Genomic DNA, 72,089 nt, shown 5'->3' on the forward strand with positions numbered 1-72,089 from the left:
GAGCTCACGGAGCAAGGAGGAGGGCAATGCTGCACTGAAAGACAGAGGAGATGACTGACAGCTTGCATGCTAAATCAGAACCCCCCAGTCCCCTTTTCTTGCTCTCCCAGAATTATTCTTAATATGTTAAATATAGCCAGTATAGCACAAACCCCAACCAACTGGAATGAACACTGGCTTCAGCACTGAGGTCTTGTAGGCTTTAACCCTATAGTTGCTATTTGTGGGGAGTGGAGGGCTTAGAAAGTTCAGGGTGGCTAAAGTAAGGGGTAGTCTGGGAGCTGAGGGCAGTGGCTATATACCACCAGTAATAAGAGTTCCAATATTTTAACAGCCAAGATGAGTGCACTAATGTGACCAGCTGAACAGCAGAAGTACTAGAAAATTCTTCTCTGGTGAAACTGAATTTTTCTCTGGTGAAAAATACTGAAGACTTAGGGTGCCCAAATATAAAAACCAGGTCATGGCCAATGATCCTGCAGTAGGATGCCTGTCATGTCTAATCATCCAACAGGCAACAAAACTCTGCCTGTGCACACAGAGCTTCCAACTGGCTTTTAGTGCCTCAGGTTTAAATGGGAATGGACACACCAGGACCACCCCCTTTTTAAGGGAAGCCTCTGCTATTAAAGATGAGACCAAACGAAGGAAATACAGGATTGAGGGGACACAGGTGAAGCCGGGAAGGGGGGTTAAGGAAAAAAACTCTCAGTTACAGAATTAATATCTTTAGAGGGCTAAGAAATCGCAACCAGAGACCAAAAACAACCCAAACCTCATAGAAACCATTCATTTTTTCAACTATGTAGCACCCTGTTTTAGTGATGCCTTCCTATTTTCTGCCCTCCCGCCACCCGCACAGCTACAGTCCTGAAGGCAGCTCATCACCTCTCAGCGGAACGCTAACGACTGACTTCTACTTCCTCTTCTCCTTTCTAGCCGGCTCTTCTATAATCTGCCATTTGCATTTAGAATGTAAACTCCTAGGATCTGCAGGATTTCCACTACCCAGAGAAAAGAGCCCAGAAACCTTGGTCTCTGCACGCACAGACCCCAGCTCAGTGGTACTAAAACCCTGGACAGCCCCCTCAATGAACTGACATTTCACAGCTCTGAGTTCCTTCTGCCTGAAATCACCCTCCCAACCTTGTCCATGTTGAGAGACAGCTCCTCTCCGGTCACCCTAACACCAGGCAGCATTGAACCTGCCTCCCTCACTGCCACCGTACCATGGACATTGTGCTCTGCCCTTACATGTGTACAGACGGAAGTAGGAATAGGCACAGTTAAAATTCTACCCAGCCTGGAACACAGGATGGAAGCAGGGCAGAAGAGAGCCTGTGAGACCTTGGAATAAGGTCTTGGAACAAAATATTTTGGTTTAAATGTGGCAGAGAATAAAAGCTGTTTTTAAAATGGTTTGTAGGTGGGTGCCTGGGTAGCTCAGTCAGGTAAGCATCACCCTCTGTTCAGGTCATGATCAGGCTCCCTGCTCAGTGGGGAGTCTACTTCTCCCTCTCCCTCTGCCCCTCCCCTACTTGTGTTCTCTCTCACTCACTCTCTCTCAAATAAATAAATAAAATCTTTTAAAAAATTGTTTGTGGGGCACCTGACCAGCTCAGATGGTTAAGCGTCTGCCTTCGGCTCAGGTGATGCTCTCAGGGTTCTGGGATTGAGCCGCATGTCAGGCTTTCTGCTCAGCGGGGAGTCTGCTCCCCCCCCCTCCCGCCTCTTGTGTTCTCTCCCTCTCTCTCTCAAATGAATAAATAAAATCTTTTTTAAAAATAATAAAATAATAGGGGCGCCTGGGTGGCTCAGTGGGTTAAGCCTCTGCCTTCAGCTCAGGTCATGTTCCCAGGGTCCTGGGATCAAGCCCCACATCGGGCTCTCTGCTCAGCAGGGAGCCTGCTTCCTCCTCTCTCTCTCTGCCTACTTGTGATCTCTGTCTGTCAAATAAATAAATAAAATCTTTAAAAAATAATAATTCTAATAATAAAATAAAATAAAATGGTTTGTGGGCTTTTAAGTAATTACAGCTTTGAGTTAGACCAATGAATCTGTCAGGAAGCCTGGTGTAGACCCAAAGAAGCAAAGCATGGAAAGAGTAATACGTATGAACCCTGAGTATGTGCGAGATACATCACATGTAATATCTTAGGTGAGACTCCTTTCCATCTGATGAGGCAGGAATCATTACCCCCATTTTGGAGGCAAAGGAACTAAGACTTCAAGAAGTCATGTAACTTACTAAAGATCACAGCAAATAAAGTAAATTTGAATCCAGATCTGACTCACTGTGAAGACTGTATTCTTTTAACTCTTTATTCTAATTGTATTCAATAACTCTGATGGGTATAGAAATCTAGGGCATTTCCATACTTCACCAAAAATATTATGACCAGCCTCCAAAATAAACACCATTTAAGTTCATTTCTAGAGCTAAGCCCTGGTTTATTTCATTTACAAGTAAGCAAGAAAACACATGGCATGATATAAACAATTCATGTCTAACTTCTTTGGCTTTAATTTACCCAACTATAAACAAATGGACTAATACTGATTACTTCCTAGAGTTACTCTGGTGGACTAATGAGTTTGTGAATTAAAGTACTTAGCCAGTACTTGATACATACCAAACTTGATAAATATTAGCTATTGTCATTACATTTGTTTTACTAACTTAATAATCCCATTCATGTCATAACTCTAATCACTTAAATGTCTCTTTTATGAAAGAGACTAGAATGGTGGTAACCAGGGGCTGCGGGGGGTAGGCCGTGAGGGCAATAGGAAAAAGTTGGTCCAAGGGTACAAATGTCTAGTTGTAAGACGATTAAGTTGTGGGGGTATAACATACAGCATGGTGATTACAGTTAATAATACTATATTACATATTTGAAAGTTGGTAAGGAAGTAGATCTTAAGTGTTCTTACCACAAAAAAAGGAATGGCAACTCTGTGATGTGACACAGATGTTAGCTAATATATGCTGATAATCATTTTACAATATACAAGTGCAATATCTACCCTGTTGTACACCTTAAATTTATAGTGTTGTACACAAATTATATCAAATAAAGCCAGAAAATAAAATAAAAGAAACACGAAATAAAATGCTTCTCTTCAGGATACAAAACGCCTCACATCTTGCATTAGATATAAGAATTTCTTTGCAAGTTAACATTTTGAAATTATGGGCAACATATAAGTGAGTCTTCTTTATACTCTCTAAATAGCTGTGCTATAGTCAAATATATTTAAATGACTCGCTAGAAATTGGAGCAACCCTTTCCACCACGGTGATTTTCTAAGACATCCCACGGAATATAAAATCAGACGCATCACGAGGCACTGTTTTTGAACTTCTTATAAGCCCAAAAGGTACCACAACTTGTTTACTTGATAGCTCAGCCATTAATTTCAGAAAGGCTAAAACGAATAACCACCCAGGTTACAGTTGCCTTGCAGGAATCCCTCTGCTATAATCTCATAGTTTTTTCACCTAATTAATTTCCCCTTTCCTTGCACCAGAGTTTCATGAGTGTATCTTGTTTGGAGGAGATTAAGAGTCACACGCTTCATTAGCAAGGTGTAAATTATCAGCGAGGCCCTCTCCATCCACCTGCTTAATCGGGTTAATGAAGCACCCTCGGCAGGGCCTTCCTAGCGCCGCCCTCTCCATGCTCTCCGCAGGTTTTACCTCCCTCGGGTGCTGGAAGAACAGGGAAGTGTTTAAAGGTGCTACTGGCCTGCTCTGTTTCCAACCAGGGAAACTTCGACTCTCAAATTCAGCTTCGCTTTGGTCATTTGAAAGACAAAAATGTTGCTTGGGAAAAAAATTACCAACAGGTGCTTTTGCTTTTTGCCTTCCTGTCTCCTGCTCTTTCGGAGATCTGGCCCCGAGTGGGGCTTGTGTCCACGCTCGAGGTTGGGGTCGTGACCGCCCATCTAATAGAGAGTCCTAATCTCCTTTCGGGCCTCTTGAATGTCAGAGCAAATGTCAGGGAGGTAATCTTCATCACAGTTTCTTCTGACGATCTCTGCTTTTGAGATCATCAGGGTGGCTTTTCTTTTTCATCACTGCTAAGTTCTTGGGTGTTGACTTAAAATCCCGGCCAAGAAATTTTTTTAAAATGTGATACATCGTGGTTAGCTGTGTTTAAGCTGGTCATTTCTACAATTTCCTTCCTCGTAAAGGAATGCTTGTGGTGGCTCTTCAAGCCTCCCGGGGAATCTATAAGCTTACTTGGAGTGTGCTGATCCCAGACCTATAAAGACAAAACGAGAGAACTACACACGGCTAAGGTAAACATTTACTGGGACACTCTTAAATCTGCTTTGGTTCTACTCTCCTCTGTACTCCGTCCTCTGGGAGTAAAACTAGGGGTCCCATGATCTCCTCATGTCTGCACATAGCAGAGCAGGAATGAACACTTGGGTCCCCTCTCTGGCATCCCCCTAGGCCAAATTTTCAATGAACTTAAAATTAATTAGAGGTCAAATTTGGATGTCAGTAACTATCTTGGGAATTTTGTCAGAGAAAGAAGCCCATTGTGCTTAAATCCCTTGGTCATATGAATTAAATCTCTTCTTAGAATTCACCATTATCAGATCACCGAATTGCCCATCCCTGATGGCCGCTGATAAGAAAATGCTCCAGCCCTTCCTGGCTTTCTGAAACTCCCTGAAGTGTAAGACAACATGCATGGAGGAGAAAAAAAGACATCCTTTACTAGATCAAGTTCTCTTTCACCATCTGTATACACTTTGATTCAAAGTGAATGGGGTTGGGGGTGGGAGAGGAATAAAGATATACGTAGAAGCGGTACGGTAACTACATTCAACATGGATGCTTGGTTTAGGTATTCAGGCGGAAACTACCAAGTACAGGTGTGCTAAAGGCTTTAGTTTCTACTATGATATTTATACTCTTCGGTTGATGCAACCTTCTGCACATTGAAATTTGAGCTTATAAGACCATGTCTCATATGGTCAATGCCATCCCTTAAACATAAACACACAAATGCGCGCGTGTGCACACACACACACACACAAGCACAGATGCATGTGAATACTCTTGTGTTTCACAAAGATCCTTCCTTCAGTTCCTTATGGTAGAGCGATTTAAGGTGAATTACATGAATAAGGAGACTGGCCCATCCACAATGTCAACACTGATAATGCAAACATAGGAGAGGATTTTAGACACGTAAGATTTTTCTTTTATTATTAATGAAAATGAATCAAATGACAGCTGAATGTTTTTCCATTCAGTCTGTTGGAACCATGTTAATATTAATGCTGGGATGTGTTTATCTTCACTCTCAGTCGTGGTTACAATGATTATGTTGTTAAGATAAGAAACCTTCACATTTGTGGTAGGTCCCTCATTTACTTCCTTTATAATCACTTCCATTCCAGTCACAACTACCCACCTCTGATGTCATAATTCTCTTTGCAGCTGTGTAATCTCTAAGACAACCTTCATTAACATGCACCGCACTGACCTCCGTGTGCTCTAGGCACCAAGAAGTGTCCCGGGCTATTTGGGAGCCAGGGGGACAGCAGACGGCTCTGATACCCAAAATGCGCTAGAAAGCAATGTACTGCCTCCTCTCCACATAAGAAACACTCTGACCCCTCTTTTCTCTGTAAACAAATGCAGTATCTCACTGGCTCCAGAATAAATCTAAGGATAGAACGTAACCTTAAATTTCAGACCTGGATGATGGCTGTGTATAGGGCATGTTCTGGGATCTGATCTGTATCTCTTCCATACCATAGTGTTGTCATTGTTGTTTTTAAGGTTTCATTTGTTTCTTTATTTGAGAGCAAGACCAAAAGAGAGCACCGGTGGGGGGAAGGGCAGAGGGAACGGGACTACCCAGTTGTTCTGAAGGCACCTTCCTTCACTCCAGGCAGTGGCGATGTTTGGACCATTCCCCACCTCGGGAACCGTGTATTTTAGCCCTACGTCTTTGGTATTTCAGACCAAAAGTCTGCATTAACATAGACTGACAACTGTGGGCATTATAATCAGTGTGCGAACAATATCAAAGGATAGGTGAGAAACAGGATCTTTCGGGAGAACCACCTGCGATGTCAAATGATTCCCAAGAATTCGAGTTCAATCACATGATGCTCAAAGGCCCCCAAGCTGTGAAAGTTGACTCTATACTGTTTTTTTCCATAGGCACCTTGGTATGTTTCTACCTGCTGAACTCCTCATAGCCACTGGTGCTTTTATGCCTTTAAAATTTTTCACTAATTAAATAAAAATCAAATGCAACTTTGAAGTCTCTTGATTTTCTGCTACCCTGAAAGCATGTTCTGACTTTTCAGATAAGATGATTTCATTCCATTATGCTCAAACTTTCTTGTATTTCTGATAAGTGAGTCAGCATTAGGGAAAAAGAGGGAAAGAAAGCAGACAATTTATGAGAACGAGACTTTCCCGCTGTAGGGAACAGCAAACTGGAGTGTCCCAGGTTTAGCTGCCTTGACTTATATTTCATAGTTCATGTTGAACCAAAATTGCATCCATTTATGTATTTATTCAACATTTGACATCATTTACTGAATGTCAGTACTCTGTGCTGAACACAGCACTAGACAAGGGATGTTTGTAGACGAAACACAATACTGCCCTCAAAGAAATCAGTCTAGTGAGGAAGACAGACAACCTATTACCACAATGTGTGCTATCAGTATGACGGGGGTGGTGGGGGCGGTAGCTTCCTGAGCACAGAGGAGGGGGCTCACTCCCACCAGGACAGGAGGAAATAAGGAAGGTTTCCTTGGCGAATAAAAACCAAAGATTTTAAAGTAGGAAGCTATCTTAAACATCTTATAATTCAGTCTCCCTTCCATAGACTATAGAAATTCCTTCTACAAAACATAGGACCAAAGTTTCATCCTGTTTCTGCATGACTGGTTCACAGATGAAGAGCTCGCCCCTCTGCAAGTCAGTGTTTCCCACTTTTTGGTGACTCTCATTATTGCTAAATTTTGTCTTAGGACAAGCCAAATTTTTTCTCCTTGTAACTCTATCTCCCCCCCCCACCACCACCACCTTTCTCTCTAGAGTATAATTCCTTCTTTCTTTACTTTTTCTGTCTCCCATACTTAAAGACAGTGAGTACATCCTCCCTATTTATTAAATATTCCAAATTTCCTCCAGTGTTCTTCAACTGAGAGAATTTACAAGTCACCATATTTTTCAAAGTCCTTCATAAAGTGAACCCAGTCCTGGTTGCTGTTCTGCAGTGATGATCGGGACATTGTATTTCTACTGATTCAGTCTATGTTTGCATTTATTTTCTTAATTGGGAGGTTCTCACTTTTCCTGCATCCCAATAGCCTTTAGAACCCAAACCATTCTTATCCTGCAACTGCCCCCAAATCCTTTTCTTTTATAAAGCTTTACTCGAGAGAGAGCGTGCACACACATGCCGGGGGATGGGGGTGGCAAAGGTAGAGGGAGAGAGTCCCAAGCAGACTCCCCACTTAGCAAGGAGCCCACCACGGAGCTCAGTCCCAGAACCCTGAGATCATGATCTGAGCTGAAATCAGGAGTTGGCAGTTCAACCAACTGAGCCACCCAGGTGCTTCCAAATCCTTTTCTATGTTCTCCTCTTAAGAATGTCATCATATTCCCAGGCACCTAGATGTGAAACCATGAAGTCTTACGTGGGTATTTATTATATCTCACTCTACCCCTCTACCCCCAGCGTGGGGCTTGAACACACGACCCCAAGATCAAGAGTCGCATGCTCTACTGAGCCAGCCAGGTGCCCCGACTATTTAAATGACTGCCAAATGGTTTTTCTACTTTAAATCTCTTAGCTATAATCCACCCTTCAGCTACTGCTACAGTCATTTTCATAAGGAGACACTTCTGATCATGTCACTCCAAGCTGATATAAACTATATATCTTTTTGTCCTTCCACTTCTAATGGATATTTTTAAATTTCTTGATCAAATATACATAATTTTACTTGCCACATTCTATTTGTGGTCCTGACATTACCATTAGGGTGATAACGTGCAATTATCTTTACAACATTGGTTAGTACTCCCAAGTTCACTTTATTACTCATATACTCATATATTCTATTGATATAGGACTATCAAGACCCCTAACTATTAGTTTTTCCTTCCTATTCTGTTTTCCTCCCATTATCAGGCACTTTTTCTAGTATGATTTTTCTTCAAAGGCCACAACTGTTGATGTCCATGGTATCAACAAAGAAAGTTAAATATCATAAGGTAAATAAGGATAAAATGCTCTGGGGGTGCCTGGGTGGCTCAGTCGGTTAAGGGTCTGCCTTCAGCTCAAGTCAGGATCCCAAGGTGCTGGGATGGAGTCCTGCATCACGCTCCATGCTCAGAGGGGAGTCTGCTTCTCCCTCTCCCTCTGCCTGCTCCTCCCCTGCTTGTGCTCTCTCTGTGTGTCAAATCAACAAAATCTTGAAAAAAAAAAGTTATGAAAGAAGCAGAATTTGAGTTAAGCCTTAAAGGATGGGTGGGGGTGGTGTGTGGGTGGCGCAGACAGTTTAGCATCCAACTCTTGGTTTCAACTCAGGTCATAGTTGTGAGATTGAAACCCACGTGGGGCTCCGTGCCCAGCAAAGCGTGTGCTGGAAATTCTCTCTCCCTCTCCCTTTGCCCCTCCCACTCTCGCTCTCTTATGCACTCTCACACACTCTCTCTCTCTAAAATAAATAAATAAATCTTTTAAAAAATCAAATAAAGGATGGGTAGGATTTGGGGCTTGCAACAGGAGAAAAGGCATTATTGGTGTTGAGATTTGCAAAAAAAAAAAAAAATAAACTGTGAGTGGCAAAGAATTTTGATTTGACTAATTGCCAAGAATATAAAATGCATGAGAAAAAGCTACAGGCCCTAAGAGGGAAAAAATAGGATCAAATCTTAGTGTACTTGAATGCCAAATGGAGGCATTTGATACCGTTGGAATGACAAACTTGCAATTTACAGTGATCAAATACCACCAGTGCCTCCAAGCTTGCCTTGCAATCCAAGGGATTGCCTATCCCTTCAAAGTTGATAAAGATTCATATACATTAGCTTAGGGTTTGCACTGTGTCATTTGTTCCAATTTGAATCAGTTGAAGTAGAGGGCAGTGGTTTTTTTTTTTTTTTTAAAGATTTTATTTATTTATTTGACAGAGAGAGATCACAAGCAGACGGAGAGGCAGGCAGAGAGAGAGAGAGAGGGAAGCAGGCTTCTTGCTGAGCAGAGAGCCCGATGCGGGACTCGATCCCAGGACCCTGAGATCATGACCTGAGCCGAAGGCAGCGGCTTAACCCACTGAGCCACCCAGGCGCCCCGAGGGCAGAGGGTTTTATGACCCTTGCTATATATCAGTGTGTAATTCAAGAAGAAGGGGACATTGCCCACTTCACCCTCACATGACAACAGCAGGCACACAGCCTTCTGTACTTCCCAGTACAGTAACAGCACAATGTGTCTCTTTCTCTTGGGGGCAGCTATAGAATTTCTTCTAATTGGTAAGACTTGTATGTACATTTTAAGATTGCTCCAAGTATGCCTTCACCATCTTCTTCTGAAAGTCTCTGGGTTCACTCCACAAAGGAAGAGCTGCTGACCTGTTGCAAGGCTCTAATGCTTCTACGTTTCTCCTCCTCCTCCTTTATTACGCTCCTTCACTATGTACCTCTTGCCACTGACTTTGCGCCATTTCTGTGCACATGACAATTTTCTCCACCCTGACTCACTTCTATCTCGGAGCACTCCAACCTCCTCAAGAAGGCAGAAAATCCCTCCTCTCTTGAACATGGATTCTTAATCTGAAATTCATAGGACCAGTCCCCACATATACATATACAAAGTGTTTTTACACAGAGTTCGGGGGTGGGGGACCTGTGAACTGGAACGGAGAAAAAAAAATCGCATCCTTAATTGCAGTCACCTCTTAAAAAAAAAACACACAAGAGAACGAACAACAACAACAACAACAACAACAAACCCCTTCATTCCCTGATGCCATGGAGATGTGCTGCGTGGCCTCCTACCTACTGGCCACCCTCAGGGGCAATGCCTCCGTCCAATGTCAAGGGCATCAAGAAGAATCTGGACAGGTGGGCATCAAGGCAGATGATGACTGGCTCGACAAGGTCATCAGAGAGCTGAACAGAAAAGTACTGAAGATGTCATTGCCCTGGGTATTGGCAAGTTGGCCAGTGTGCCCGCTGGTGGGGCTGTGGCTGTGTCTGCTGTCCCAGGATCTGCATCTCCTGCTGCTGGTTCCACCCCAGTGGTGGCAGAGGAGAAGAAAGAGGAGAAAACGAAGGAGTCAGAGTCAGCTGACGATGTGGAATTTGACTTGTTCCATTGTGGTCCTGTTCTCCTGCAAATAAAACCCTTTTATCATAAGAAAAAAAATTTTTTTTAAATGTTCTGAGCAGTCTATAAGCATCAGCGGACTGTCAAAGGAGTCCAAAGCACAAAGAAAGACGAAGATCCCTGCCCTGCAGGGAAACCCCACTGCATTTAGAGTACATATAATTGGTGAAGGCAGGCGCCTGGGTGGCTCAGTTGGTTAAGCATCTGTCTTCAGCTCAGGTCATGATGCTGGAATCCCAGGATCTAGTCCCTCATCAGGCTCCCTGCTAAGCAGGGAGTCTGCTTTTCCCTCTGACCCTCCCTCTTCTCATGCTCTCTCTCTCATTCTCTCTCTCAAATAAATAAAATCTTTTTTTAAAAATTGGTGTATGCTTTTGGAAGTATACTTAGCAGAGCCCTAGAGCCCAGCTATCCTTCCAGCATCAGAAAAATGGCTAAGAGCATAGTCTGGATCCAAGAGTTGGGTTTCAAATCCCAACTCTATCATGTCCTGGGGATGCAGCCTTGGACCTATCCTCCAAACTCTGTGTCTATGTACTTATCTTAAAAAATAGGTTGTAAAAAAATATCTAAATGATTAGCAAGTGCTTGGTACATAACATTCAGTAGATAAATAAGAGCTTTACAATCGATTATCACAGGTGATAATAACAGTAGTAACATTATTGATTATTAACATATTAATATAATTATAGTTTATCATAACGACGTGATCCCATTACAGCATTTTAATTATCATTTAATGTCAACGACTATGATCCCCTGTGACATCCCTCTCAATTCTGTCAAGATATGTTTTTGTCTCAAAACATTCATCATTAAAAGTCTTCTGCAGAAGACTGATAACGAAAAACCCACTCAACTAAATTCAATTAATATTTATTAAAGAACTAGTGTGTGTGCTGTACTCTGTATTGGGTACTGAGATTGTAAGGTGGCTAATGCTGGCCCCCTGCCCTGTGTAGCTCATGGTCTAGCTGGAAAGACAATCATGTAAACAAACAGTTATGATAACTTGTAATAAGGGCTAAACATTAGTTCTAGCAAAGTGCTGTGAGAACTGGGTAGACAGGGGGATTAGCTGGTCAGGGAGAGGTAGCTGAGTTGGAAGTCTTCACAGGGATGGTGATATTTGAGCTGTCTAGAAGGAGGAGTGATGGTTTCGCAGGCAGAAAGGGTATAACGTGAATCAAAGCACAAGTCGGAGAATTGCCAAGGAATGCCGAGAACAACAGTTTTGCTAGAATACAGGGTACAGGGTAGGGAGTGAATTGAGATGAAGTTAACAAGGCATTCAACACCTGGGCCCGGCTCAATGTTGTAGGAACTTGCCACTCAAAACGTGGTCCCAGGACCTCCCGCATCTGCAACAACTGAGATATTGTTAAAAATGCAAATGCTTGAGCCTTACCCCTAGACTGACCAGGTCAGAATCTGCATTCTGAAAACCCCAGGTGATTGATATGTGCATTAAAGTTTGAAAAGCACTGCTGTAGGGATGCCTGGGTAGCTCAGTCAGTTAAGCGTCTGCCTTTGGCTCAGGTCATGATCCTGGTGTCCTGGGATCAAGTGCCACATAGGGCTCCTTGCTCAGCAGGGAGTCTGCTTCTCCCTCTCACTCTCCCTCTGCACTCTTTCAAATAAATAAATAAAATCTTAAAAAAAAAAAAAAGAATCCTTGTTGTAGAACCCTTAACGCCAGGCTGAGGTGCGAAGCCTTTATCCTTTGTATGTTATAGATCTGGTTTCTAGAAACTAAATTTAATAGCAGCATGAAAAAACAGATTGAAAGGTAGAGAGGAGAAAACACGATTGGTAGATGAGAGCTCAAAGTAAGGGCTCTGTCAAGGTAGAGAGGGTACAAAACAAGGGTAAATGCCCTGGACTCGCCTTTGGTTGCTAGAGTCATCATTATATATCAACAAGTTCTTTGTATTAAGCACTTGCTGTATTCCAAGTCCTGGACTGGGTACTGAGGGGATTACAAATAAATTTAAAGTGAAAACCCCTGAAAATGTCATCCTCTATAGTGAGACGACAGACACATGAAAGTCAACAAATAAACAAGGCTGTGTATGTGTGTTGCACACATGTGTACACACACACACACTCACACACACATATATATATGAATACGATGCTGGTAGATGTTAATTACCATCTCTCCCTGACTTCTACTGTACTCTGTGATAAAGTGATTACTGGTCATCTTCTTCAGTTGAAACTGGTAATATGGAGGCAGCAACCAATCCCAGTCTCATGGCTATGCTCTATTAATCTGAGATCAGAATGGATAGCTAATGGGGGCTTAGAGCTTCATCATATCAGCTATTAACTTGAGGGGAGGCGGTTTTTCCTGACAATGCAATCACTTGCCTCGTGCCTGGAATGTTTAAACATAGATAATATTTTGTATGTAGCAGTGCTATTTTTGTAAAAAATAAATTAATAAAAAGTTCTACAACATACTTTTCTCTCTCCCCATTAATATTATAATTAGTTTATTAGATGTTTCATGTAAATTTAATGGCTTCATGGATCAGAAGCTTTTAATACAATCACAAGTATTAGTGATTATTCCAAATAGATTAACCATTTTATTTCTTAGCAGATTGCCTGTATTGTAAAATGAGAGAGAAATACCTGCAAGAAACCCCTTATCTTTTTTTTTAAAGATTTTATTTATTTATTTGACAGACAGAGACCACAAGTAGGCAGAGAGGCAGGCAGAGAGAGAGAGGGAAGCAGGCTCCCCACTGAGCAGGAGCCTGATGCGGGGCTCGATCCCAGGACCCTGGGATCATGACCCGAGCCGAAGGCAGAGGCTTTAACCCACTGAGCCACCCACGTACCTCTAGAAAGCCCCTTATCTTGATCAATATTGCATCCTAAACTACACTGGGGTTTTCTTTGCTACTGGTTTAGGCAGGGGTGCCTGGCTGGCTCAGTCCATAGAGCATGTGACTCTTGATATGGGGGTCGTGAGTTCAAGCCCTGCATAGAGCTTACTTAAAAAAGAAAAAAAAAGTGAAATTACTGGTGTAAGCAACAGAACGATGTCTTGTGGTGTCCAACATCCCACATGTTTTATAGCAGAAAAAATGTCAGAAGGAGCCCCACAGCCATTTGGCTTGAGGAAGTGTTATCTAGTCTTCCTCCCTGGCCCACGAAGAGTAGGAGAATGGAGAAATCAGAACTTGGCCACAAACCTAACTATCTCTAGATATGCCCCCATCTTCTCTCTCTCTCTCTCTCTCTCTCTCTCTCACACACACACACCTTCTTCAGGAATTTCAACTGTGAACAAGCTGTCGCATGGGAACAAGGCCAGCCCCATAGCTGACCCAGTAGAAATAAGGACCTGCACACTAAATTAGAGAATAAGTTTAACCCCACTATATTATTAAAGGAAATACGAACATATGTATAGAAAGCCATTTGGTAACTGGATTTGATCATCCAGTTTCACTGTGATATAACCATGTGTTGGGAGCACTGGCTGTTGACAAGTTTCAAGAATGTCAGTGCAGCACCTGAGAAAGACTTGGGAACAGTGTGGGGACTCCCTCTCAGAAAGAACAATGGAAGCTAGAGGTATTGCAGACAAAGCTTTCTAATGTCTGTAGCAAGCCTGATTGCTTAAAGACACGAATATTCACTTTTTTTCCCAGTAAGATTATTTTTGGTAGCATTAGACCTAGACCATAGAAAAGAAAACAGGGCACCTGGCTGGCTCCGTCAGGGGAGCATGCAAACTCTTGATCTCGGGGTTATGAGTTCAAGCCCCATATTGGGTGTAGAGATTACTTAATTAATTAATTAACTAACTACTTAATTAACAAAATTAAAAGGAAAACAAAAATAAAACTCTGGTACTGCTTCTCTTGAAATCAACCAGTTTCTAAGTTTAGCTAGCTGGTAAGAACTTGGCACTCAGTTGGCCTGGAACTCACTACTTACAGTACCACCTTTCCTTCTGATTTTAAATTTTAGAAGACCAACACAGATGGTCTGTAGGTGGCTCCATCTCTTAAGCATCTGCCTTCAGCTCAGGTCACATTCTCAGAGTCCTGGGATAGAGCCCCCCATTGGGCTTCCTGCTCAGTGGGAAGCCTGCTTCTCCCTTTCCCTCTGTCTGCTGATCCCCATACCTGTGCTCTCTCTCTCTTTGTCAGATAAATAAATAAAATCTTTTTATTTTTATTTTTTAAAAATTTATTTATTTATTTGACAGACAGAGATCACAAGTAGGCAGAGAGGCAGGCAGAGAGAGGAGGAAGCAGGCTCCATGCCGAGCAGAGAGCCCGACGTGAGGCTCAATCCCAGGACTCTGGGATCATGACCTGAGCTGAAGGCAGAGGCTTTAACCCACTGAACTACCCAGGCGCCCCAAATAAAATATTTTTAAAAAGAAGAAGAAGAAGCCCACCACAGAGATTAAACATCTCCATATTTTACCAACTCCACTCACTTCCACTGAATCAAGGACCTAACAGGGACCACTGAGGTTTAAATTGAGATTTATCAGCAGTTCTTGTTTCAGTCAACTTTTTCTAAATGGAACAATGCCCTTCTCCATTTGGCTCCTGTCCTTACCACCCCGCCCCGCCTGCCCTCCCCCCGACCCCACTACCCGGACCTTAGGACCAGGGGAAACGCTGGACATCCTCTGGTCCTGATGAAGATAGAGTGGGAGAAAGGTGATGAGCTGCAGATGGACTGCCAAGTTCATGCCAGCTGTAAAAAGGGAAATATTAAAGCCACAACAGTCTTTTTGCAAGCTCATTGATGCCGGGCGCCACGAGAAGAAAATCTGCATTGGCAGGTTTTGTTATTTTTTAATTCGACCCTGACAATACCTGCTGGGCTACCTGTTCTTTCTGCCAAAGAAGTGTCAGATGAGGGAGGAAGTTTGCACACCTGGTGAATTCAACATCACAATGCCATTTGGAGGGAGGAAAGAGAGAGAGAAAGGCAACTGCAGAAAAGAACAGAGCCAAGAAATAGAAACTCGGGAGGAGGAGGAAGAGCAATGAAACAAACAATTTGGAGGAATTCTTGTGTGACATTTTCTGAGATCATATTACACCACGGGGACAGGAATAATTAAGTATTATGGTAGCCTCGGACTGTGAGAATACACCACTCCGTGCTTGAATTTTTGTACCTGGAACTCAAAAGGAAACTCTGCACCAGCCACTGTGTCTGTCTGAGGTTTTGATGCCCTGTTTGGCCGCGCTGCTACTCTGCAGTTTCCAACTGCATGTAATTAAACATTAAGTGGTCTCTTAATGGGCTGTCTTTTCCAAAAAAGCCTTTCTTTAATTTACAATCAGTATGTCTGTAGAAAACACTAAATGATTGCTTTTGCCTATCCCAGTGACACTTTGGCCATTCTGTTAACAGCCCTGTTTTTTTCAGGAGTCGGACCGATGGAGGCAATCGGAGGGGGTAAAGGAGGGGTTAGTTTCAAAGACGTTCAAGCCAAAACCAAGCTTGTTAGCAGCAACTGTCACACACAGGACACCATATGGAGCTTCAGGGTCCTCGGACCCTAGGACCCACGTATGTTCTCAGTGCACAGTAACTCACGTGCTCCGACGTCCCTCCACGTGCCCAGGACACCCAGAGGGGGCTTGAGTACGGAGCATCACAAACTGCTTCCTTTCATCAGAACATCGAAATTCTATTAGAATGTGTTTTGAAAATACGTGTTTTCATTCATTAGAGTACCAATAAACATAAAGCTTCCAGGGACTGCCTGGTACAGAGAAGACACTCAAATAGTTACCAAGTGAATAGATACATCTTGTGATGGTCCCAGTTTTCCTAAATCCCAATGAAAGCTTAAGTGGAAGCTTAATTTTGTTAATTTTGTTAAGTTTGGCACCTGAGAATCCTTTCCTGTAGCCATTCCAATATCAGTTTTCATGTCTCTGGGGCCAGAAAAATATTATGATTTTATTATTCATATAATTGTTAGTAATGTAGTTAATGTCTGCTGTTCAGAGACGTTTATGGCAGGCACGAGAAGCAATGTGCTTGGTATTCTTTCAGTCTCCCGGAGAGGTCAAAGCTGGAGTGTCTTCAAGGCAAATACCGGCTCTTACTAAATAACTACATTTCCTCGTGGAACAAATGCAAATCTATATGAACCTACAAAAATCCCCTTGGCGCTAACACCATTAGTGTCATAACTGTCAAAAAGAACTGAAAAAGAAGAGGACCTAAGGATAAAATTAGATACATTCGTAGGTGGAAATTCTCATCCAACAGGTCACTTAGCCAAGAGTCGAGCTCTCCGCTGATGCTGGACAGTTCCCAAGGCTTCATTCTAAGAGATCTTCCCTCCCGAGCTTGAAGCACTCCCGACGGGAGATCGGGCCACTTTCCTCAAGGGACGCTTTCACTGCATCTGAGAGGTCAACACTGAGAGATTTCTTGCTTTCGTATTTTTACTCCAAATTAGCCCCTTGGATGACCCTGGACAATTCTGATGGGTGATGCCCTTTCAGACATGTTTAAGTGGTTGTCTGGTCCCTCCCGGCAGCCTCGCAAGCATCACAAAGGAGGTCCTTCCTCCCTGTCCAGGCCCTCAGAGACATGTTTGATTTTGCAATTTTTTAAAAAAGATTTTATTTATTTATTTGACAGCTAGAAATCACAAGTAGGCAGAGAGGCAAGCAGAGAACGAGGAGGAAGCAGACTCCCCGCTGAGTAGAGAGCCCGACATGGGGCTCGATCCCAGGACCCTGGGATCATGACCCGAGCCGAAGGCAGAGACCTTAACCCACTGAGCCACCCAGGCGCCCCTGATTTTGCAATTTTAAACAAATTGTACAGACCTGAAGAACTGTGGAAGCTGATGACTAAAGCTTTGCTCTTTGCAAACGTGGTCCATTTTGCCTACTCAGGCTTTCTTGAGATGTCAGCCCCTCTAGCCACTTACTCATTTTCTCCCTAATTCCTTGGAGAGCTGAATTGCCATCTTCAGTAAATTCATTTGAACAAATCCATTACCCTGTTCTCTTCTCCTTCTGCCATCATCCATACTAGTCAATTTGCATAAAGCTTTTTTTCATTCCCAATTATTCTCTTCTTTTTTTAAACCAAGGACCCAGGGACGCCTGGGTGGCTCAGTTGGTTGGACGACTGCCTTCGGCTCAGGTCATGATCCCGGAGTCCCGGGATCGAGTCCCGCATCGGGCTCCCAGCTCCATGGGGAGTCTGCTTCTCCCTCTGACCTTCTCCTCGCTCATGCTCTCTCTCACTGTCTCTCTCTCAAATAAATAAATAAAAAAAAAATCTTTAAACCAAGGACCCAATGTACAAGGTCTTTATTATTTTATTACTAAGCAACTTTACCTCACTTGTTAAACGCCAGTGTTTTGGGGGTAAATTGTGCAGTGTGTTGGCAGGCCTGTTTAAGCTACATTTAAAAGGAAATGTAGGGCCCCTGGGTGGCTCAGTTGGTTAAGACTCTGCCTTCGGCTTGGGTCATGGTCTCGGGGTCCTGCGGTGGAGCCCTGCATTGGGCTCTCTGCTCAACAGGGAGCCTGCTTCCCCCTCGCTCTCTGCCTGCTTCTCTGCCTACTTGTGATCTCTCTCTCTGTCAAAAAAATAAAATCTTAAAAAAAATTTAAAAAAAGGAAATTAAGATCATGTTTTGACAGCTTTTTTAGAGATGAGGAGGAGGCAATACACATTGCCCACAGACTGAATTAACCTATGGTATGTGGGACGAAAGATGCTACTATCATTCTCAACAACAGTGAGAGGTTCAGAGCATTTGGAGCTGGGGAAAAAACTACTTGCACTAATGGATAAATATTTTAGATCTGCCATGGAGAGGACTGAAAGCATGATTTAAAGATAGTAGTGTGGTTTGTTTTGGTTACACCTTGACCCCCTTGTCAAGTTTGTCTTTACTCTTACTTCCTTCTTTGCAAATGTTTGCAGGTTTAGAAATCCTTATGGTTTCTTCAACTGTTGAACAAAAAACAGAGACTCTTTGTGACAAAGGCAAACAAAATGCAAAATAATTTAACCAAGCAGTTAAACTATAGCTATAGTTTGACACATATTATAGAATATTGTACGATCCCTCTTGCATTCTTCCTGTATCTGTGTTCTTGTCCTTTTAGTAGAAAGAGTAGAGTCCACGTTAGCTCACTGAGGCTTCTGATTCTGGCTCAGTCTTGCTGGTCAGAGACAGACTGGGATGATGACGACAAAAATGGTGGTAATAGTAACAGGGAACATGATAGGGCCCCTACTACCTCACAATAATCAGGGAAATAGAAACTATTATTTTTCCTGTTTTACAAAAGAGGACACTAGGCACCAAAGGGGTGGGATACACTTCATATGGAAAAAAAATCTTGGGGTACCTGGGTGGCTCAGTGGGTTAAGGCCTCTGCCTTCAGCTCAGGTCGTGATCTCAGGGTCCTGGGATCGAACGCCACATCGGACTCTGCTCAGCGGGGAGCCTGCTTCCCCCCCCTCTCTCTGCCTGCCTCTCTGTCTACTTGTGATCTGTCTGTCAAATAAATAAATAAAATCTTTAAAAAAAAAATCAACTTCCTTATAGAGGAGCCTGGATTTAAACCCAGACGTTTAAACCCAAGATTTAAAGCCTAAATGCTCTACCACTATCCTTAACTACCCTCAACTGAGGGTCAATTTCACAAATAACAAATAATATGTATTGACTTATGTTTTCTAAGGCACCAGGAAGTCACATCTACTTATGGAATAATGTTGTAATGAGGGTTTCTACAATATTGTGAGAGCTAGAGATACAGGCGAATAACAAATACCTCCCTCCCACACTACCACCACAACAACCCAGTTTGTGTATAAAGTTGAGGTAAAATTAACCAAAGCTCAGGAAAAACTCAGGATATTCAGAAAAGATAAGCAGAAGGAGGCCAGGCTGCACTTCCACAAGGGAAACTACAGGCCTCTGTTGGCACCAAATCCACTCAAGTTAACAGGGAAACACCCAAATGTAAAAGTTCTAGACCTACAGTAAAAACAAACAAACAAAAAACAAAACAAAACAAAAACCGCTGACCTCTGGAAAACAGTAAATTTGCCAATTTGGATAGATCCTTGCAAGGCTGAGTAAATTACCTAGTCCAATGTCCTGCTGATTGGATTAAGATATATTCAAATCATTTCAATATGGAAGATGGATCCTACCTTTGTCATTACCATCATGAAGATGTAAAAGAACCAGATGGAGAAAACATAGGCCTGGTCTCCTCTACCCAGGCTCTAGACTCTATCCAGACCACTTCTCATGGGGAGGACAGATACTAAGGAGAGATAGTCCTGAAATTGTAATCTCCTCCAAATATCTAAACATTTTGCTTTGCCTCTTGTCTGACCAGGCAGATGCTCTGTGATTCTTTCTATTTTTCTTTGAACATTATATCAGCAAGACACTGGAGCCAAAGCCAGTCTTAAGCAGTAACAAGACTTCACTGTTTATTCCATGCCCTATTTCTCCATAGTCACTTCAAAAATCTTCCAACCTTACAAAACACACCACTTTTTAATCAATCAGTGACTTTTTAGCCTAAGGGACATCCCTTCACCAATTGTATACAATGTGTTCATCCTGAGGTTAGTAATTATAACTTGGGCTTGTTTATTTAGTGTATCATTCAGGGAACAAGACACAAACAATGGAGTAGGTTTACAGATACCAGTTGATTAAAAAGCTAGGTCAGCCAAAGCGTCTAAGAATGAAGTTATGGAGCAACATAGTGGGATGTCTCTGTGACACTGTTTGCTGACTGACTGAAATTCTGCATGTGTCAAGTTGATCTTTGGTCCTGTCCAAGGGAGCTTATTTGCTAAAAATACCTTAAATAATTTGTGTTTACTTTTACCCTCAATAACCCACTTCTAATGCATGGACCTTAAACAACATATTATTAAAACAGCAGGAGTAAAAAAATTAAATAAATAAATAAAAATTTTAAACATAAATAAATAAATAAAACAGCAGGGGTATTTTTGAGAGCTCTCATTTTTTTTTTTTTTTAAATCTGTCAGTCCTTTCCAGAGCCATCTAGCAAAATCAAATAGAATGACTATGAGCTAGGATGTTGGAGTAGCAGAGGCAGAATAATTTCGCCAAGCAGTAAAGGCACATTTCAATGGCTTCAGGCTAGAGCTGAGTGCCCAGGGATACGAAGCTTAAACTGTTCCCTCTACATATTTAAAAAGTGCAAATAGTTAGGTATTGCCCTGCAGGTCCCGTAGCCTGGCTTCCCTCTGGGCACCAACACACAGGACAGCTTTCCTTCACCAGGACATCCCTCTCCTTTATTCTCCGCTGTCTCCCCACCTCCCCAATTTGTCCTGCCCCTTCTAGCCCTGAAATGATATCGAATGACTTATTAGGTGATCAGAAATGACCTTCCAGATTGGAAAAATCAAGCCATTTTCAAAACAATAAAACCAATTCTAGGTAGTACTTCGCCTTTTATTTTTAAATGTGCATTTTCCCTCTACTGTTTGGCAAAAAACACTCATTTCCAGAGGCTTTTTCTAGTCATAGTCACAGTGATGTTGTTTAAAGTTTATTGGGCAGGGAAAACCCACAGTTACCTTTTCAACCTTTCTAATTTGTATTGGAGTCTAAGCTCCCACATCTTGGCCCTCGGGCATTTTCCTTGATAAAGCCCTCCTACCTTCCAGTCCAACAAAGACCAAAGACTTTGGATATGAAATTTTAAAGTAACCACTGGAGAAGAGGCTTCAATTGTGTTGGCCCAACTGGCAATCTGTGGAAGGCCACATGAATGGCTCAGAGATAACGCCCTGTCTTTCACCTTGTGGTCACCAGTTTGAGTCAAGCAGAGATTAACGGTGTCTGAGGGTTGTTATCATCTGGTGATGGCTTGGGAGCTGATATGAAATAAATTGCTAGTATCTTGTGTCTACTTGCCTGAGGTCACTGGGTTCAGGCTATTTTAGGGACCAGATTCAAATCTTAGCTGCAATGGTTACTCTAAATGGAACCTTCTGTGCAAAGATCAAATGCTAAATAAACCCGGAGATTATGCTTCCTCTTGCACTAATGGAAGATATCCTCTCAGACAAGGTTGGAAGTAAGCTGGGTAGTTGGGGGGAGCCGGAAATGGGCTAGATTTGCGATTCTGAAGACAGGCCTCTGAGTATTTAATTTAAATTCTACCCTGGGTCCCCTACTTGTGACTATACCATCTGCCCTTGAATTCCGTTCCTGGATGTTAGCGTCATGCCCTCCTTCTGATTCAGTCAGAGGGTCCCCGCTCCCCCCCCCCCGCCCCAATCTATCATTTCATCCATCTTTCACAATCGTTAAAATTTAAGGAAAATGCAAAACATTTTAACAGAAAAATTGGGGAACCCAGGCATGGTTTCTAAATATATGAATGTGCACAAAGAGAAGGAAAGATCCATTCACACTAAATTTTCTCAACTTTTAAATCAGGGCCAGGTACTATTTCGTTGTTATTATTGTTGATTGTTTTGCTTTGGTTAAAGGCGCTTTTTGGTTTGAATCATTAAAATATTTGCTTAAATTTGCTACTTTACATTTCGTGTGTAGATGATACTAAAAGTAAGTCTTATTTACTTCATTTGTTATTTTACAATGTGTGAAACAGCCTCATGAACATAAACAGGCCTAACTAGATAAGATATACAAATAAAATGGACTTTTTATATTATTTTGTTAAAAAAAATCAAGGTTTCGAAAAGTTAGGGGTAGATCTAAATATCACTGGGCTGCCATCTTGTCCAACTTTTAGGGAGCACTATAGGTTTTCATCTCCAAGTTCACCCTTGATTCACAAGCTATGAATCATAAAAACCAACATCTCTTAATTTGAGGTGGTTACAGCCTTTTTGTGAATTTATTGAAAGCTATAGATGTTCTGCCCACCCCCCCCAAGTTAGACTGAACAAAGTAAAAAAAAAAAAAAATTTTTTTTCTATACAATTGAGGGAATTTATCCTCAATTACTCTAAAATCCATCCATAGACAACCATTTCCAAAGGAAAGTTTGAACCACAGTTAAGAATTCTTGAAAAAGGGGCACCTGAGTGGCTCAGTCAGTTAATCATCTGCCTTTAGCTCAGGTCATGATCTCAGGGTCCTGGGATCCAGCCCTGCATCAGTCTCCCTGCTCAGCGGGAGCCTGCTTCTCCCTCTGCCTCTGCCTCTTCCCCTGCTTGCACTCTCCCCTCCCCACCATGTCAAACAAATAAAATCTTAGGGAAAAAACTGAATTCCTGAAAAGGATATCGGCTCAGGTATCTCTTAATAAAAGCGTGTATTATACACTCCATACCTTTATCATATCATATCAAGGGGAAAAGGGAGGAAAAAAAAGGAAAAGAGAAAACAATGCACTCATTTAAAATGGTCAGGAATCAAGATTATTGGTTTAATCAACTCAAGTATTTGTTCTTGAAAAGGGAGAATGTGTGTTTGTACCAAGTTCTCCACTTCTCCATCTCAAGATCAGAAGGCCCTATCCATGGCCAATTTTAAGAGCAGATAAAGGCTATGCTTTTTAGTAAAGATGATAACAAAAAAACTGAGTTCTTGTTAGCCTTCTAAAGCTTCAAAGTGGCCAACTTGGACTAAAATTAAAAATAGAACCAACTTAATCAGCAAGAAGAGCTATTGAAAAAGGCATCTCAATTAGAGACTTGATTCATTTTAAAATGTATGATATTAATGTGATTTTTCATTCCAAAATTACCTAATTTCATTTTTGGATATGTGTGTGTGTGTAGACTCTCCAAAATATCTGTCCCCCCCATAAAAAAATCCCTTAGTAATATCATAGATATTAAGAATGAACGGCTGGAAATTTCGAACCGAACATAACTCCAAGGTTTTCAAACTTGCATGGGTCAGTGGGCGAGAGGGACTCAGGAAAGCTTTATACTCGTACCCTTGGTGTTCTAACTCAACTCGGTATTCACCCGATAACCAGTGTTCCCAGCGTGCTCGGGCACTGGGCACGAACCGGAAGCCATAGGCAGGCGGCGCCCAGGCCTCGAGGCGTGGGTGGGCGCCTGGCCCCGAGGACCCCGGCGACACCTCCAGGGCCCAAACCCCCGGCTCTGGGATCCAAGCCCAGGCCCGGCCCGGGAAGAAGGGTTAATGCAGCTCTAAGGACAAGTTGTCTGGTTCCCGCGTCTCTCCGCCGCATGGAGCTGGGAGGAGGAAGTGTGGGCCTCGAGGCTGGCCCGGAGTGGGGCAGCGGTGGGCGTGCGGCAAAAAGGGCGCCCACGTCGGCCGGGACCCAGCCTCGTTGTGACCTCCCGCTTCGCGACACTCCCACGCACCACCCCGGCGGTCGGAGGACCACGGAAGCGGCGGAAGATGGAGCACGCGGACTTTGGCCCCCCAGACCCCCCCCCCCCTCCCCGCTTCTGAGAGCCGCGGCACAGTGCCTGGGGCCTGAGCCTTCGCCTCAGCCTCCACAGGGGACCTGGGCACTCGGCCTCCTTCGGCGGTGAGCAGCGCGCGGGGCAACGCGGGTTCGAGGCCCGCTGCCGTCGGAGGTACGGCGTGGGACGGGGGTGGTCTCGCGGTGCCCCGCGGCCGGCCCGACGCTCCTCTCGCCCCTGGAGTCACTGCCCGGGTCCCCCCACTCCCTCTCTTCTCCGAGGAAACTCAGCCGGGGGCGCCGCTGGGGCTTCCGCACCCTCCGCTTAGTTTGCGGAGGGAGGGAGAGGGGTGGAGGCGGGAGACCCCGTGCGGTGCGCCTGCCCCACTTTTCCAGGAAGCCCGGGAACCCGCTCGGGCCCTGCTGGCACGGCCGCTGGCAGGGCGTCTTCAGCGCCGTCGACTGCGAGCGGCCAGGCCCGAAGGCTTCCGCGCCGGCGACAGGAGCGCCCCGGGCGCGCTCCAGACTCGGCGGGCCTGGTCGGGGCGCGCCGGCAGCGGCCTCGGGGGCTCTGCGCCTCGGACTTAGGGCAACGCAGTTGTCCCTGGCGCGGGCCTCCACCGACCCCGGCCGCCGCCTTTCTGGCTGCGCTCCATTAAGAGCAGGGAGGAGGGGCAGTGGCCGGCGACCCGCCCCTCTTACGTCTGGAGGGGACCTTATGCCTACAGGCAAGCTTTCCCCTCCCCTTTCCCAAAGTCCTCGCGTTTGTTAAATCCGGTTAAATGAAGAACACCGAAGTCTCCCGCTCCGCTGTCGGGAAGTACGCCTCTTCTTAAGAGCGTCGCAGCTAAAATGTGGTTTGGCTGTAAGCTGATAATCAAGGAGCTGTGGTCAGACACCCACTCCAGAGCATCGCTATTCAGGGACCATGTTGTCACACACGACGTCCATTAGGCCCCAGTAATCCGCCATCAACGCGTTTTAGAGCCATTTGAATGTTAAGGAGATTTTTATTAATGGCCCATGAGCCTAAAATGTGACTATTGGTTCTCGGAACAGATTTTAACAACTAGAGGCTGGGATGAGTGGTTTTTCGGGTCTCAGTGTAGCCTCAGGTCCCTGGAGATTCCAGTTGGGAGATTGGGAGCAGGGCCTAAGGGAGAGCCGTCACCGAAAACCCGACTCTAAGGGGGCGCTTTCAGGCCTTTACCTGGGGAACTTAGGGTGGAGGGCGGCAGACCCCGCCGCAGAGCGCAGACAGTTCAAGGGGGTAAAAATCAGCAATGCTAGAAACTGGCATCTTATTCTTAAAGACACCTTGGGCTGAAGTGTCTCTTAGTGATGTCAAGTAGACTAAGAAACCCTTAATCGGAGGCCCCCTTCCCATCACCACAGTAGGCAAAGGAAGACAAGGATACTGGGACAGGGTGGCAGAGGATTCTGATTCTTGGACAGTTTTTTCCTTGTGCTGCTGAAACAGAAGTCAGTTCAAACTTTGGCTGTTTACCATTATATTTGCTGTGGGATTCTTTTTTGTTTTCTTTGTTGTTGTTTTTCTCCACCCCAAATACCAGGTTTCCTTCCACTAAGACTGAAGGTAGAGTGGGGGAGATTAAGGAATAAAAGTGAGTCATAGACCTCATGCTGTTCGACTTTCCCTTTAGGAGAAAAACAAAATGCGAAGTCGACCCTCCCCCCTGTAATAGCCTGGCCTCTCTGGCCCCTGCAGTTATCTTTGACCAAATGGGTTGGGTTTGGTAGGGCTCCTTTATTTGATTTTGCTTATTGTTTGTTTGCAGTCGGCAGCAGGTTGATTTTTAAATATAAAACGCACTGCCTGCAAAAGAGGAAGTCTGATTCCCTTTAGAATGGGGGTGGGGGCGGGGGTGAGGGGTGGGATGCCTGCATTGCGTTTGGGAGCTTTCAAAGGCTTGCCAGCTTACTTCTCCTCTTCGGCCACTTCTGCATACAGAAGCTTCCTCCAGCTCTCCTATTGGGTTCTATTTCCTTCGAATTGCCTACATCAGAAAAACTGCCCTTTCCAAATAGTGCCTAAATTTTGTCTTAATCAGGTTAAAAACAAAAACAGGTATGATTTCAAGGCCTCGTATTGCTATTAACAGGCAGTTAGGAAGAGATGCTCCAAGCAATCCTATACAATGTGTCTCAATACTCCAGAGCACTATGGTTTCACATGTAATGTTAATTCTGTCCGAGACAAATCCCATAATCTGTGCAGTTTCAGAGCCTAATACTGAAAGACATCAGGGTGGGTTTTGTTTGGGGTTTTGCTCTCTCCATCCCAGGGTCTCCCTGTCTTTCCTGTTGTCCTAACCCAAGGGCTCAAATGGGGCAGCTGGGGAACCAGGTTTTATGAGGGTGAGCTGCGCTTACAGGACGCTGCCAGTTTAGCTGAGAAAAACAGAGGTGTGTTGAAGGCACTGGGCATAGATCTGGGCGTGCAGATGTGTTGACTGGTGACTGGACGCTTTTGTGGTAGGAAAGGGAAGAGCTGTCCTTTCTAAAGGTTTTGAAGGAAGACAGGAAGCCGGCTGAGGTCGTGGCTGAGAGCCCGACCCTGCGGTCTTTCCATATTGGTTGTTTTGTACGAAGTCAGCTTCTGTTTGTGTGAGATGTGCCCGACTCTTGCCTGACTCCTTTGTTTTTCTCTTTTGCATGATTAAAACATGTCTCTGTATGCAGTAAACCACCACCTAACACTGGCACGCCTGGTTTTGGGTTACAGCTTTGTCGGGGTAACAACACCGAGGTTTTCACCGGGTGTTAGAAGCGGGTTCGAACTTGTGCATGCCGGGTCTGGCTACCCGATCATCCCCCACTTCTGGTTAAGTGGGGGCGGGCACAGACTGCGGCCCCCGCCCTGCAGGTAGCCGGAATGGGCTGCCTGGCGCTGTCCAGGACGCGGAAGGCACCGCTTCCCCATTCCAAATCCGGCCTCCAGCTTTGGGGTGGTGGAGTGCTGCGCCCTTGTTCAAAAAGGAAAAGACGGGGCACTCGGTTAAAAAACGAAATGTAGAGGGGGTAGAAGAAAAAGCTTGAGTCAAAGGTATGAGGGCCGCTTCTGAAAGCCTCAGTCAGAGCCAGGGACCCCAAGGGAGGGCGGAACACCCAAACACAACTTACCCAGACCCGCTAAAGCACCTGGCTTTCCTGGGAGACCTCCGAGGGCCCTAGGCAGGCCCAGCTGGACTCCCTGTCGGCGCCACGGCTGCCCTGCGGCGGGAGCCCCTGCTGTGGCGGAGGCGGCGGCCTCCCCCTCGCTGCTGGGAGGAGACCCAGCCGTCTGCGGCGCTTCCTCCCGGGAGACGAGGAAAGCCAGAGGCCGTAGGCCCCTCCAGGCCCGCTTTCGGCGTCCTGGCCCCCTCTCCCGTACCCTGCTTTCCTTGGGCCTCGGCTTTCGTTCTCTCCAGCCAGGGAGCTCGCCTCCCGGCCAGACCACCAGACCACACACACACTTGTCCCCTACCCCCCCAGACTCGGCCGGCCGCGATGTCAACCGGGCTCTGGGACCACCCCCCCCCCCCACGCCCGCGGCTGACCCTGAAGCCAGACTAAGGGGCTCGAGGAGGCCGCGCTCTCCCCGCTGGCAGCGCGCAGGACCCGTAGCAGCGCCTCAGCCCTGCCGGTGCGGCGGGATCCCGCGACGCCTGAAGACCAGGCGGGGTGGGGCGGGCCGCGGCTCCGCGGAGGTCCTGGGTTCAGACCCGCGCCCGAGGCAGACCAGCGGGAGGGAGGGAGAGTCTCCTGTCGCCCCAGCCAGGCCCGCAGGGCCACGAGTGGGGTCGGAGGATGGCTGGCATCATCCTGGAGAACTGACTTGGGCCTCTGTCCTAACTCGGCCTCCCAAGGTCAGGGATGCGAGTACTTTCCCCGGCTAACTCCGATGGGCAGGCGAGATTTGGAAAAATACCGCTCTGAAAGATCGCCGTGGATTCGGCAGAGAGCCCGAGCCTCTCTCCTGCGCCACCACTGCCCATACCTTGGCGCTCAGTTCCCGCAGTCCCGCCCGGGGCCTCCAGTGGTCCTCGGCCTCTCGCGTCCAGGCGGTGCCGCACTCAGAGTGGGGACACACGGAGAAAAGGTGCGATTAAGGGAACCGAGTGGGAGAGCAGTTAAGGAAACTGACCATTATCTAAAACTCGTACATTTCGATAGCCGAACTTGACTTGATTGAATTTCTCTTATCTGTGAAGCTTAGAAACATTCCCAAGGTGAAATAACAGGACCAAGAATCTTGGTGCGTTAAGATAAAGGTTTGGGCCAACAGATCTTTGTGAGTCAGCCTACCCCACCTGACCTCCGTCCCCCCAAGGGAAGATTCTGTTGCCGGTTCAGGTCATTCCTTAATTGCCAAATGCAGCTGAAGTCGCTCCCTGACGCCTTCGGAGGGTGATGTCATTTCAGTACAAGTACCTAAAGACCGGGCTTAACTTTATTAAAACGGGTCTGGACCAGGAGTGGTGAACTGGACGTCTTTAAGCCAGCCCTAGCTTCCCCGCCCCCCTTCCCCTCCCTCTGTTGCCTGCGGTCAGGGAGAATTCATTTCTACTTTCCGTCAATTCAAAGGGATTTAACTCCGTGGTCTGTTAAGCGAAGTTGTGCAAAGGTGATGGAAAAATTAGTTTCAGAGGGTCCTCAACGCCTTTTTCTGACCTCCGTTTTTATAGCATCGGGAGAGAAACCAAACTGCGTTATTTGCTGAGCAGTGCCATGTTTGTCATTGTATTTAAAGAAGGGGGGGTGTCTTTACTGATCTTTTGTGGGGCATTCTGAAAACTGAAAGCAGTGTGAGAAATTACTTTGTATCTGCTTTACTGTTGCTTGAGAAAAGCTGGGGGAGCATGAGCCCCAGAAGATGAACATGGTAAAACAAAGAGTCTCTCTGGGGCTTCAGTTTCCCTTTGGTGTAGACTACTGTAGGAGGACTGTTCTCAGTTGGTACTGGAAAATCTTGCCATCAAGTTTTGCATCAGTTGCTGGTTGTAAACTACTGCATTTCCTTCAGCAGTAAAACAAAACCAATTTACTTATTAGGCAAGATGATGTAGGGTCAAGAGAGCATGCACAGCCAGGGGCAGAAAAATAAGCCAGAAAACAAAATGGTTGCAACTGCTAAAGTTCATTTAAAAAGTTACAATCAAGAGTCATTTAATTCTGGTGAAACTCAAGAGCATAGAGTTTAAAATGAAATTAAATATTTGCTTTTACCTGAGGAGCACCGTGACCATTGGCTCATTTGCCTTTTCTGATGATTGGTATACCAAATGCAGGTTGAACTGAAAACAGACCTTCCCCTCCACCCCCTCAGCACTTTCTTTAAACAAAACAAAAACAAAACTGACCAGGATGCCTTATGTTCAACTACTGAAATTATAGGTTTTAAAACTTTTCTGAAACTCTTTTGTTCAGAAATCATTTCTGCCTGAATTGCTTTCAGATTCTGATTACATTCTCAATCCCCTTCATCAAATGAGAGAGTAAGAACAAGGAATTCTTGTCATTCTCATTTTCTCTGAAGTACTACAGTTCTTCCCTTCTCACTTAAAAAAAAAAATTGATCTATGTTAAAACGTATCAGTAAAGTGCCCAAGAAATCATTATGGTGTGCAGCCGGGAGGGAAAAGCAAGGAGAGCAAGATCCTAATGACTATTAGGCTCTCTATGTTCTATTTCAGAGCAGTACTGATGGAAATCTCAAGAAGGTTTAGATACCAGTCACGCATACCTAGTTCATCCACAGATAACACCAAAAATGCTTTTTAAATAAAGTTTGCTAATTTCCTCTCGGAGGTAAATTCGTTTGGGGAAGGAGAGGCTGAATGTGGGCTTCTCATTCATAAAGAGTGGTATAAAATTAAACTGGACCCAGTGTTGTGCTAGAACCATTTTAATATAATTATACATATCTGCCAAATCCAGGAAGAAAAGGTTTATGCATATATAACTTTTCCAGTTAACATCTGCAAGCATAAACGACAATGATCTCAGTTTATAAATTCATCAGGGTCAGAGCAATTGACCAATGTCTCTTTACTGCTAGGCTTACCAACAGTAAATTACAGATGAATTAGTGTCCTTTTGTTTCTCTTCTCTCACTCTCCTTGTCCAGAGACATTTTTGTTGTAAAGTTTCAGTGCAGCTCACCTCCAGCCAAAGATAATCTTTTTGATAAGTACTCAGTTGCTCTGAATTTGCTTATAATTATAACCTATTTAATCACAGAAGAACCCCTGCAGAGGTGGAGTTCAAGGTTGCATACAATAACAGGAGATCACAGTTTTGAAGTCTAGCACAGATTAAAAACCACAGATGTACCATTTATATAAGACACACACTGATTGTCTCTTAAACTACATATTGACTCCTTATGAACATTATTTTTAAATAAAGTAGTGCATCTAGGACAATCAGTCGCACAATTCACACAGCCCTGAAAAGTTTTTCAGTGCCAACTACCAGTTGGTCATGAAACGTGAGTGAGCTTGAGACACTGTCCATTCCTAAGATTCAACCACGGATTGGCTAAAACATTGGAACACCTCTGCTTAAGAAGGCTATGTCCTGCCTTCCTTTCCCTCACAATTTAGTTTTGTTTCTTTTTGGTGGTGTTTGGTTGCACATGGCTAGAATGCTTTTGATCACTTTGCAAATCAGGAAAACCAATGATCTAAAACTATGACAGGATCTTAAGTAGACTGGTCTGTCCATTTCCGGTTGCTGGTTGGTAGGCCCCTCTAAGGCCCTTCATTTCTCCTTCTATGCCTCCCGGAACATTGATCAGAAGAGGAGTCTGAGCATCATCCCATCTAACTCTTTTAACCAATGCCTGGCTAAAACTGGAATGTCCAGCCCAGTGTATTTAAAAATCACCCACAAAGAGGTTCTACAGATCTTCACAAAACCTGGAATTTCCATGAGGACGTCTGGTCTTTATAGTCCAAGCAGTCGGCATTGAAGTTGAGCTTCCAGGAGGCCGTTTGGTCCTTATAATCCAAGCAATCAGTGGTTGAGTTAAAACCCAAGCTGGAAGCTCCGTATCCCTGGGTGGAAAGAGAAGCTGGGGACTGATTGAGATGGCTGGTGACTGCATTGGTACCCATGGGGCTGAGTGTGGCCCCTGGTCCAGGAAGCTGGTGATGCATTGGGGTCAAGTAAGATCCACAGTCCATGCCCCCAAAGTAGGAAGTTGAGCCAGCATATCCTTGACTATAACCTGAAGCCTGAGTATAGGTCATGGGATAAGACCTCTGCATGCAGGAAGAGGAGGTGGACAAGGGATCAGACAGTGGGGAGATGGAAGCTGGGCTCCAGATAGACACGGGAGCACTGCTGCTGGAAATGGCCGGGACTGAGGTGCTAGAGGGGGGAGTGAACTGGCCACTTGTTCCACTCTCTGAACTCACTTCACGAGCTGGTGAGGTCTTCTTTTTTGCAGGTCTCACTTTGTTCTGACCTCCGTTCTGTTGCTGCTGCTGCTGTTGACGGCACTTAGCTCTCCGATTCTTAAACCACACCTTGAAAGGGAAAGAAATTTCTTTAAGGTGGTTTCAACAAGGACGAGAGAGGCTCCCAGATTACAGATGAGCTAAGAGCACCATCTGTCCTGCCACTGAAAACCCATGATACTTTTATATATACCCCTGGAATTACAAGAAAATGGGGAAGCTCTGTCTAAAAGCACTTCATTCCTAGCCCAGAATAATAAATCCTATGGCTAAAAAATTTTCTTCTCATTTTCCTATCTCGTATTTCACTTCAAATACACACATACACATAAATCCAGTGGTACTGTGGAACACTCTTATGGGGGAATACAATGTATCTATGTCTTTGGGAAGGAAACACAAAAGAGGTGAGGGAAAACAATTCTGTTGTCACTAGCCCACAGGAACAACTTAAATGCAAAGTTTATAGTCTATCTCCCAGGGATTAACTGCTAATCACACTCTACCTTTTTTTCTCTCCTTGAAAGACTCAGAAAGCTCCAAGAAGTGATCCTGCTGAAGGAGGAGGTCTGAAAGCCACTATTTGCTGCACTCTTTATATGGTAAGTGGAATGACTTGTATATAGTCTGCTGGGAGATTGAGGACAGACTTCTCTGCTCATCTCAAGTCTGACACTGGAGTCTCTGCCTTCAGCACACGGGATTCAGTTTCCTGTACTATGTTCACTGGCTTTGTCAATTTAAGCCTCTGACTGCAACTCTGAAGATTCTCATTACCAACCCCGTTCATGTTCTGCCATGAAGGAGCAGTGTTTGGTGTGTGAGGGGCCTATCAAAGAAACTACCACCCTTTCCTGAGAGGAACCACAGATATTTTCTGAGCAACAGGTCCTTAGCAGTCTTCTTGAGTGAGGTCAACATATGGGTGTGTTAACTGGGCCACCAAGGCTGAGCCTATCACCCATCCAGAGCCTTTTATTTTCTTTCAGTGAAGACCTGAGTTCAAGCTTCACAAATGCTAAAACTTCTTCCATCTTACTTTGAAAAGTCTTTTTCCTGGTTTGCAGTTCACACTGATACATCCTAGCTGAAGTGGAGTCTCGGGGATGTGTGGATGTGTGTGTATGTTCAGGGGCTGAACATTTCTTTACAGAGAACTCCATATGGTGCTTACATTTCAGAAAAGTTGGAGATCACTTTCCCTCTCCAGCCTCAGATCAAGTTAAAGGGGGTGGGGGAATGTCAATGAGGATATTGCATTGATATTTTATCTGCTAAATGGGTCAGAGCTAACAAATTCTGTTCAATCCCTAAGAAGTTAAAGAAGACACTTTTATTTTGTAATTTCTTTGGTAAGAGCACCACGGGCTTCCACAGCCTGGCCTTACCGTACCCAACTGGCATGTGACCTTGAGCAAGTCATTTATTCCATTTCTTTCACCTGTAAAATTACTGGAACTATCCAGTATCTAAGCTTCTTTCACCCCTAAAAGTAGATGAAAATGGGGTAGGATTTCCACGTGGGGAAAAGGAAGTATTAAAATATTAAGTAACTGTCCTTGAAATCTTCCCCGGGCTGAGTACCCAAGAGCTCTAGAATTGTGCTTTATTACTGGAGCTAAATCATTGTCTTACCTTACAGCCAGAAGGCTGTCGCTTCTAAGATTTGGGGGGGGGGGGTGTAATCAGGCACATGAAGGGGCCTTAGAAGAGTTTACTGGCCTCCAGTGGAGCGCTCAGTTTCAAGCCTTCCTTTGGTCCTCTTTAAGACCTGGGACTCTCCTGGGTCCTCAACATACACCGTGCTTAGGGGAGGGGTGGCACAGTCAGGAAGAATGGTTCTATCTACGTCTGCCCTACCTGCACCCTGGACTCGGGCAAGTTGATTTTCAGCGCCACCTCCTCCCGCATGAAGATGTCTGGGTACCGGGTCTTAGCAAATAGAGCTTCCAGCACGTCTAGCTGCGCCCGGGTGAACGTCGTCCTCTCCCGGCGCTGTTTCCGGGGAGTGGCTGCGGGACAAGAAGCCCAGGGCCCTTTAGGGTGGGGGAGCAGTTTCTCAGTCATAGGGGTCTCTGCGGGTGCTCCGACTCCCCCAAACCCCAGTCCCCCAGTCCCAGCACTTCCCTCGTCCTCCCAGCCATGCAACCCGGAGCCTATCAGTGCTTTCCCCAACCCCCTCCCTGGCCTAGGCTCCTCCAGCAAACCACACAACATGCCCCCCGCTTCCAGGAGAGACCCCCCCACACCTGACGTTGGAGATTGCTCCAGCCATAGTGGCTTTTCCATAGATAACACATGAAATAAAAGAAAGCCAAAATCCAAACCCCCCTCAAAATGAGCCCCTAAACCACAACACACAAACAAAAATCCATTCCTTGAAGTCAGAGGATCCCTGAGGACCGCAGTTCGGATTAATGGGGCTTTTTAAGACTCCAAGGGCCTTTGTTCCTCCATCTTTAAAATGGGGGCATATTTAAAACTTCTACAAGGATTTAAAAAACAAAACAAACAAAAACAAAACAAAACAACCCCCCCCCCCCAGATCTGATTGGAAAGGAAAGCACCCATATCCAGGGTAAATCACACCTCTAGGGATTACAGGCAAAAGGCCTGGGGGTCAGAGGGGAAGCCCAGGCGTGGTGGGGAGAATTTACGAGGAGAGACCCAGCTTCTCCAGAGGGCACTTCTGAAGAACAAGGCTTTGAGATATGGGTGGAGGGAGTGACCTTCCATCCCCCCTTCCCCTCACTGCAGTGTGTCCCCCATGCACTCCAATGAAGAGTAATGCATGGTGAGTTTCTGCAAGTGTTGAGGGATCCACCTATTCCCTCCAGCCCCTAGTCTTCCCTCCGACCGGTAAATGCCCTGTGGCTCTGAGCTGCTTCTTAGAAGGAAAACCCAGTGAGGACACCACGCTTGGAGCTGGAGTGGGGCAGCATGACCATCAGCCCCAGTGCTCCGAGAGAAAAGATGTCACATCCCCGTGGGGCTGGCGTGGGGAAAGGCAGAGCAAGAGTGCCACAAGGCTCACTTACCCGGGTAGCCCACCGAAGGGTGCAGCAAGTCCATGCCCGAAGTGGTCAGACTCAGCCCATTGACAGCGTAAGGCGGTTGCTTAAGATAAGACATCATGCTAAGGTTGTTTGGAGGCGCAAAATCAGCCCAAATCGGAGGGAGCCAGCCAGAAGGTCTCGCTTCGCCAAGAATGGACAGATTCAGGATCCTTGGTGTGTGGGTTGGGAGCAGTTGAACTATGGACAAAGCAAACAAACAAACAGAGGTGCTGGTTTACTGCTTCGCAGGCGGCAGCTCTTCCACGTTCCACCACTAACTTAAAAAAAACCTTGGGCTATGCAAGGTAGAGGCTTTTAAAGGACTTGCAACCCACCCCCACCCCCACCCCCAGCTGCTCTGGAACTAGAGGGGATGGAGAGAGACCAGATAAACCTGTCTTCCCCACCCCCACCCTAAACTTAAAAAAAAAAAAAAAAGTACCAGAAGAAAGCAATTACAATCTGCCTTCCCTGAAGAACAAAACCCCACGCCTTCAAATGCACACATTGCATTCCTATCCCTACATTTGCATAGGACTCATTGGCTGGCACTAGCTAATTGTCTCAAACAAAACTTGATTGGGGCCATTTGCAGAGACAAAGAACTCTTTGGCTAAATAAATAATGCTGATAACAAAGCCCATTGGTGAGAAACAAAGAAACAATTCAAGAAATCTACCTCTCCCCAGACTGTTGCCTTTCCAAGGCAAATTTTAATTACCTTAGCTTCTTACCACTTTTAACTGCTGTGAACCTAAAATGTCAGTGCATTTAACATCTAAAATACCAACTTGCTAATCGACAAACTTGAGAAAACTGCTCAATCGCTATTACTTCACATTTGAAGTCATTTCCAGTAATCATTTTCACCTAATTAGTAGTCTGGGTAATTAGATTTTGAGGTAAGTAACAGATTTATTAAGGTTTTGGAGGACCTTGATTATGTGTCTAAAGAACTAAAGCTAAACAAACAAGTATTTAACTTTTAATCGACACCCATCAAATATTTAAACATATTGCAAAAAAAAGTCTTAAAGATTGGCACGAGGTTTGCTAGAAATTCTGAAGTTAGAATCCCACCAATCAGATAATGACAGGCCCCCACATTTGCAAGTAGAAAGGGTGTGCATTTGTAGTGCAAGCCGCTTCCATGTTGATTTTGATGTCGTGGAGGCTGCAGATCCTGCGGGAGGCAAATTTTCAGGCACTTGGGTCCTCAGCAACTAGAGCAGTTTCTTGTTAATTCCGGCTGCTTTTTGTACATTTTAGTTTTGAAGGAAGTAGATACACAAACACCCAAAGTTTTGAAACTAATAGAATTTCTCCCTACCTTTCAAGTTTCCTACAATCCTATAAGAAAAAGCTCAGAGAGGCAAAAGAAAGGAAGAAAAAGAAAAGTTATTTACTTTCTTCAGCTGAGTGTCTCTCACTGCTCCAAGCAAAGGGATCCAAAAATGGTTGTTAATATGGGCTGGCAGTTTTCAAGTCTGGCTTTTATTTGCCTAAAAAATGGCACTTATCCTGCAAGGATCTCCACTTTGCAACTTTGACACTATGAGAGATTGCTTCAAAATGGCGGATACAAGATTAGAAGTTCCCTCTTACTTTGACAAAGGTCCTACTGAGTTTTCAGGTTTGGATTTTCATATTTACATTGCTTTAGAAATCAAGACACAAAATTCCACAAATGGAACTCAGTTATTACCACTTCTTCCTGATTTAAAGTCCTAGCACAAAAATCATGCTTTTCCACCCCAGATCTAAATCAGTGTAATTTTATAAGTACCATTCTCAGAGGAATTTGGACGGTCTCATCAATAAAATTTAGTTGCTGCTATAACAAAGACTTGCTATTTTCTGCTCTCTTTTCAAGATATAGTTATTCAGATGCTGTAGAAATAATACTGCTTTAAAATACAGTCACTTAATTTGTCTAAATAGCCTCTAAGCTGGAGTTCTCTTGTGTTTGATACAATACGTTGGAAAAGTTCTGAAGTACTATAGAAAAAAACTAAAACCATAGCACATGCACACATGAGAAATACCGAATTGTTCTTACATGTAGAGCTCTCACCCAGTTCGAAAAGTCTGATTCAGAAAGTAGCACATTCCAATATAAACAGCAGTAAGGGATAGAAAACACCAGGCAAAGGGCCTCCTTGGAGCGCCTTTGCCCGTGCCATCGCAAAAATCACTAAAATTTAGGGATAAAGTGTCTCTGCATTTACTACTGTATGCATCTTTAAAAGAAAAAGAAAAGTACCCCCAAACAAAACTACTAAGTCCTCTCAGCAGCAGGTCTAGGTATGCATTCACCGAAGAAGCGGCCACGGGCCCTTCTATCTAACTTCCAAAGCCCCCAAAGAACACCTTTCTCCCTTTCTCTCTAAGCCAAGCCCAGAAGGGCAAACAGAAATATTATATTTCAAAAATATAAGCTTCACTCTGATTGCTCCTGAAGTGGCCGCTGGAGAACTCCTACCTACGGGAGCGGGTGACGGTCGCTGTGCGAGTCTCCGCAGCTGGTGGGCGCCCGCACCTCCGGGCGCGAGTGCCTCGGTCCGGCGTCCCTGCCCGGCAGCCCCGAAGTCCTAGCGCCCCAGGTCCGGCTCCACTGCCCGCCCCGGCCCGCGCCGCCTTATATCTAACGGTCAATTCGTGCAATCTGTCGCTCTTACCCCCTCCCCCGCATCTCCCCCCCTGTGTGTGTGTGTGTGTGTTTTCTTCCAAGGAGCCCGTCTACCAGTTGCTGTGTCCTCGCTCAATAATAATTACCTCGTCCAAGAATTAATTATAATAAATGTTTTCTTGATAAACTAACGAGATAATCCGAGGGGCACACGTCCCTTAATTACAGGCCGCCGTGCTCTGCTCTGCTTCTCGTCCGGGCTGATTAATTTTCTGCATGATGGAAAAGAAACAAAACTACGCGGACTGGCGACTGGCCTGTGGCTCGGAAGACAGCGAAGAGCGAGAGGAGGAGAAGAATGAGGAGAGATGTGGGCACCGCGCAAACAGCCGGCGCGGGCCTCCCTCTCAGGCGAACTCCAGTGAAAGTTTCTGGCCTCAGGGAATCGAACAGCGCTGCCACCCGCGAGGGAGGGAGGAAGAAACGTGCCAAAAGGGTTGGCCTTGGCTATTAATTATGGGGAGGAAAAAGCCCCAGTGTTAGTGCTTTGAGGAGAGGTCTGGGTGTCTACCTTCCTTTGGGGGGAGGAGTTTCCTCTCCAACTCGTCTCCTGTGCTAATAACTTTTGGTTCCTGGAAGAAGTCCCCAAGTGAGCGGGACAAATCCTGACCCCGAAGCTCGAGGATGGAGGGGAGGATTTCAAGGAGCGACTCCCCCCCCCCCCAAGTCAGCCACCACTCCAGGGTCAACGCAGCTCGGCCTTCTGTCCCACACCCCACTTCTGTCTGAAACGGAGGAAAAAGCCAACGCGGTGAAGTTCTGACGGGGGACTTGTATTTCAAAAAATGTGTTCTGAAATCGGACTGTGATTTCAAGAGCCACTTGAACGCATCAACACGAAGACTTCTTTGGAGTTGGCGGCGTGACACGTCGCAGAGGCAGGTTGCTAAGCGGAGACCTGATGGTATTCCCTGGGCGGACCGAGAACGGAGGCTGAGCCTCAAGGCACCCCTCGACCTCGGCCCGGCCCGGTCGGGCCCCACGACACCCGGTTGTCCCCGAGTCCGGGAGGGGAGCGCGCGGGCGCGCACGCAGGCCCTGGCGCTGCCCAGGGTCCAGAACCGCAGAGGGGCCGCCTTCCCCAGTGTAAGGATTCCCGCCCCGTCCCCGCCGCGGCCTCGGGCGGAGCAGGGGCCACTCACCAACAATTCTGCCAGCCCCAGGTGCTCGCGGAGGGCTGCACAGAGCGGGCTCGGAACTACCCCGGGCTAAATCACATAGCAAAACGACTCTCCTGCTTTCGTACGGCCTGGCGACCCGAGTCTGGGACCAAGACAACCGGGGATGGGGGAGTTACTGCACTCCCAGGTTATTTTGGGGTGCGGGGAGGAAAGTGATGATCAAAAAGGAAAAGGAGACCTAGTGGTCATTGCAAGAGGCCGAGAACGAATCTTGGTGAGCTGCTCTTGGCTCTGGGGAAAGGGGACCGGAAAAAGAGAGGCGAGCGCCGGGCGGAGGAGCTCCGGGCAGCTCCACGCCTCCTCGGTTATCCGCTCGGGTTTCCTCTCACGTTCACTAGGGACAAGCAGGGGGCTCGAGCTGCGACCGTCCTCACTCGCAGATCCGAGAGCGAGTGGGGCTCGGGGCACGCCGGCCTTAGAAGACGCCTGTCTTATCATCATTATTATCATCCATCCATCTAGCTACATCTGCATCTTTTTGTCTGTGACTCTGAAAATGTCCTTGAGATCAGTGCAAATGACCCAACCACATCTGAGGGCCCAAACGCAAAATAGCAGGGAGAAATGGGCGTTGACATAAAACAAAACCACAAACAAAACCCGGCCCAAACACCCTACATTAGCCTCTCAGGGTTTCCACGACGTTTGGCGGAAGCGGCGACCCCAGGAGCGCGCTGCCTCCCCTCCTCCCACTCCCGCCCTCACCTCCAGATCATACATTTTTTGCAGTGATCGTTACTACACCTAAAAAATTTACGAGGGATTAAAATACAGCATGCTTCAGAACTCCAAGTTCGCGGAAGTGTGTATCAGTCGGTCTTTTGGAGGTACCGGGGCGATGGTGGTGAGAGGGGCACATGTATAGACAGGCCGACAAGACAGACGGACACTTACCTTATAGCCGCACGGGAAGTTAGAAAAAAAATTATTCTTCAAAATTCCAAATAGCCCGCTATCCTAAAAGAAATCAAGAGCATTGAGTTAGAAAGCTTGCAGTCTTCACCCCTCCATAAAAAGCCAAACAACGAAAAAATATTTTAAAGAATAGAAAATGACGAAAGTAGCTCGAGTTCAAAACACGCGTGGGCCCCTCTGTGATACATACAAAGTAGACGTGATGAGGGCTGCTCTAGCGATTTTTATTTTTAATAACAGTGGAGGCTGAGTTGGAGCTGAGGTCGGTTCCGCTCTCAGGGAGATTTGCTGAGAAAGCGCCTCTCTGGCAACTTTTTGACGCAAACTCTCCAACCAATGGCAGGGAGAGAATGATTGACACATCTAAGCCAGAGGGAAAATAATAAAAACACACAACAGGGGGAGGAAAACAGGCCGCTGCTGCACGGGGGGACGAGCAGGCAACAAATCCAGGCCTCCGACATTACCAGAATGTTCTTGAAAGACACTGGGCTCCGTTAAAATATACATTATGGGCCGGAGCATGTGAACTAATTGTATAATTAAAATGATGGACAGGGAGGCCTCCCTTACCTTTCTTCGCCTTTTCTTCTTTTCCTTCCTTTCCTCCCTCCTCCCCCCTTTTTTGTTTTGTTTTGATTTTAGGGAAAGGGAGAAAGGAAACCCATACAATAAGCTGGGAAGATTAAAAAAAAATTTAGGTAAACGCCGAAGAAGAGCCAGGGTGGAGGTAACTGGGTTTTCACATTTAACGCCAGCTATAAGCATGTAGATCTGACGCAAAAAACAAGTCAGGCTGAAGCCTAAAACCACCGCTATGAGGTTTTAACCAGGGTCAGACCAAGCTGAGGGCCAGAAAGGGTAAAAGAAGGAGGCCTGGGAGTGAGGTGTGGCCGTGCAGGCAAGAGAAAGACAGATACACAAGACCAAGAACAAACTATTTTCAAAAACTCTCTCGTTGCGCCCTTATATATATTCCCTGGTCCCCGAAGCCGAAGACTCGGACTCCTGGTATCCGCGCAGGGGTTTTAGAGTTTGAAGGAACCCAAGACAGGCTGCAAAGAACACGAGCCGGGAAATCTAACTCCAGGGACGGTTTGGGGAGACAACGGGAGCCAGGTCAGGATTCGGGGTTGGAAGTGGGCTCTGGCTGGACACCCGGGGAGGGAGCGAACGCAGGAGGCCCGCGCTAGAAACAGTTTCCGCGTTAAAACAAACGCTACTCAATGCCCGCCGGCGGGGCCTGGAGCTAACAGCCCGCGCGGCCGGAGGCGGGAGAGTGGCGGCACCAGGGGACCCGAGCCAGAGAGCGAACACCAGCCTAACTTTAATGCCTGGCACAGAGAGCGGGGCCCGACAGCTTTCAAAATGATCTGAGTCCCTAGAAAAGCAGAAGCAGATTGGGCGGGGATGGGGGAGGCACAAGAGGACCGGCTGAGGGTGTGTGAGTGGTGGGTGGGGGAACAGAAGACATTTCTTCCCTCACAACTTCCAATGCCGAGAAGAAAAATAAAATCTCTTTCTAAACACCCTCCCCCTTCGACCACCACCACCACCACCACCACCACCACCACCACCACCACCACGGCAAGTGGGCCCAAAGAAACAGCTCGCTGCCTTTAATTTGGGGACCTATGTTAATGAAGTTGGTAATTAATTCGTCGCTTTGTTGTCGGTTCTTATACTGTATGTGTAATCAAATGTGGCCGTCCTTGGGATTTACAGCAATTAACGAATTACGGGAGTGCGCACGAGGCAGCGAGCGCTCTCCAGCCCGGCTGGGCTCTGGCTCCGGCTCCGGCTCGGCCTGGGGCTGGGCACTCGGCGGCCGCGGCCAGCCTTGCAGGTGTCTCTAGAGCTTTGGGCCCTCCCGTCCCAGCGAGCCCCCGAGAGGCCCAGGGTCTGCCCAGCAACTCCCGAGCCCTCAACGCCCGCTCCAGTCCGAAGAGACCCACTGGCTGTCACGTTCCCAGGAGTCGCGACTTTCTGGGGTCCCGGGCTGGGGGGGAGGGTGAGTACAGACCTTTTTTCCCTCACCCCGCCCCCACTGTACTGAAACACCTGGCCTTCGCCGCCCCACCCCCCCACCCCACCCCCTCGCCCCACGGCCTTTAATTGGGGGAGGGAGGAGAGAGTGACAAATGCCCTAGGCGGTCTGGCCCATTGGTTGGCAGCACTTGGCCAGAGTCACAGTACTTTCGGTGAAGGAAGGGCAAATCCACCCAGACCCCCTGAGCGAGAGCCTCCTTTCTACTCCGAGAAAAGACAGTGTTTCTCCTAGTTTGATCGCAATGATGTTTAAAGCATCAAAGAACGAAAAAGAAAAATGGACGTTGTGCGTCTGGCGGAGGGGAAGGGCCGGAGGGAGGCCTTGGGGACAGTGGGGGTGGGGGGTGTGTGTGGAGAAATATCAGAACACGCACTTGTGATCTCCACGAAGTAAGGGAAGCATTTTGGACTGGGAGAGCTATCTGCTGTGGGGTCCAGTGTTGTGGGAAAACCCTCAAGACCTACGTAGAGGTTTGCGGTGTCTTCTCAGTTGGCGGGGCGGGGGTGGGGGGCAGCTGAATCTCCCTGAAAATTCCCGGGTTCTGTTCGACAAGGGCAGATTTCGGCGCCGTGGGGCGTGGGAGGGCTTTTCCCTTTACAGCGGCTGGGAGCAGAGAGCTCTCGCTTCTCCTTTGCCCTTTAGTCTAATAACTTCGCAGAAATGCAGGACCAATAAACCACGAGTTGGAAATGGACAGTGTTAAATAAACAAGGGTCTCTTTAAAATTCTCATCCACTTCAGATGTCTAAAGTAAGATTGTGATGATTTTGTCACGGTTTGGTAAATTTACCCCTTTAAGAGGCTTTCATAAATCCCAGAACACACCTTCAGCCAGATTTGAATATAGATTTAGGTTTTAAAACCCAGAAGCTGGAAACGCCGCTTTATCAAAGAGAATTTCCCTTTAGCTTAGCAATGTGCTGAAGCTCTTAAAAGATTGGATCTGAGAGAGAGAGAGAGAGAGAGAGAGACAGAGAGAGAGAGAGAGACAGAGAGACAGGAGAAAGAGAACTAGAGACAGGCAGACAGGGAGGAAAAAAAGACTTTCTTTTTCTTTCTAGAGGAATTCTGCCCAGACTCTGCAGCAGTTGGTAGCAAGAAAGCTTTCTCCTGGGTGTCTCCTGGAAAAGTTGCAAAATTGCTCTTCACCTGTAAGAACATGCTCTTTATCATCCAGTCTCTTCTTGTCAATTTGGAAATTGCAGACAGCCCGGCTCAGGTACAGTCCCCACAAACCCTATTCTAGGTCAGGACAAAAGCCACTGGCTTGGGTTGGGGGGGGGGGGAGGGGGGTTGGGCTCTTGTACTGAAAACCATAAAGGCTTGGTGGGAGAAAAAGATTCCTTGGATGAAAAGTCTAACTCTTGATTTTCAGTAAGTCCTTGAACTTCCAATATGCTTACTATGTGGTCATTATATTTTCGCTATTCATGTTTAACTTTTTTCCCCTACATCCTGTGTCTTTAAATTTTTTTTTTCCCATGAGTCTGACTTGTGGTAGGGAGCATGCTTTGTGTTTTTAAGTAATTTTCATTAACAAGTAGATGGTTTTTAATTGCCATGAGTACAATTATCTTGCTATGAATATGAGACATAAGTCTTCAGAAGCGAAATTAAGAAAACCAGTACACAGGGAATTAAATTATTTGTCAGAGCTTGCATGCAGTTTCCAAAATATGGCCGATATTCATATTTTGCAATCTAAATTTATGTCTTGTGCTAGCTGGCTTTACTTTCTCCACTCCACATGCCAGGCCAGTTTAAAATATTCTAAACTTTCCCCCAAGTTTTTTAGCTGTGGTGCTTGTGTGTGGTGGGGGGCTGTGTGTGGGGAGGGAAAGGAGTGGGAAGAGAAAGGAGAAAGATTTCAGGATTCTTCCAAGCTAATTAAAAAAGAAGAAGAACAAAACCCATATTTCGTGAGAACACAGCCTCTCAGGGGGAAAGGAGCCAGTTAGACTCCCTGAACACTTACTTCAGAAATATGAAGATTAATTTCCAATCTTTTCAGCGATTCAGTGGACAGTAGGGGACCACATCTTGCCTTAGAACTGCCACGATACTTAGAAAGAAGTCATTTTTCATTAGGTTTTTAGATATGTCTTTATTAAAAACTTTGACAAGATTAACTTTAATTAATTTTTTAACGAGGGTTAAAGATTGGCAATGCAGGCAGAATTTGGAGGGAAACAGAAGGCAATAGATCACTTGTGAATTAAGCTTGGGTTGCTTATTCCCTGCATTACGACTGCCTCAGAAAGAGGGTAAGAGAGAAAGAAACAACTTCAAAGATAGGATTGTGCTGTCTTGATAAAAGAGTAGGAGGCAAATTCCAAATGCAGAAAAGAGGAAAAGAGGACCGTGTTGTTCCGGAATGAAACGGATTAAGATTGTGTGACAAGTGCGAGATGTGGGGCTGGGAGACATTTATGAGCTGAGTGTGAGCTGGGAGCTCTGCGTCTGTCCCTGAGCATGTGGGGACTAAGGGTGTGTGCAGAGCAAGGTTAAGGTGGGGGATAAGAAGGGCTCCTGTGAGTGTGAGAGCCGGAGAGCAATATGTGGGGTGTGAGTGTGCATGTGGGGGTGTGTTAGGAGGGTGTGGATGGGAATGTGGATGGATTGATGAAGGGTGGTAGCTGTCAGCTTATATAATTTTCATCTGTTCCTGAACTTTCCTTGAAATCAATGCTACTGCAGGCAGTAGCATTGAGCTTGCAGAGCTGATATAAAACAACCATTACAGTCCAATATCTTGCCTGTTTGCAAACTTCATTTAAAAGTGGGGGGAAAAAAGGCCCAGGAATGGTTTTGTAAGAAAAGGAAAAAAGAAGAAAAGAAAACCGCAGTGAAGCTTTAAACTAGTTTGGATAAATCTCTAATCTTTTATTTGTAACCTTTTACAAGCTTTATTTCCCGTATATGAAAAGCTTCTTTTATATGGGCACGACAGACTTTTCCTTTGGATTTTTAATTAGAGCCCATCAATTGTAGCCATATTTAAGAATCAATATAAAGTAATCCTTCGAGATGGGATAAGGTTTTAATCGAAAATCTAATTTCCCACTCTTTGCAGATCATTTTGAGGGGCTGGTTGATTAAAAAAGAGTTCAATTTTTAAAAGACCTAACACCTAAAACCTGGAAAGATCATGTCCGCAAAAAAAGCAAGTGATGTTGTTTTACAAAGAAAAAAGTCTGTCTCTTGTTGGGAACTTTTTTCTTCTATTTAGAAGAATTTGACTTATTTTTTTTTTTCCTCAAACAGTACTCTCTAATGTGGCTCCTATGAAGGTATTCACATTGAATGGGAGAGGGAAAAAAAAGAATTGTTTATCTAAAACAGTATTTCACATACAAAAGATAGTAACTTAAATTTTTTATTAACAAAGAAAACATAGATCTTGACAGATCTTTCTCAGGACAAGCTAAAAAATTCCCAAGATTAGAAAATGAATAGCACATTTTAAATTTTTGTTCATGGATGCAAACTTTCCACTTTCACATCTAGGAATGAATACTTCCAACCGATTTTTAAACTTCAATATTACAATTTTGCAATTTTAATTTCCTTACAATTGAAAAGTTGCCTATAAGAAAGCGTGGAATTTTAAACAGTTCTACCAGATTCACTAGCTTTCAATTTGTCTTTTTTTTTTTTTTAAGGAAGAAAAATGAAAGGAAGAAGGGAAGCAAATAAACAAAAACTAAATTGTAGGTGCACAGCCCAGACATTTTTTTTGCTTCTTATTGATCAAGCTGAGGTATTTATTAAAAAACTGAGCATAGTGCATTTGCAGCAAACACCACCGTTCTACTTTATGATTTACAAATCATCTCTAAACTAGAAGAGATTCCCCCAAAAAGTTTATAGGTGCATTTTCAGACATTCACTGACTTGTTTTTATTGTTGTATCTGTTAAATGAGTTTCAAAAAAAGAACTCATCGTATTTGCTTTTTAAAATCTGAATGAAGCGATTTGAGCATATTTGATACTCATTCTTTTCTTTTATCTGCAGAAATTTCAATTTATTTAAAAGCCTGGCGTTTAATGCACTACACGAGCGCATAAATTTTAGAGAAACTCTCTTGTATTTCTCTGTAATCGCGTCTAATGAAAACCTGGGATTTTCCATTATTTAAAAAAATGTGAAAATATAATGCATCTTCATTAGGAAAATTGACTGCTGTGCTCACGACAGTTCTTAATTGAAAAGGCAACCTATTTTAATGGTGTGGTTGAGAAGAAGATTACATACTTTATCCAAACACAAAGACAATTAATAATGAGAAGCAGGCTGCTGCCATTAACTCTAATGCAGTTGCATCAATGTCAGTGAGAAGTGCTCATACCTGAGATACATGGTGCACACTCCCCCGGCTCCCTCCTTCCCAATTCTCCCACTCCTTAATTTGGGTTTCTTAAGCAAGCGCCTGGACGGGCTCTGATCCGGCGGGCTAGTGTCGGGCAAATGAGGCGCGGGGCCAGGCGCCCCTTCCCGCGGGTTGCGCGGTCCCGGGCAGCGCCGCCCGGCCACAGTCGCCCTGGCTGCGGGTTGTCTCCGCGCACACCTCGCGCCCTCCCGCCTGTGCGCGGACCCGGGCCAGGGCAGCCGCGGCCCCCACGCGCTGAGGGCTTTGGAGACCCAAGGCTACCTGGTACATGTAAGAAGTTCCCCCAAAAGGACTGGCCTGCCTCGGAATCTGGGATCTGCTTTGATTCACTTACAGAAAGGTCTTGGGGGAGGGAAAAACTTAAAATTGAGAGTGTGGTGGGGACTTCTGGGTGCAAATGGTCATCTGGCAAATCCACCAAGTTTTACAAAGCGCCGCTTCTGCAACTCTGGCCGGGAGAGCGAAGCGTGCGTGTATGCGTGTGCGCGCGCGCTCCTGTGTCTCCGTGTGTGTGTGTGTGTGTGCGTGTGTGTGTGCGCTAGCGCGTGCGTGTGTGTTGCCTGGGGGGTGGGGGGGGATCCCGACCTTCCCTAGGTTCGAGCACGCTTGGACTCCAGCCTAGGAGATGGGGAGGAGGAGGCAGCCAGCTCTCGGCTTTTTCTTTTCTCGGCGAGGCGCGGGCAACTCAGGCCTCGACCCGGCCTTCTACAACCCCGGCCGGCGAGCTGCTGGAGCCAGCACGGGAAGGGGAGATCCTAGGCTCCCAAGCCTTGGCGCGGGAGATGCGGCGGCGCCTTGTGCCAGGTGTGGCCCGGCTCTCCCGTGGCTCGAGGACTCGAGGGGGCGATCTGCCCTCGGCCAGCCCTGTGGTCGCCAGGCCTCGGGGGCAGGTACAGGTTGAGGATGGGGCAGATCTCAGTTTGGGTCTTTACGAGTTCGAGGTGCTTTGGCGCCCGAGAAGGGCTAGGCGCCCGCAGCCTGACGTCCTACAGCCCTAGGAAACCGCTCTGCCCTTGGCCCTTCCCCAGCGCAGCTTCCCAACGCCGGGTAGGAACAGTGAGGGGAGGGAGTGGCCCTCCATCGGTATCACTCCCTTCCCCCAATATGAGCCAGGGCCGGGCTGCAGGCTAACAGGCGCTTTCACACCAGGCGGTCACCTCCCTTCACCAAAGGGTTGGTGGGGGGCGCGGTCCTTCGGGGAATTCTGGAGGCTTCTCGCATTGGCCAGCCATGCGCGTCGCCAGGGAGAGAGATACGGCTGGACGAGAACCACACACAAACGCATCCTGCGGAGGAAGAGTGAAGGACCCCAGTGTCCAAGGCCCAACTGAAAACATCCCTTTCCCTTGAGGGGTAGCCTCACAGGAAAGTTCCTTCCACAGATGCACACTTCCCTCTGCAGCCCCCAGTGTCCCTGGGACAGCCTTGTCCCACCCCACTTTCCCTCTTGTTTCCCTCTTTTCATCTACAGACTTCCTGCAGACTTGCCATTTTGTTTTGGAAACTGCCCACGGGTTAGGGAACCTCCCAAAGCTCTGAAGACAAGCCCACCTGGAGTTTTACCTGAAGTGCCTGGCTCCTCCTCTCCCTCCCTCAGGACAGGTGGATCTCTAGGGCATTGAAACTTCCCTTTGGTAAAAGCCAGCTATTGGCTACTTGGCGTGGTCTAGGAACTTCCTCCTATTTCCCCACTTCTGTGTATCTGGAGCTTTTCATGTTCCTTTCAACTGCCTTTTTCATGTTGCAAAAGTTGAAGTGCTCCAGTTACTACTTATCAAGCAAATCTTGGTTGCTGTTGGTGATGAGGCTATGTGTGTCAGCTGAGAATCAAGGGACAGACTAGGTTTCCTAGACCTAGAAGTGGTTTTCTTCTTGAGAGAGCTTTAACCTGAGATGTCATACTTTCGGAAGAACATAAGAGCAACAAACAGACTAACTTGTATTTGTGGACCTGTTTCTTGGTGTTTGACCTGTGCATGCTGGAGGCATCTTTATTAGCATGTATGTGACTTTGGATAGCCACTCAATAATGACATTCCTAATCATTTATTGAAAACCATTTAAGCCAGTCCAGCAACAGACAGTAACTCTTAACCTAAATGGCAGTTTTCTGGAAGCTTATTCAACAATTGAATAAGCAGAAAAAAAAAAAAAAAAAGAGATAATTGCTTATACTTAGCAGTATACTTAGCTGCTGAATATGACAGAGTCATCACTTAAGGGACACACAGATCAACACCCAAAGTAGATGGTATGTTCTAGGTTACTTTTAGAAAAGCAGTTTCTTTCTGGTTGTGCCCTCTTGTAATTAATGCACAAAATATGTCAAAGAAGCAGAAGAAACAGGCATAGTTTATAGATATTGACTATTAATAGAATCATGGCCCTAAATTTATTCTCACCTTTTCCTACTGTTTCAGGAAAAAAACAAACAAACCAGAAGTAGAAAAGGCATTGCTACTTTTCCTAACAGAAACATTATGTAGATACTAGATATTCACCAAGGAATAGGTCACCTCAAATAAACCCGTGTCTGTGATAAAACACTTGGAGAGAAACGAAACAATTCCATTATCATTAAGAAATGTTTTTAAATGTCCCGATAGTTAACATTAGATAGATACAATCTCAGTCAACTCTAGAATCCCAATGAAAATATTCCTGTAAAAGCAAAACAATTTCACACTATGATGAATCACAGACCTATATCCCTGAAACAACGAATACATTATATGTTAATAAAAAAACAAAAACAAAAACAAAAATAATTTCACACTAGACCATATAGTAGCACCCATTATCTGTGGTGTTCCCTTATGCAGTTTCAGTTACCCAAGGTCAACTGCGGTGTGGAAGCAGATGCTCATCAGTCTGGCCCATCATCGGAGAGTCAGTAGTAGCCTAAAGCTACATCACAGTGCTTAGGTCATTCACCTCACTTCATCTCAGTTTCAAGGCATTTTATCACCTTCCATCATCACAAGAAGAGGAAGAGCGAACATAGAAGGGTCAGATATTTTGAGAGAAACAGTATTCACATAATTTCTATTACAGTATGTTTTCATGATTGTTCTTTTATTATTAGTTATTGTTAATCTCTTACTGTGCCTAATTTATGAATTAAACTTTATCATAGGTATGTAGGTCTAGGAAAAAAACATAGTATACATACGGTTCAGTACTATCTGTGGTTTTAAGCGTCCACTGGGAGATCTTGGGACATACCCCCTGCAGTTAAGGGGGGACTGCTCTAGCGTCTTAAATCTGATTGCACATTTGGATCAATTTGGTTGATTAGCCAATTTGTTCTTATGTGACGGGATGGATAAATCTATTTCTTTTTCATGTGCAAAATTTTTCATTGAAATCTCTGATTTCTCTAAAGATTTGTGATTTTCAATCTAAGAAGTCTCCAGAGTACATGTATTTTTTTTTTTAAGATTTTATTTATTTGACAGACAGAGATCACAAGTAGGCAGAAAGACAGGCGGGGTGGGGGTGGGAGCAGGCTCCCTGCTGAGCAGAGACACCCCCCCCACATGCGGGGCTCCATCCCAGGACCCTGAGACCATGACCCTAGCTGAAGGCAGAGGCTTAACCCACTGAGCCACCCAGGTGCCCCAGAGTACATGTATTTTTTTAAAATGTTGATTGTAACATGAACTTACATTCATTCATTCATTTCCTCTTTCAACAAATGTATTTGGGATCCTGCTGCATATTATGCAGTTATCAGGAGCTGATTATGTCTGGAGATTCATGCTCAGGACCAGGAACTCAATTTTTTGTTTTGTTTTTTTCTCATTTAAAGTAGAGGCAGATAGTTATATAATAAGCATTTGATCTAAAAGTTTACGTTATCTACTCTCTTCTGGAAAATGCACTATCCCAAATCTGAGGGCAGAAATCTTCTTGATTTTTCTGCTTTCCAGAGTATAGATTACTGGGAACAAAGATTAAACCTGGAGAGATTTGTCAGTTGTTCCGAGTCCTTAAGAACTTGTTGATCATCCACAGCAGCGCTCCTCGAGAAAGCTGTAGGAGTTGTTGGTGTTAACAAACAAAAGTAGATGATTCTTAATGTTCAAATTTAATTTGTTTCCAAGAAATAAAATCAGAAGGCAACGGAGTGTATAATTTATTATGTGTTTAGATAAATGATGTGCATTCCAGTAGAAGATAATTTTTTGAAAGAAATAAAAACTTGATATTTAACATTCTTTTAGCCAGTATCTAAAAGATGTAGAGACTATATGTGCATATAGCATCATTACATTCTTATCTTATTTTTAAGAGAATGCAAACATTGGGGTGTCTGGCTGGCTTGATTAATAGAGTGTGCAACTCTTGATTTGGGGATTGTGAGTTCTAGCTCCTTGTATGGTGTAGAGTTAACTTAAAATTTAAAAAAATTAATTAAAAAGAGAGAAGATGCAAAAAGAAGTGTTTGTAAGCCTAATACTATTTACTTTTTACATCCCTTTTTCTGGTCTAGGAATGGTTATTATAGCTTATATTTGTTTGTTTTTGGCCTTGTTAGCTTCCACTACTAGCCAGTCCTCGAAGTTGACTCTTTCTTTCTGAATTTAGGATTTACAATCCTAATTTCTAGAATTTAGGATAACAAATTTCTGAATTTAGGATAACAACTTCCATGAAAATGTAGTCTTTTCTATAACGATTCTCTCCTCCTCTTTTTAAATTTGCTTCCCATTCTTAAGACACTTATTACCATGATTTTCCCATCAATCTTTAATGGAGTTAACTGAATATGGTGAGAAAATAGTAGATTAGAAATGGGTCTCCGTAGAGGTGGCCAATGTAGAAAGTCTCTTTTTTTGATGATGAATTCTAATAGGAGGAATTAGGTGCTACCTCTTACAAAGCAGTCTTACTGCTATGTCTTTTTGGGCCCATTAGTCTTTGAGTCATCTCTTTGCCAGTAGTTCTATCTTTTGAGCATGATTTGTGGGTCGTGGCACCCATGCATAGCCTGTGTCTGTAGAGAGGCGATATTGATTAATGCCTTTGGTGCAAATTATTCAGAAGATTATTATTGTTTTTTTTTTTTTTAATCCTAAAAACATCCAAACGCTCACTCTTTACTTTCCCAATTTGGTCTTTTTAATTTCCTTTACAGCTAAGATGATATGAGAGCCCCTTTGTTCAGGAGCTGCTGATTCTAGTGTTCAAGGTGTTTGTTCCAGGGACTGCACTTATGATTTTAAAGTGCCATAAATTCTTCAAACTAAACCCCTCTAGTTTTTATAACACCTTACCAGCTTAGATTGTGTGATCTTGAGAATAATAAAAAAAAAGTTTCTATGAGATTAGGTAGCTATTCATATTATAAATATGACTTTATTAAATTTAACTGGCAAAGAGATCTATTGCAAGTAAAGAAGGTGAAAATACAGGCTTAAAATATCCAGGACTGAAAATAGAACATTTAATTTCTGATTCTCTCTGCAGGTGGGGTATGAACTAGAATGCTAGTGTTGCTGCTGCCAGAAATCTTGCCTGTTTTTACACTTTTGCAAAGGACGTGGGCATTGGGAAAGAACACTTACCGGAGTACAACAGGGCTTATGTAGACATCCCTGAGGCTTAAGGAGGGCAGTATTTACCTTTCAGGAAGACAGTGGGTCTCTTGATGCCAAAAAGGTATATGAGAAAGATGGCGAAATGAAAGGAGATGAGAATCCAGACGCTCCATCCGCAGCCTTACCCTGTGACAGACCCAGAGGCAACTCCAAAGCCACCAGGGCAACTGCCTGTTCAGTTTGCCAAAGAGCCAGATGCTGTTGCTTGGAAGAATCTCCTCCACAGCTTGATGTCTGGGTCCTGTGATTGCCATCCAAAGCACAGTGGTGGGGCATGCTGGGATGAATGCAATCCCGGCATCCCACTACAGTGTTTTCTTTTTAAAAAGAGTCATTTTAAATTAAATAAGTTTTAAAATTCACATGTTATTTATTTATTTTTTTTAACGTGTAAAGGGAATTGGAGGACAATAGAACAAATGAAGGCCGTGTATTTGGGGGAAAAAAAAAACACCTCTTAAACTTTATTTTCCTTATGGGTCATATTTAATTATCCCTTGAGGACTGGGACATTTAGAAAAGACAAAAGACCATCTACTAGTCACAGTGATGAGATAAAAATCACTACAATCTAGATGAATGATGATGCAAGAATACATATTGTTTATGTTATTAACTATGATCACTTATAATGTTTATTTGCATGAAATACAAGTAAGATATTCAATTTTAGTGTTAGTTTTGCGACAGAATGTTGACTGCGCGTGCCACTGAACATGTGCTTCAATAAAAAAGGCAGTAACAAAACGATAGGTGACATGGAAGGGAAGCAAATATGCCCGAGTGTCTGGTGAGTCACTAGCATCTCTTCTTAAATATCACCATACTGTCACGTGAACCAACATCTCTCCTTTTCAAAATTTGGGTCGATACTCTGTGCTGTGTTGTAGCTGAGTGAGTAGGAGCTGCTGTCTGTCTTTTGAGTCAGTCAGAGCACTTCAACAAATGAGTGTAATTGGATTCCAGGGTACAACCGAAATCTTTGCTCTTTTTTGTGTAATCTCTTATTTTTGTAATTATAGGACTTTTTTTCCCTTTAATATTACCAGGGTTTGTCTAATAGCCTGATCGTAAGTGCTAGAGTGCCAGAGTCAATCTGTAATTTCTTTAATCATTATGATCAATGTGAATCATGGCATGGTTAATGCAGCCATGGTAATAGGTAATGGTTAAAAAGATAATCAAAATATTTGGATAGGAATAAGTCACTATAGAGCAGTGGTTCTTAACCAGGGATGGGTTTCTGCCCCCAGGGGACATTTGGCAATGTCTGGAGACATTTTTGGTTGTCACAACTGCTATCTAGGGGGTAGAGACAGTGGGTAGAGATAATTCTGTAAAATATACTTCTCATCCTCCCTTCAGTTATTATTTAAGCACGTCTCTAGCCACATCTTGATGAAATCAATTAGCAACTTTGTGTTATTATGCTCTGTTTCATGAACAGGGTACTCATTCAGCAGGAAAAAACCAGAAGTGCTGTTAACCACCCAGCAATGCAGAGAACAGCTCTCCCCACTCCCACAACAGACCGTCTAGCCTAAAATGTCAAGAGGTACCAAGGTTGAGGAATTCTGATGTAGAGAAATAGGTAACATGTGTAGTAATGTTGACATTTAAACATTTTTGATGACTACCAAAATATAGATGGCTATATAGTATCACAAATCCATATGGTATTTGTTTTTACCTTATAGGTGATATGAAAAAGCACTGCCACGGTTAAACCATTTCACCCCAGATGGGACTTGAACCCACTATCCCTCCTGGCTTAGGAGGCCAGTGCCGTATCCATTAGGGCCCTGGGACTTAACTAGGGTATCATTAATCCAGATGAAAAGTAAACAACTCCTACAATAACAACAACAACGTCACTCAAACATCTTCAAATACCTTCAGGTTTGGGATCATATAGACAAGACATACAGGCATAATATTATTCTTACTTTTCGTAAAATCACTTCTCATGCTCCCTTCAGTTATTATTTAAGGGTGTTGCTAGCCACATCTTGATGAAATCAATTAGCAACTTTGAGTTTATTGTGCTCTGTTTCATGAACAGGATACTAATTCAGCAGGAAAAACTCTATTAAAGAGTTTTGAGTTTTAACCTTTTTTTCTCTTTCTAAAAATTCTTTCCAAAAAATTTAGAAAATGTATAAAACTATAAAGAGGAAAATCAAAAGAATCCCTAATTCTACCACTTAAGTTTTCAGTTTCTGTAAACTCAGACTTATTATGCGGGCATTGATCCTTCACTATGGCAACAAATACTGTTTGACAAATATTTCATTATCGTTAAATTTTCATCATATTAACTTCCCTGTGCAGCAGATGAAAAGTGGAATTTTTAGTCATTTTCATAATTGTGCTCAATACTAGTTCATCCCTCTGCTTTTTTTTTTTTTTTTAATTATTTATTTGCCAGAGAGAGTATACACAAGTAGGCAGGGAGGCAGGCAGAGAAGCAGGTTCCCCTCCAAGCAAGGAGCCCGATGTGGAACTCGATCCCAGGACCCCCGGGACCATGACCTGAGGCGAAGGCAGAGGCTTAACCGACTGAGCCACCCAGGCATCCCCATCCCTCTGCTTTTGAGTGTGAATTTAGTTTTTTTGTTTGTTTGTTTTAGCTATTTGTTCAGTTGTACCAAATAGAGGGCTTCTCTCCATAGAAAACCTTGCTTGGACAACACTAGCATCCGCCTTGTCTGTTTTTATCTTACCTTCTGTATGACCCTTCTTCTAATAATTTTTTCTTAACTCAGATGAGTATGCTCAAGTTGTTTTTCAACTTTAAACTATTGTTCATAAGGTAATGCTTTTGTCTCAGTTAAATCTGTGGGTGAAGGTATCACCCCCGGACAAGACTAAGGTGATAGTTAATTACTAATGGATGTTCTGGGTCCTGGCAGGGAGACAGACACAGAGTCCTTGGCAAGGAATGAAACCCAGACAGTAGTGTAGGCAGGATCTCCAGAATGGTAGGCCAGTCCAGGACAGAGAAATCACAGAAGCAAAGAGGACAAATCAAGGTTAATAGAGTAAAGCACAGCCTTTAAATAACACCCTGAACAATAATGAATTTGTATTATCATTTAGGCAGTTATATCCTTAGCAAGACGTCTGCTTTATTTAAGCCATTAATGTTTGGTTTCCTCCTTGGACCCAGCTGCTTCTGGTCAGGGAAGCAGGGGGGAGAGTGCAAATGGCCCGTAATTTACAGGGTTTACCTTTTCTAGGATTTTAAAATAGGGACAAGGCCTCTAGCCACCAGTTGTTGTCTTATGCCGTTGAAAATGGCAATTTTACGGACCCTCTCAATACAAAACAAGAGTTTCAGTGAATAGTTTCTGCAGCGGAACTACCTCTTTGCACAGTAGATCTTCTTCCCGTTCCTGGGTGACCTGCGGTACATTCAACAGGAATAGACCTGCCGGGGGTGTGTTTGTTTATTATTATTATTATTATTTTTTACATAATCCGAGCAACAGGATTTAGAAGTCCACCCTCTTGTGTCCACGAAATTCAGGGACCTGAAAAGAAACGTAATATAGGGCTTTCTAAAGGTTATAAAAGAGTCGTTTGAGGAGAAGTAAACTGTACTGTGGAATGAATAACATTTCAGTTAGTAAAAAATGATATGGACGTACAACTGAAGCATGAATCCAGGGCATCTGCGTGGCTCAGTTGGTTAAGTGTCTGACTTCGGCTCAGGTCATGATCACAGGGTCCTGGGATCGAGCCCTGCATCAGGCTCCTTGCTCAGCAGGGAGCCTCTTTCTCCTTCTCCCTCTGCCTGCTGTTCCCCTTGCTTGTGCTCTCTCTCTTTGTCAATTAAATAAATCTTAAAAAAAGAAAAAAAAGGATGGATGAACCCTTCTGCCGGTACGATTGTAAAATGACTCGTTCTGGTTCTCTTTGGGATCTTCTTTCTCATCCACTGATAATTGTTACCTGCTGGGCCTCCTGGCCACATCTAAATTTGGCCCCTGCCAGCCTAGCCATTTCTATAAATTACAGAGAAATTCCAGTCTCTGGGTGTCTCCAACATGAAATTTGAAATCCAGTGGGGACTGTCTTTCTGAACTTTATTTCTACACCTCTAATTATTTCTGTTCCTATTTATATGTGCAAACGCCAGAATGGGCTGCTCATTTAATTCTGTGTCTCAAAATTTTCATGGCTTTTAATTATAAAATTCATCTTACTTTATTCTGCTACTATAGAGAAAGGGGCCTGTATATTCCCTCCCAATGTTGATAGGAAGAGAATGGTAACTCCTCTGGGCCCTACCTAGAGAAGGTTTCCTTCTCTATCTCTTATATGTTCTTGACTTAAGGCTACTTGTCATAGTCTTGCCTCTACTTTTTTTTTTTTTTTTTTAGATTTTATTTATTTGACAGAGATCACACGTAGGCAGAGAGGCAGGCAGAGAGAGAGGAGGAAGCAGGCTCCCTGCTGAGCAGAGAGCCCGATGTAGAACTGGATTCCAGGACCCTGAGATCATGACCTGAGCCCAACGCAGAGGCTTTAACCCACTGAGCCACCCAGGCGCCCCTTGCCTCTACTTTCGTCATTAACTAAAAAGCAAACTAAAGAACCAGGTGCCTCTCTATTAGGGTCTTGCACTTACATGATGCCCATATGTGTGTGGTTTGTATACACAATACCTACCTTCTTCCCAAACTATTTTAAAAAAGAAAAAAAAAAAAAAGGGAACAGAGCATACATGGTCTAGGAAGCACTCGACCCTCAGGACTGGGCCTGAGTATCAACAAGAGTACAGTGCCTACTTTAGTCACTGTTTTTTTTTAAATACACAGAAAGTGTAGAACCCCAAGTGAACATGTTATGACAGAAGCATCTTATGGACATTTCTACAAGCATAGCACTCAGTTAAAGGGTAAGTTTGTTGAACCTGAGGAGGAAGAGCTAAAGTAATGACCAATTAATATCATGAAAAGCATCTAGAGAGATGGGAGGAGGAGTTTTGAAGGATGCCCTCCATGCCTTCTTCTGAGATCAGAGATGATGAAAAAATGTAACATTGGAGTTATGCCAGATAAACACACAGACTGACATCCCCAACTTAACCCAGCCCAGTACTAAAACACAGGAATATATTTACTGGTAGCCATTGTGGATTCTCTGTGTTGGAGATCTCTAAGAGGAGATTTGAAGGCTTTGGGTAGGGGTGTGTGGGGAGCTCAGTCAGTTAAGCATCTGACTCTTGATCTTAGCTCAAATCTTGATCTCAGGGTGGTGAGTTCAAGCCCCACAGGAGGGCTCCAAAGTGGGTATGAATCTTACTTAAAAGAAAAAAAAAAAACAACTTTGGTATAATATTTATACATGCCTGAGGATAACCAAATGATTTCTTAAGTTACTTTCCAGTTCTTATTCTTTGATGCAAATATAGTTTTTAAATTATTTTTATTGTTAACTGAAATATTTATTCCCAAGTAGTAAATCCTAGGAGGGTCTTCTTGTGTTTTGAGGCTATGACAAGTTTATGCCCTGAAATTCTCTCTTAAGAAAGCTCATAGGTGGGGTGCTTGGGTGGGTCAGTCAGTTAAGCATCTGCCTTTGGCTTAGGTCATGATCCCAGGGCCCTGAGATTGAGCCCCACATCAGGCTCCCTGCTCAGTGGGGAGTCTGCATCTCCCTTTCCCACAGGTGTTTCCCATCCTTGTTCTCTCTCTTTCTGTGTCAAATAAATAAAATCTTTAAAAAAGCAAGCAAGCAAGCAAGAAAGCTAGCTGTCATGGTCCAAGATTTCATAGTCGTTGCATATTTTTTGGTACGTACTTTAGAACATTTTTCTTCGTGAAGCACCTGGCCGGCTCAGTGGGAGGAGCATGCCACTCTTGATGTCAGGGTTGTGAGTTCAATCCCCATGTTGGATATAGAGATTAATGAAAAAAATAAATTAATTAAAAAAATTTATCCTTGTTCCTTATAGTCTTAGCTCTATTTACTATTTATAAACCTTTATTACTTGCCATAGGTTAAATTTTTTTCTTCAGAGGTCAGCACAAATATTAAAAAAAAAAAAAAACTAAACCATTTGTTACATGGTTTATAAAATTATATTAAAATATAAAGTTATTATAACATTTAAAAAATCACTTTCACTGTTTGAATTATCATACAGTGAGACTGACCTCTTTTGGTGTACAGTTCTGTAAATTTTTAAACATATGTACAGATTCATGTAACCAGCATCACAACTGGGATACCCTGAACTCTTAACATCAGACATCCTCCAACTTTTAATAGTTTCACCACTGAAATCCATTCTCTAATGTAATTGCTCCATGATTTTATATCCAGCAAACACATAGTAGAATATAATTATTGTACTGTGTACCATATAAAATTAAGTTGTACACAATAGGTCCAATTCAGCAACTTGGATTTTTTAAGAGTATCTTGAGTAAAGCACTTTCTTGTGGATAAACACTTATTCCTTTACATTTTTTCCAGTAACTATATTCTACTTTAGAGAATGGATTTCATTTCACTAGAGAATGGAATTCCTTGTTATCACAATGGCTATCATCAACAGACAATAATACCTGGCAGTATGGATACCAATACTCCATAAGTTTGAAGACTTAATATTGTTTTACAAGGTTTTAAATTTTTTTAAATCTAATTTAAACTATGATATGAACTTAAAATCAGATCATAACTTAGAACATTTTTGTGCATTTGCCTAGTGTAGAATCTATCTTGATTATATTTCATTTATTTTTCTGTAAAAGTTCCGTAGGACAGATTGCAGAGAACGTGACTTCGACCACAATCCATCAAAACAAAACAAACTCCTTACCATACCAGATTTGTATATCCTAAAAATACTATCCTCAAGATGAAAGAAATGGATTTGAAGACTCTACTCATATTTTTATTGTTGAATTGGAGACAGCAAAAAGTTTTGGTCATTCTTACTTGTGTATGCTTTCTAAGAGGAATTAATACTACATACAGAGTCTGTTACTTTATTTTATTTTTATTCTAAGTAAACTCCACACATGGGGCTCAAACTCAAAACCCCGAGATCTAAAATCGCATGCTCTGCAGACTGAGCCAAACAGGCAACCCCAGATCTTTACGATAGGCATGAGGAGTCACATCTTTTAGTAGTGCCAAATTCGCCTGTTTGTAGATGTTCTTTCTGGATGGTAATAATTTGTTGAACCCAGTTTCTATACATACAGAGAAGTAATAATATAGGTAAAGAGAGCATTGATTTTGGGGTATGTTGTTTTTACAGACTGATGAACATATGTGTTTGTAATTTTTTAGATAACTAAGTTGAAGTAGTCAAGGATTTGTACTCCACTAAGAACAGTCAACACACTGCAAATAATTCTGTTAAACATGCCCCTTTCTTTCCATCTCTTCTTCAGAAAGAAGGTTATTATGAGACAGTATACATAATAGGGTTAAAAATACCTGGAAATTTAGTACATGGTGTCAGAGAAGATACCACAATAGTCAGACATAATGAGGTTGGATTGTGTGTATTCTTCCAATTTGTCATTTCCTTTCCAAGCTATTATTTCACCCTACTGATAACCTCTCTTCGGTTTAAAAAAAAAATTACCATTAATATTCACTACTTTTTGCTGGTTTTGAACAATTTTTTAATCCAACAAGCTATTTTACCTTACACAATAGATGTGGTCTTAGCCAATAATCTTCATTGTTAACAGCATCCAATGGCTTTTTAACAATTACATGACATCCATTATGTTCCATTTTCTTTCTATGCCAGTAAATGCCTTCTAAAGCACTCCAACTAGTAAGGTACACGAGATATCACTTTCATAAAGCTATGCTAGCTGTCTCTAATTCAATTATTCAACTCAAAGACTTCCTTCAATGCTGCAAAATTGTCCTCCTGATACTTCCCCATTTCAGATGTTAACCTGAGCTGTTTGTGGTTGCTTGGATTGTAAAGTGTTTCTTTATCTATTTTGCTTATCTTTTAAGACTGTTTTGCTTGTTGTCAAGGAATGGTTTCCGATTTTTTTTTTCTCACTCCTGAAGAGTGACGGTAGGGATTATAGGTAGCTGTCATTTGTACACGTGTAAAGAAGAAACGAGCATCTTGCAGGGGAAATGTTGGCATCTCTATCTGTGAAGAAAGCCATGATGTTAAAGCCAACTGTGTACCACCCATGCCATGGCTTCTCACGGCTCACCACTTCCCACCCCCTTATTTCTGGATGAATCTTATTTGGGTCATTTGATTATTTAACTTATTATCTCTAGAGGTTGGGTAGGCTAGTACTATTTGAACTCTAAATACACTCAAAATGCAATAAAGGCCAGAAGCTAGAGAGGATTAACCCCTCTACATTTTATAGTGATTGTTATATTTACCTTTCGAAAACCCATCCAGCTTCACCCCACAATTTCATCCTGGGAAAAAGTAGAAATGATATTGGATCCATTATCAGAAGAGAGTCAGTATGTAGTTCTTTGTCACTAGTCACAAATCATTTCTTCTCACAAAATAATTTATTTGGAGTTAGTCTGTGATTTCTTTTTTCTTTCTCTCTGAACTTTTAGGTATGGAAACCACAGATCCCAAAACCTCCCCCATAGGGTTGATTCTACAGGGACTGAAATGATAAATCATTTGGCTGACATGATTTTGCCTTTAAAAAAAAAAATCCCTCAAGATTGATGGTTACAACTCTCAATCTGGCCGCATTGCTGTTAAGGTTGTGAACAGTAGGCCCCTGGCATACCCACCACCATCAGCCTGCATTGGTCCTCACTGACCTAGCAAACTACCAAGTGGTCATTCTTCATGGGCTGTGTTAGCTAGAAATTCACAAATGGCAACATTGGTGAACAATGATAGTTACGCTAACGGGATGCTAATCAGATATTGGGGCTGCTCAAACAAGCATGGTCCAAGGAGCATGTATTTCATGGTCCTAGGCCATCTTCAGAGTCTAAAAGACAAAGCAGAAGAACACAACCTAATGTTTATTAAGGAAGACCACTGAGGAAGGACTACCTACATCTTTCTGAGCTCACTCCAGTGAGGTGCCAGTCTTTGCCCTTTAGAAAGATCAGGGCTCAGGAAGTCTTCTCTAACCTGTTCTTGAGGTTATCTGTGGACATTTATCTTCTCATCTCTGTGTCATAGAGCGAACACACTTCTTTTCTCACCCACGTGCTATGTAGGCCTATGTCATGCGGCACCTTGGACATTCAGTAGAACAAGGAGTAGATAATCTGGTGAAAAAACTGGAACTTTCTTTCTTTCTTTTTTTTTTTTTTTTAAGATTTTATTTATTTGACAGAGAGAGAGAGACAGCCAGAGAGGGAACACAAGCAGGGGGAGTCGGGGAGGGAGAAGCAGGCTTCCTGCACGTGGGGCTCGATTCCAGGACCCCGGGATTGTGACCTGAGTTGAAGACAGACGCTTAATGACTGAACCATCCAGGCATCCCCAAAATATAGAACTTTCTGAAGAGATTGACAGCTTGTCTAATTATCATACTTATATAATTTTTACTCCTCAGACTGAGGTGTTCATAAACTTCAGAAAAAAGCCTGAGTGGAGAGGGGTGGAGTCTGGCATGACTCGTACATCTGTAAAGGGACTCCTAATTTAAAAAAAAAAAAAAAAAGTGATGGGGCACCTGGGTGGCTCAGCCGTTAAGCAGATTCTTACTTCGGCTCAGGCAGTGATCCCAAGGTCCTGGGGTTGAGCCCCGCATCGGTCTCCCTGCTCAGCAAGAAGCCTATTTCTCCCTCTCCCATTCCCCCTGCTTATGTTCCCTCTCTAAGTGTCTCTCTTTGTCAAATAAATAAATAAAATCTTTAAAAAAAAGTGAAAAAGAAAAAAGGAACGAAAAATGGAAATTTTAGTTTAACTAAACCAACTAATTTCTCCCCCAGAAGAAGAAATGGGCTTAAATATAATACAGATTAATATTATAAATACAGATCCAATGGGAGCCTAAGACACTATAAGAACAAAAGAAATAATAAGCACTATATTTAGTTACGTATAAATACTAGCTGAAGGTCAATCTTCTTATTGATTAAAGAACCATGATTTCTAGAGTTGTTTTTTCTTCTGCTAAATATAGAACATTAACTTAAGTCTGGTAATTCATGCTTGGTTTTATTTCTTCCTTCATCAGATGCTCACTAAGGAGCCACAGTGAGCTAGAAGCTGTGGGGGCCATACTGAGGTATAACCTGTGGGAATAGAGACAAAGTCCACAGTGCTGTCCTATCCGTCAGAGTCCTGGCAAGCAATAGATGGTAACTGAAGACAGTTTAATGAAGGGACAACTTACAGAGTGTTGGTGGGCGTAAGGGAACCCACAAGGGATGGTGAATCTCCGTGGGACGAGGAATATTGGGGAGCCATCTCCACCCCTGCACCTGAAGGGATAAAGAGAAAGAGCAGTTACTGGAACCCAAGGAAACTGTAGCTGTGGCTATAGCTGTAGCTAGAGAGAGAGCCAGCTGATAGGAGTTGTGGCCCTCACGAGAGGAATGCAGATACACCGTGTTCCACCAGGGGAGGAAATGGGCAACAAATACCACCTCTCTCCTCCCACCTTCTGATTTCCTGCTGGTGACTGTCATTAGTTAAACTTAGCCCCAAACCAGAGAATGTCAGAGCTCGTTGACAAAATCTGCAAAATCCTGGTTTACAGAAGAGAGTGGAAAAGGGTAGAGGATGGTTCTAGAGGGGCAGGCAGCATACCCAGCTCCCTGATTTTGAGATATCCATGCAAAGAAAGTTAATCACAAAATAAGACAATAATATAAAAGATGTCTCAAGATAAATGATAGGTGGTATAGACAATTGGTCCTAGGTGCGGTGTGTGGTGTAACACAGGGAAAACTCCTGAAAATAAAAGGAATAGTTCTGTGATTGAGTCTTTAAGAATGTGTTAGGTTTGGGGCACCTGGGTGGCTCAGTGGGTTAAGCCTCTGCCTTTGGCTCAGGTCACGATCTCAGGATACTGGGATCGAGCCCTACATTGGGCTCTCTGCTCAGTAGGGAGCCTGCTTCCCCCTCTCTCTTTCTGCCTGCCTTTCTGCCTACTTGTGATCTCTGTCTGTCCAATAAATAAGTTTTTTTAAAATGCTAAAGAAAATGGGTTAGGTTTAGGTCAGCAAAGAGGAATGTGGAGGATAGTCTAGTTGGGGGGAGAATCATGAGAACAAATTTTATGGAAGCAAAACTGAATATGGCATGATTGAGAGATTATATTTGGCTGGCACAGCATAGGTAGACAGCATATTAAAAATGCCAGGGACTTCCTGTGAGAATGGTGAACCGCTCCCGTTCATGAAGGTGTTCCCATTTTTACTGAGTGCCTGCTGTGTGCCTGGACTCTGCAAAGTTTTTGGACAAAAGAGGACATCAAAGATAGGCTACCTAGCCCGGAGGGCCTTTCAGTTTTACTTGCATTCACAAGGAACAGTGAACTAGTTAACCATAAAAAGATAAAATGTCAAAGTGAACGTGACTTGGGGTTCAAAAGTAAGATCCAAAATATGTAATTCCTGATGTGTGTTCATTCATTTTTAAAAATCTATCGAACAAACGTTTTTGAAGCATCAAGCACGTGCCAGGCACTACCATGGAAGATACAGCCCCTTGGGGTAATCCAGACCCAACAGCCAACAAATCAGAGTTTGGCTCAGACCAAACCTCATCTAGTTTAGACAAGAGTTAAGTGAAGTATACTCTTCCAAAATATACCCTAATAAATCCACAATAGGTGCTCACTAAATATTTGTTCACCAAATGAATAACTAATGATAATGAAGAAGTGTTATAAAATTCTAAAAAAGATTTTATTTATTTATTTGACAGAGATCATAAGTAGGCAGAGAGGCAGGCAGAGAGAGAGGAGGAAGCAGGCTTCCTGCTGAGCAGAGAGCCCGATGCAGGGGCTCCATCCCAGGACTGTGAGACCATGACCTGAGCCGAATGCAGACACTTAACCAACTGAGCCACCCAGGTGCCCTGAAGTGTTATAAATTTTTATGATATTTTGAAACAATGTGCAAGATAGGCGTTTATGCTGACGTCCAAAATCTAATCATAGTGCGGCCCACTATGAAGGGAGAGACTTGTCCTCTCTTGTGTACTGGAAAAATCCCAGCTCCTAGAACAGAGCCTGGCACAGAGCCGCAGCACAGTCTTTTATCTACCGAATAAACACTGGGATAAATTAAGAAATGAATGCATATTTGAAGCAAGTATTTTTACAGTGAGGTTGTTTGGGGTGGTGGCGTCCTTTGTGTGGAGGGGGGAATCCTTTAGGGGGACGTAGTTATTGTTACAGCACCTTAAGTACTCCTTCCGATTTGTAGTGAGTACTTCTTGTAAATGCATTTTAACTTTTCCTCACTTTAATTACTTGTGAGTTCCAGATGTGCAGTTGTTTAAATAGCTCTGAATATAAATGGGGAAAACCATGTCATGCATCATGTCTGAAAGGCAACACATGAGGGCAACATATGAAGATGCAGGGCCTCTGTCTCTGGCCAGGGCCCAGGTGTGTATACCTGTGGTTGGCCTCAATAGCACTTACATTTTTACCTTTGTTCCTTTCTTTGAGAGCTCTAACTTCTTTAACCACTGCCATTAAAATCATATTAAGTCATTCTGAAGTGCTTCCCATAAACACCAAATGAGAAGTACAGCCGTGAGAGAAATTATCTACCTGTGTGGAATAGGTTATTACTTGAATTTATAACCTGAGTGGCATATTTTAGAGAGGAAGTGTTGGGGGTGGGCACCCTCCCCCAACACCTCATGTAATCAAGGAGTGTGGCTTCTCCCCGCCACCCCCCCGCAGGGTAGTTTTAACCCCATTGGCTTATTAATTATGATACCTGAGGGTAACTTACTATTTACTGCCTTTTAAACATTGTATTTTTTATTTGCCATTGGACACAAATAGAGATCTGAGTTCAAACTGATTTTATGGCTTATAGAAACTAAAAGTCAGGAAGATTAATATTGTCAGATGATGACGGATATGTGAACATTTTAACTTAAAGCGGGCAGGCCTCCTTGCAGAGTGAATTATGTTTACACAACCAGATTTCTCATCTGGTTGGTTTTCCGTTTCACAGTCCTTGGCTCTGTGGGGATGAGACAGGAGCTCCGAGGCTTTTGAGTATCTGAAAGATCTGAGAATTTTTACTGCAGCCCAATGGTGGGTAAGGTGCTCTATGCACCAAATCTTTGTATTTATATTTAGAAAGAAGTAGAAAATGGTTGTTAGGGCTGATGGCACCTTGCAGACCTGAAGACAGAGTTTACGGTGACGGGTTTTCAGAATCTCGTAGCTGAGAGAGGACAAATTCTTTTCACTGAACAAAAGATGACTTATGACGAAAACCTTAGCCATACACACTAAGACAGACTGAAATATGAGAGAGGTGAAGGAAATCTGAAACACATGGATGAAGCAATGTTTTAAACATGTGCTAGGAATGAAATTATGCACATGCTACTCTGAGCTGAGTATGTGTTCCAATTTGTGAAATTCTTTTCTTGTTTTGAAGATTTCCACCCCACTGCTAAATATACCTGGAGAGCAGTATGCAGCTGTCTCTGCCAGCATTCAGTTTCCAGTTGTATATGTAATATTCTTTTTTTTTTTAAGATTATTTATTTATTTATTTGACAGAGAGAGATCACAAGTAGGCAGAGAGGCAGGGGGAAACAGGCTCCCCGCTGAGTGGAGAGCCCAATGTGGGACTCGATCCCAGGACCCCGAGATCATGACCCGAGCCGAAGGCAGTGGCTTAACCCACTGAGCCACCCAGGTGCCCCGTATATGTAATATTCTAAGCAAGTTTATTTTACTTCAGATTATGAAATTAAATTGGCATATTTAATTTTCTTCCCATAATGATTACTCTAGATGCTGTATAAAAACAAAACCAACTCTCAGTTTTCCCTCAGGTCTGAGCTCAGGGTCGCGGGATGGAGCCCGCTAAGGTTTCTCTCTCCCTCTCCTTCTGCCCCTCCCCCATACACCCCCCATCCTCTCCCCACTAAAGATAAAATAAATCTTAAAAAAATTAATAAAAGCCAATGTTTTGGGGGCACCAGGCTGGCTTACTTGGAAGAGCATGTGACTCTTGATCTCAGGGTCATGAGTTTGAGCCCCATGTTGGCTGTAGAGATTACTTAAATAAATAAACTTTAAAAAATAAACAAAAGCAAACATTTGGGACACAGTTGACACCACTGTAGTATTACAATCTGTGGAAAGAAAGACATTGTTTTTCTTTTGAAGGTTTGTACAGAGTTGAAAAAAAATGCTTTGGGCTGAAGAATAAAACATGGAATCTCAGTTGAGAAGTATAATTTGGAATGACTTAAACATTAAAAAAATATCTTCTGAACTTCAAGAAATTACAGTTAATACACAATAAAAGTAACTAGATTTTTTTGTTACTTCTCAATCACCTTTATCAGTAAGTAAGAAGCAAAGACAGTCTGTTTATTAGACTATTATTGGGTAAGCCCTAAGTATTTTAGCAAAGAAAGAAAAAGGAAAGAAAAGGTTGGTTTAATCACGGGATTTCAACCTATTTATTTATTTATTTATTATTTTCTTAAGATTTTATTTGACAGAGAGAGAGATCACAAGTAGGCAGAGAGGCAGGCAGAGACGGGGTTGGGGGAAGCTGACTCCCTGCTGAGCAGAGAGCCCGATATGGGGCTCCATCCCAGGACTCTGAGATCATGACCCGGGCCAAAGGCAGAGGCTTAACCCACTGAGCCACCTAAGTGCCCCGATTTCAACCTTTTTAATTGATAGTATATAAGGTCAAATAAAAGGTTTAAATAATTATTTCAAAACTCACATCTGGGATAGGCAAGGCTGCAGGGATGAAAAGACCCAAACAAGTAATGGCTCAACACAATGAAAGTTTATTTCTTGCTCACGTCACAGTCCTAGGAGGGTGAACAGATTGGTCAGCAGCTCTCCTCTATGCACTCATGCAGGGTACCAGGTTCACAGAGGCTCTGCTGTCTTCACACTGTGGCTTCTATAATCACCCTGGTTATCACTGTCACAGCCTGCTGGAAGGGGGAAAGAGTCCGGAGGAGTGAGAGCAGAAGGGCACTACGAGCTCGGCCTGGAAGTGGCACACGTTCCATTGGCTGACACCCAGTAACATGGCTGCCTAACTGTAAATAAGAGTCTAGGCTGTGCTTAAGGGGAAGGGAAGGGACAGATTTTGGTGAATAGCCAACAGCCTCCACCACAGTTTAGTGCCTTGCCAGCCTAGCAGAGTGTGTCATGTGTACTAGGCCTTCCATTAATATTTGCTGAATTGAGTGTGTGTATATTACCTTCCAAATGTGTACATATTTCTATAATGTGGCAATAGGATAGTGGTGATATTTCCTATTTTGCTACTGTGACCTGAAACTTTATTATTTATTTGGGTAGTTATCTATATTCCAATTTGTTACAATAATTTAAAGACAGAGGAAAGGAGCAAGATGAAATAACTTGGGGCACCTGGGTGGCTCAGTCGGTTAGGTGTCCAGCTCTTGGTTTCAGGTCAGGTTGTGATCTCAGGGTTGTGGGATCAAGCCCCATATTTGGCTCCATGTTCTGCACAGAGGCCTCTTGGGATTTTCTCTCCCTCTCCCTCCGCCCTTCCCCCAATAAAATAAATAAATAAATCTTCAAAAAGAAGGTGAAATAACTTGTCATTAATAAATATTTTTCCGGGGTGCCTGAGTGGCTCAGTGGGTTAAAGCCTCTGCCTTCGGCTCAGGTCATGATCTCAGGGTCCTGGGATCGAGCCCCGCATCAGGCTTTCTGTTCAGTGGGGAGCCTGCTTCCTCCTCTCTCTCTCTCTGCCTTCCTCTCTGTCTACTTGTGATCTCTGTCTGTCAAATAAATAAAATCTTTTTAAAAAAAATTAAAAATAAAAAATTAAAAAAATTTTTTTTCTGTGGTTCTACATAGCCTTCAAAATAACGATGTAGCAATTTAATTTATTAAGACTTATACCCAGGGGAGCCTTGGTGGCTCAGTCTGTAAATGTTGGACTCTTGGTTTTGGCTCAGGTCATGATCTCAGTGTCGTGAGATGAAGCCTTCCTCAGCTCATGCTGGGTGTGGAGCTTGCTTAAGATTCTCTCTCTCTCTCCCTCTCTCTCTAACCCTCCCCAGACTCATGTTCTCTCTCAAATAAATAAATAAATCTTAAAAAAAAAAAAGACTTACACCTTAAAGGCAGACGTATTTTTTTTCTTTATGCATACATTTTAAGTTACATATGCACATTGACAATGATTTGGCTGAAGTAATTTCTAAGGATAAATCCATAGAAGAGAAAATATTGAACCAAGGGATATAAATAATTACATGAGTTTTGCAAGGATATAAAGCATTTGCAGAAAGGAGTCCAGAACTCAGTGGCATTTGAAACATGTTCACTGCCTAAAATGTGCAAAACGGTATAATTTTGTTTTAATTTCTATTTCTTTAATTGTTAATGACATCTCCTTACTACTTTCCCCCCTTTGGGGAGATAGTGCTTTTTATTTAGATATGACTTGTTGAGTACTATCATTAAACATGTCATTCAGAAATGAAATTGACTTTAAAGTCTTCAAGTAAATACAAATCCAGGGTTCTTTAATCTGGAGTCTGAGGATTCTTAAGAGTCCACAGGTGGCCTTCAAGGAATAGTGACACTCCTGGAATTGTGGGCAAGATGTTGTGTGTGGGCACTTATGTACGTTTTTCTGTCTATTGTGTACATGGTATTTTAAATCAGATTCTTCTGTGTCCATTCTCCTTCCTTTCCATGAGTAATCTAAGAATTTAGGTCCATCAGAAGTAAAAAAATATACTGTGACTCAATTTCACTCCAGAACTTTAGTTTCCACTGGATACTAGTGCTACATCAGAGGTGCCTGATTTCTGGGTTGAAAAGACAGAATTTAATTAAATGCTCATTTAGTGGAAGCTTTCTCTTTTAATTTTATATTTTTGAGGTTTTATGGCTCTATGACTCACAGACATTAGCTGTGTGTGACTAATATTTCTGAGCTTTGGGAACTATGCACAGAAGTTTCAACAACAATGTCCTAATATTTTTGAAGGACCGTTCAAACATCTGAAGACATAGGCATAAATAGTAGGAAAAACAGAAACAAGAGTCCCAAGTTGAGAAAGCTCCTGGGATCCTGGTAGGTTTTGGAAGTGAAACCAAATTATAGGAGGCAAAAATAAAGAAGGAGGCAGAAACACAAAGTGACACAAGAAAAAGATGAACATTTTTGGTCCTCCACTTATAATAAGCCAGGAGCTGAAGGACTGCACGGTGACTTCACCTGTGAGTAGACCTGCGTCTCACTAGAATCTAAGCTCTGTGGTGCCAGGCGCCCTGCCTGATCAAGATGTATTCCCAGCACTTAAAACAGTGACCAGTGGTGGGCATTTGATGATGATTTGTTGGAAAATAGTAAGAAGCCAAGTAAATTCTAACTGAAAAACATGCACCTTGAATTCTCATTGGAAAGCAGGCAGAAGAAGAATGATGCCTGATAGGACAGGGCCACTGACGGATTCAACAAGTATCTCAGGCTTGTTGTGACTGCGTGTAAGGCAGTATGCTGGGGACCGCAGAGGTTGCAGTTGGCTTCCAGGCTTTTAAGGTTGGCCGCTTCACCCACCCACACAGCGGGGAGCCTGATGAGGTCCTCCATCCCAGGACCCTGGGACTATGACATGAGCCGAAGGCAGAGGTTTAATAGACTGAGCCACCCAGGCGCCCCCAAAATGGATTTTTTAAAATTAATTTTAAATAAAGCATGCATGAAAACATATTTATTTATTTAAGATTTTATTTATTCATTTGAGAGAGAGCTTGAGTGGGAGGAGGGGCAGGGGCAGAGGGAAAAACAGACGCCCCGCTGAGCAGGGAGCCCAATGTAGGCTCCATCTTGATCCCGGGATCCTGGGATCATGACCTGAGCCAAAGGCAGATGCTTAACCAACTGAACCACCCAGAGGCCCCTGAAAAGATCTTAATAAAATGTTGCTTTCATATGGATTTTAAGAATACAATCTAAATAAAAAGAAAACAGCTATTTTTCCAATAAATACCTCAAAGGTAGCAGCACGTGGCTGGCTCAGTGGCTAGAGCCTACAACTCCTAATCTCGGGGTTGTGAAATTGAGCCTCACATTGGGTGTAGAGGTTATTAAAAATAAAAAATTTTTAAAAAAGATTTGTGATATGTCCCTTAGACTTTTCCTCCTTTTACTTTGCGCATAAAGGATTCTGGGAACTGCTGTCGTGTGAGACAAAGAAAACAGTGTTAAGGATTCTTATTCAGATGTTAGGAGCCCTAGGAAGAGTATAGGTAAAATATTGTGAGGGTTTGGAAGGAGGAATGATCACCATTTCTTTCAGTGTCTTTCTGGCTGCAAGTAATAGAAACTAGAAGTGAGTGATTTTATATGAGTTCACTGGACGGATATGAAGTTCTTCATAACATCAAAAGATAGGGCAAAAAACCAACACCGGCAGGGACGGGAGCAGAGCAGGTACGGGCTCCTGTGAGCAGAAATAATGGATGGATTCTTCAGGGCATGAATGAGCTCCAGCCATTTTCCGTGCTTGGATCACTCAAGAATCAAATGGCAGAGAGCTAGAGCCAGAAGGAGAGCTGGAGGAGGCAGAGGGTGTGGCTCCTGACAAGCCTAGTGAATGTCAATCTTCATCCCCTCACCACAAAGGATGGGGCATTTTCAGTTATAGTCCCCTCAAGTTTGCATGTATCCCCAAGGGAAGAATGGTGGATGAATGAACGCCAGGCAAGAAAAAACCTATGGGTGTTCAAGTACATATTGAGCTTGGGGTATGACAGAGAAGTCTTCATGAAAGAGTTAGCATTCGAATTTAGGCCTTAAAAAAATAAACAACATTTAAATATGTAGGAATGAAGAGAGGGGTTAGGTTTGAAGACAAGAGATCATGGTATGAGCAGAGGCCCATAGGATGGACCAGAGAACAGGTCTACCAGAGATGTGTTGGGAAGAGAGAACGGCTCCGTTTGGATTAGAGTATCGGGTAAGAACATACCATGAAGAATCATGAATGCCAGCCTGAGAAGGTTGGATTTTATTCTGTAAGCAATGGATAGCCTTATTATTTTTTTTTTTTTAAGGTGGGACATGCAGCTATGTAATTAGATACTGGAATATTAGCTATGTCTTTTTTTTTTTTTTTTTTTTTTTTTGGTAACGAAGTTCCCTCTGGTGACAGGGTATAGATGGGAGAAGAGACTGGATGCAGGAAAACCAGTTAGGACAGTAATGCTAAAGTTTGGTCTAGAATTATGAAGGAAGTGAACTAGTATAAGGGCTGTGGGGATGTTGCTGAGGAGTCGGCATGGGAGATGTTGTGAAGGTTGTATTTTACAACAGGGTTTGCTGTCACCAGCACCACAGGAAGTGACGCTGAATGTGTGGCTGAAGATTCAGTCACCAGGATCTATGTACCATTGCTCACAGAAATAATAACAATGTCTTTCAGCTGCTGTTACTTTTCACATCCTTTATCAGTTAATCAAATATTCTTCATGCTTAAAATCAAGCTATTGGAGAAAATGTCTAGGTGCGTCAATGTGTTCCTGTAACTTGAAACTTAAAACTGAAGGAAATCAGTTTAGATGATACATATCCACCTTCCACTAAAAACAAACAAGAAAGATACTATAAGGAAGCATCTGCAAACTTCTGGCAAATGTCATATAGTAAACATTTGAGGCTTTGTGGGCCACACAACTTCTATTGTAACTACTGAACTCTGCCAGAAAGCAGCTACAAACATATTTAAATGAATGAATAGGGGGTTTCTCAGTAGCTCAGTCGGTTAAGTGTTTGCCTTCAGCCCAGGTCATGCAAGATCCCAGCGTCCTGGGATCCAGTCCCATTGGGCTACCTGCTCAGTGGGGAGTCTGCTTGTCCCTCTGCCTCTGCCTTGCTTGTACTCTCTCTCAGTCTCTCTCTCCCTCTCCAATAAATAAAATCTTTTAAAAAAAGAATGAATGAGATGGTATTCCAATGCATCATTATTTATGGACACTGAAATTTGAATTTCAGGTAATTTTCACATGCCACAAAACCTTCTTTTGATATTCTTCTATCACTTAAAAATGTAAAAACAGTGTCTACAAGTGTAGATACAGAAGTCCTGGAGACCTAATGCATAGTGCAGTGATTATAGATGACAAAACTGTGTTATAAATATTAAACTGGCTAAGAGACTGGATCTTAATTGTTTCCCATACTAAAGGAAATGATAATGATGCGAAGGAATAGAGGCATTAGCTACTGCTACAATTGCTATCATATGGCAATATAAATGTATCAAATCAATATGTTATACACCTTAAACTTATACTATGTTATATGTCACATATCTCAATGAAAGATACCAATGAATAAAATTTTTTTTTTAAATTTTATTTATTTATTTGACAGACAGATCACAAGTAGGCAGAGAGGCAGGCAGAGAGAGAGGAGGAAGCAGGCTCCCTACCGAGCAGAGAGGCCAATGTAGGGCTCGATCCCAGGACCCTGGGATCATGACCTGAGCCGAAGGCAGAGGCTTTAACCCACTGAGCCACCCAGGCGCCCCTGAATAAAAAATTTTAATAAAATCCTGGAAAAAATATAAATCAAATGAAATAAAAATGTAAAGACCGTTCTTTGCTCCCAGGCTGTAAGAAAGCAGGCAGCAGATTAGATTTCACACTTGCTAATAATGTCATTGGTACCACCACAGCTTTAGAAATCAGGACCAATGTGTTTTTTGTGAGTCAGCAGCAATGTGAACCCATTCTGAAAGTAGTAGTTGAGCTAGAAGAGGGGAAA

The 72,089-nt window shown here is 43.6% G+C and overlaps 1 protein-coding gene and 1 pseudogene across 2 annotated transcripts; one reads left to right on the forward strand and one right to left on the reverse strand.

Moving 5' to 3' along the window:
• Positions 1–10,036: 10,036 nt before the first annotated feature.
• On the forward strand, positions 10,037–23,841 carry LOC125104524 (60S acidic ribosomal protein P2-like; annotated as a pseudogene).
• A 5,855-nt stretch (positions 23,842–29,696) lies between these two features.
• Positions 29,697–39,379, reverse strand: OTX2 (orthodenticle homeobox 2). 2 transcript variants are annotated; one of them, XM_047737646.1, is made up of 5 exons: positions 39,292–39,379; positions 39,081–39,143; positions 34,299–34,514; positions 33,121–33,272; positions 29,697–31,329 (listed from the first exon to the last, which is right to left on the reverse strand). In XM_047737646.1, exons 3-5 carry the CDS (start codon positions 34,393–34,395, stop codon positions 30,709–30,711), a joined length of 870 nt encoding a protein of 289 aa, XP_047593602.1. In that variant the 5' UTR covers positions 34,396–34,514; positions 39,081–39,143; positions 39,292–39,379; the 3' UTR covers positions 29,697–30,708. The 2 variants fall into 2 exon arrangements, with proteins under 2 accessions (XP_047593602.1, XP_047593601.1); XM_047737645.1 differs by having other exon boundaries at positions 33,121–33,296.
• Between the last annotated feature and the right edge of the window lie 32,710 nt (positions 39,380–72,089).

The sequence above is a fragment of the Lutra lutra genome, chromosome 7 (genome assembly GCF_902655055.1).
Source record: "Lutra lutra chromosome 7, mLutLut1.2, whole genome shotgun sequence".
Lineage (NCBI taxonomy): Eukaryota > Metazoa > Chordata > Mammalia > Carnivora > Mustelidae > Lutra > Lutra lutra.

Excerpts from the sequence above, each read along its gene's own strand:
- OTX2 (XM_047737645.1), bottom strand. The coding sequence starts at position 34,395 with ATGATGTCTTATCTTAAGCAACCGCCTTACGCTGTCAATGGGCTGAGT. Across the intron at positions 33,297-34,298 it reads CCCTTCGGTGGGCTACCCGG|GGCCCTGGGCTTCTTGTCCC; the intron begins GTAAGTGAGCCT and ends CCCACCCTAAAG. Across the intron at positions 31,330-33,120 it reads TGCCCGAGTCCAGGGTGCAG|GTGTGGTTTAAGAATCGGAG; the intron begins GTAGGGCAGACG and ends TTCCCTTTCAAG.